General features: G+C 56.1%; 1 protein-coding gene across 1 annotated transcript; it reads right to left on the bottom strand.

Annotated features, from left to right (window-relative positions):
• Positions 1 to 23555: 23555 nt before the first annotated feature.
• On the bottom strand, positions 23556 to 57198 carry RUNX3 (RUNX family transcription factor 3). Its single transcript, XM_069035973.1, has 5 exons — positions 56938 to 57198; positions 55823 to 55979; positions 51273 to 51377; positions 35842 to 36006; positions 23556 to 24502 (listed from the first exon to the last, which is right to left on the bottom strand). Exons 1-5 carry the CDS (start codon positions 57196 to 57198, stop codon positions 23979 to 23981), a joined length of 1212 nt encoding a protein of 403 aa, XP_068892074.1. The 3' UTR covers positions 23556 to 23978.
• Positions 57199 to 66894: the final 9696 nt, after the last annotated feature.

Raw genomic sequence — 66894 nt, forward strand, 5'->3', positions numbered from 1 at the left:
CTCTCACATGTGCCTCCAGAAAAGTCCCAGCACTGCTGCACCTCCTGTCAGGAGGCTCCTGGGGTGAAGAGGGAGCTGAGGTCGCTGCCCTGGAGGCTGCTTGAGGACAAGGACATGTGCCCTGAGGAAATTGCCTTTTATTAGCAGTGCTGGTCACGGTGGCTCCAGTTTATCAGCTCCTCTGGCTGCTGGGAATGAGGTTCCATCAGGGCCACAGAGCTCAGCTCTGCTCTAGGGCTTGGAGCTGAGCTTTTCCATCCAGCCTGGGTGGGTTGATCTGGATCCGTGGGCTCCTGCTGGGGATGGGTTTGGAGCCTGTGCTGTTCTTTCTGTCACCCAGGGCACCTGGACAACTTCAGCTGCTGCTTGGCTGCCGGGTGCCATCACCTGTGGCACAGGAGCCACGATGACCTGTGCAAGGACAGAGGGTAGGAAAGTGCTGGGAGCTTTTACAGCTCCTGCTTTTGGGGCTTTGAGGTGTGGGCAGGCATGTGCTGCTTCAGCTACTTCTGAGTTTTAATTTCCTCAGGCAATAGCTCTTATAGGGACTGGGAGTTCCTGCTGTCTGTGTTTGGTTGTTTTTTAAGACAGTGGTTGGCTCTTCATCTTGCTGCACCCACTCACCCAGGAATCAGATCCACAACAGCACAGGAACGTTTACTGCAGGATCCATGCTTGGGCTTGGTGGGTTTGAAGTGTTCAGGGTGAGATTTCTTCATGGGCCTTTAATTTCCCAGCTTTTTGTGGCCTTGGAGCAAGAGTCAGCACCCAGGGAGGAGTGTGAAATAATGCTGCTCTGAGCTTTGGGTGAATTCTTCTCTGTGAGCTTCCTTGAGGAGGGAAATTTTGCACACTTGCAGGCAGCTCACAGGATTGAGATTGTCCCTGGGTCCCTCCAGGCACCAGAGTGTGACAGCCCCAGCTCAGGGAGTCTGAGATCCTTTTGTCCCAGTGGGCAGTGAAAGATGCACATGAGCAAAGCTTCTCACAGCGTGACTTGCCCGAGGGGGTCGTGCTCCAGAGGGATCAGTGTCCAAAACCCCTTCTCATGCTCCTTCTGGCCTTCCCCTCCAGCCCAGACTTCCCTTATGGGCAAAACTTGCTCATCTTTCCCATGAAGCCTCTGGGTTTGTAGGGGCTGCTGCCCTGGCTGAGCCAGTTGGCATTTCATTGTCTTTGGGGTGCAGGATTTGGGGCAGGCTGGGGTCAGGAGGAAGATTGGGGGTGATGAAAAACCTGCTGGGGGCTCCTGAGGGCAGCTCCTGCTCCAGAGCTGAGCTGCAGGTGCTTGACTCTGGCTCCAGATGGTTTTAAGCCTGTGCTTGCGGAGGGAGAGGCTGCTGGAAGTGCTGGATGGCTGGAAGAGAAGGATCCTGAGTATCCTAACGCGACTCGGTGTCTCGGGAGCCTTTGAAGTGTTCTCCTGCCATCCCTCCCGTAGCAGCACCTTTCATCCCTCGCCAGCACTTCCCCAGCTGGAGCCATGAAAGGGAAACTACAGAAGCCATAAATCCTGGCTGGTAACATCTCCACTGGGGAGATTTCACAACGAGCCCGAGCTGCCACAGAAGATAAGAGAAGGCCTTGAATCCCAGGCAAGTCGGGGCTGGTTCCCGGGAAGGGCTGAGCTCCACGGCGTCGTTGGGGGTCCCTCCGGCTTCCCTGGGCGCAGGAGCTGCCTCTGGGTGCCCTGGGGTGAGGCCCCCAGCGTGGGGCAGAGCTCCCCAGCCCTGACCCCGGGCCTGAGCTGTGTTTTGGGTGGAACAGCCCCTCTGCAGGGCTGTCCTGCCGTGGTTGCACTGCTCCCAAGGGTTGATCTCATCGTGCCCCTGTTTCAGCAGAACCCCACGAGGGGATCCAGCAGTCCTGATCCCCCAGGATCCCTGCTTTGGTCACCCTGTCTGGCTGGAACAGGGGATGAAAGGTGAGGGATCTTTGCATCTTCATGGTCAGAGAGCAGCCCGAAGGCTCCCGGCTTTATCAGGAGCGTTGGTCCAACAGAGGGGAAAACCAGCCTGAAGTGCCAGCCAGCAAATGGTAGCAATTCCTGGGAATGTTTCCTGGAGTGAGTGGGAGCGTTGTTAGTGGGCAAACTGGAATCAGTGCTGGACTCCTGCTTTTATTTACTGCCTCGCTGTGGTGCTGATCTGTGCCCAGCCCGGGGTGCGTTCCTGTTCTGCAGTAAACACTCGGCTCTGCACGATGTGCCTGCACATCAAACTCTGTGCCAAGGGCCTTCCCCAGCTTCCCGTGGGAGCCTTTTCCTTGTGCCCTCACAGCACCAGCCCAGCAAATCTCCTTGTAGGCTCAGGCCAGGAAGGATGGGTCAGTGGGGCAACAAGCCCAGTGACCCACACGAGAGGGCCGGTGGCACAACAGTCCCACAAGGTCTTGAGGCTCCGTGTCAGGGGCTCTGTTTTACCTTTGGCATTGCCTGTTCCCACAGCGGGAGAGGGAAACCCTGGCCCCCGGAATGCTGCAGTGCTGCGGATGCAGGGGAGGTGGTGGTTCCTGTGTTGGTGGGACAGCCTGGGCTGGGCAGCGCTGGGGGAACCCGGAGCTGTGTTCCCAGTGCTGGGACACCGGGGAGAGGGTGTGGGGTGAGGGACACGGAGCAGCTCCTGTCCCACCTGGCCACGTCCTCAAATACAAATCTCAGAGCCGCAAACCACTCTGGAGTCCTTGGCTTTGCTCTGCTCGCTCTCCCCCAGGCATTAAAACTGAAAATCCTTTGGATTCCCTTGCTCTGAAGCTCCCCCAGCAGCACCAGCTCCAGTTGCCCTTCCGTGGGGACCTTGCCAGGTTTCCCTTCGTGTCACACGCAGCTCTGGAATCTGGTGCTGACACCCAGACAAGCCCCAGGCTCTGAGGAGGCAGAGGCTGTGTCCAGGAACTCACAGCAGCAGCTGTTGGTGCAGAGCCCAGCCCGGCAGGAGCTGCCCTTGCCCTACAGGGATGACTTGGCTCTGTAAGGGCTGTGCTCGCTCAGACTTTCTTGGAAAAGGAGCCTGGGTACCAGCTCCACCGATGGGATCTTTCCCTCTTTTTGAGCTGAAAATACTCAAATTGCTGCCTTAGTGATTACTGGGATATAGGATAAGCCTCTCCACCTTGCCTGTCGTCACCTGTTGGAGCAGGTGTTACAGATTTGGGGGAATTGGGACTTCTGGATCTGCTCCTGGCCTGGGGGCTTCATCTTCTGTGTGCAAAGGGCTCCTTAGGGCTCTGGAGATCCCCGTTGGACCAACAGCTCCGTGCACTGCAAACCTTCCCTTCCTGCAGCATCCCTGTCTCTTACACCCTCCTAATTTCCAGACCCGTAGGAAACAGTGGGGGAGATTCCCAGGAAGAAGTCCGGGATATACCAGGAAGATGGAGAGCAGAAACAAGCCCAGGATCTCCTGTGTCCTGAGCTGGAAGCTTCCTACGGAGCCGCCCTTCCTGGGACACGAGGCAGGAATTCCCGGACCCCACAGGCGTCCCCAGCTTTGGAACGCTGGGACAGTTGGGCGGGGAAAGGCCCCGTTTCTGGCGGCAGGGTTTGGGAATGTTTTTTTTGGGCTGTGATGATCCCGGCAGCCTGTGGAGGTCAGCCTTGGCTCGGGGAATCTCCGGCGGCTCCGGGAGCAGCCGGGTCCCAACCTCTGAGGCTGCGCCTTCCGCCCAGCCGAGGTTTGCCGGCTCTCGCTGCCCTCCTGCAACATCCCGCGGCTTTGTCTGACTGACCCCGAGGGGAGAACACGGGGACATTGGGGCTTGCCTTGGAGAAATGCTTGTCCCCCCATCCCAGGGCTGCCACGTCTCCGATGTGCTGAGCTGTGCCTCACTCTGAGGGTGCAGAGGTGACCACAGATGGACCTTGGGACTCCTTTTGGTGCTTTTCTGTACTTCGGGGTGTTTTGGGGTTTTTTTGGGTTCCCTGGATCTGAGCCCTTTGGGTGTTACCAGAGCAATAATTCTTCCTCCCATTTCCCACCCGATCAAGCCAGGAGAGCTTTAACACCGTGGAGGCTTTGGTGGCTCAGCAGCTGCTCCCAGGCTCTGCTGCTCCCTGGAAACTGTCCCCACAGAGCTCCCTGTGCCCCATCACAGCCAGGAACACGTGGAGAAGGCGGATCCCTGGTTTAGACGAGCTCGTGTTCTTTGCCATTCCCAGGTTTCTCGGGATGCCACAGAGAGTGTTATTAAGCAGATGAAAGGCCAAGGAACGAGTTGGCTGTGCTTGTGCTTGCCCAGGGCTGAGCTTTCTGCCCCTCCCCAGGTTTTTAATGCATCCATCCTGCATCAAAGCCACTCCAAGGAGCTCCCAGAAGGACCTGTGATGGTGGTGATGGAGCAAAACCAGAGAGTTCTGCTGCCTGAATGGTGGCCAGGCTGAGCTGAGTGACAATTTAATCTTTTGCTTCCTGCAGCCTGTTCCACCCAAAAAAGGCGCAGCTCCCTCCTTCCAGAGCCTCCCCCACCTGCCCTGCTCTTTGCTGACTTGGGCATTCCTCCTTCCACATGTTCCAAAGACGAATGGCCCCAGCTGGAGCTCGGTGGGACTGGGCAGGGTGTGACATTCCTCTGCTGGCCAGAACGTGTGGGCAAACTCTTGGAGCTGGGCTGCTCCTTGTCAGGGCACAGAGGGAAAGGAGCCCCTGGCACGAGGGATTGCTCTGCCCAGGAGCCACAGCTGCCTCTTGCTGTTGCAGATCCTGAGGTTTTACTCTGGAGAACAGAGGGGCAGGGAAGTGCTGCTGTGCCGTGGGGATTTCAAGTGGCAGATGGATCAGTGTAGGGCTGGGGAGCCTTGGTGGGACCGTGGTCAGGGGCCTCTGGTCTCTGCTGTGCCCGTGGCTGGTTCTCCCTGCTGGTTTCCTTGGGCTCTGGAAGTGCTGGAGCAGCTCTGTCTCAGGGCACACCTGGAATCGCTGCCGGAGCTCCTGGGCTCCTCAGATCCTGGAGAGCTCTTGGCTCTGCGCCCTCTCTTCAGAGCCAACTCAATCTCAGAACCACCAGGGATCTTCCTTCAGCTCCATCCCTCAGGATGTCCAGCCCCAGAGACAGGAATTTGGCTCCTGCTCATGAGTAAGGACATCCTGAGCATGAGGAGAGGCTGGGCCAGAGCTGCTGGAGGCTTCCCCGAGGCTTTTCCTGCCCTGTGCTGTCCTGCCCTGAGCGAGGAAGTCGGGGCTGGAGGCTGCAAGGTCAAACCTGAGAGGTTAAAGTGGCTTTTCCTGGAATTGCATGGAAGAAAGGAGGGACTGGGAGCCTGGAGCGGGATAAATGAAGGGGAAGGGAGCATCATCTGGAGAAACAAGGACTGGGCAGAGGCACCAATCCCCACGGAGGGCACTGCTGTCCCAGGGAGAGGAAACCAAGGGTGCAGATTGAGGTTGGATGCTTGGAAAAACCTCCAGCTGCTGGGGCAGTGCCCCCGTTGGGGTGAAGGCCGTGCTGGAGCACCCAGACACGTCGGGCTGGGTAAACACCGGGTGCCTGGGGCCGGGGAACAGGTTTGGTGACTCCAGCCCTGCTTCTCTGGGGTTTGTGGGCTCATCCTGGCCTGGGCCTTCCCTGTCCCACCGTAAACACACGCGCTGGATCCGGGACAAGAGTTCACATCCATATTCCTTTGGTTGGCTTCTGTCATCTGCTGCTGGTCTTGTTGGGAGCTGCAGAACAGCCCCCGGCCCTGAGAGGGATTATACAAATGAGGCTGTCGTAGGGCTGGCATTTCAGAGATCTTTTTTTTCTTATTTTCTTTCTCCTTTACTAAAAAAACCTTCTGTGCACTTTGGAGCAAGCTTGTCATATTTCTTGGAGTCTCCAGTGACTCCTTCATCCTACAGACTTTCTGGAGTCCTCCTTGTTAGGCCGAGGACTGCATGATTCATTGTGTGCTGGAGATTTAATACTGCACGTAAAACAGGCCCAGTTCAAATTTGTTTTCTTTCTTTCCCCCTCCCCTCTGGATTTTTTTTTTCTTTCCCCTTTCTTGGCTTCTCACTTACAGCCTGGAATTTCTTTCTTTCTTTTTTTTTTTTTTTTTCCACGAGATATAAAATAAATATGTTCCCAAATATGTCCAGGAGGAAATGATCCTGTTGGATTTTTCAGCTGCTGTTTTAAGGCCTTTAAAAACAATTTGGAGCTGTTCAAGTTTCTCAAGGGCTGGCTCTGTGTTGGGAAGACCCTCTCCCATCACTCCTGGATCTCCACGAGCAGCTCAGCCTCTGATGCATCTGGAGATGTCTATACCCAACCAAAGGCTTTTGGGGCTGCTTTTCCAAGGGTGAGATGTAGATTTTTAATGCCAAAAGGGATTTTTTGGGTTCTTGTCCCATCCTGGGATCAGCAGGTGGTTCTCTGGGTCTGACGTGCTCCCAGCTGTGGCTGGGATTGGGATTTTCCCAGGACAAAGTCCTTTGAGGGGCAGTGAAATGGTGACCTGACCCTGGGAAGAACTAATTGAAGCCTTTAATTAGAGGCTGCCTGCAGTGAGGTGCCTCTGTCCTGCCTCAGCTCCTCTTCATCTGCATTTTCCAAATCCATGGTAATGAATTCTCGTCCCTCTTGGCCATAAGCTGGGAATCGATGTTTCAGAGGAGCCCAAGGCTGGGTTTCCTGGGGTTTGGTTCTGGTAATGAGCTCTTAGAGCAGCTCCTGACCTTTCCTGCAGCACTCCAGGAGCCTGATTTCCAAAAGGGCCTCGGCACTCCTGCAGCAGCAGGATCAGCCTGGGGCCCGTTCCCAGGATTCAGGATTCCTGCAGGAAGGTGGATGAGCTGCCTGAGCCCGCTGGGTGCTGACAATGCTCTGCTGTTTCCTGGGGGCACTTTGCCTCCCCTCTGCCCCCTTCCCAGGGGTGTGGAGCACAGCTGGACCTCGGGACGCCAATCCCACGCCTCTGCTCATTCCCATGGAATTCTGGGCCCAAGGCAGAGCTGCTCTCCCTGTGCCTCTAAGCAAGACCTTTGCAGCTCCTCAGCCTCAGAGGAGAGGTTTCTCCTCTCTGAAGGACTTTGGGCCGCCCTGGGAGCCTCAGCTCCTGGTCCCACACAAGGGCACTCAGGGAAGGGGGTCCTGCCCCCAGTGCCCTCCAAACCTGCGAAAAGTGGGGTAGGGAAGGTGGGAGTGGGGTCGTGCTTTATCCCAGCTCGTGCAGCAGCAGAACCCGCAGCTTCAGCTCCGTTTCTTCTCCCTCTGTGCAGGTTTCTTGGCCGAGGAAAAAGCGTTCCCAAGGCTGTGCCCACCCTTGGGACAGACAAGAGGTCCCAGCCCGCAGCGCTCCTTCCGCAGGTGCATCCAAAGCATCCCCGCCGGTGGCTCCGCGGCTGCCGCCGCCTCCTCCCAATCTGCAGCCATCGCGGCGGGGCCGCTGCGGCTCCGCGGCCCCGGGGCCGGCCCGGGCTGCCCCGCTCGCCGCTTTCCCTGCCCAGCCCCGAACCGCGGCGGGGCGGGCGCCGCTTCCATGTGGTTCCGCCACCGGGGGCTGCAGCTTCCCGGCCGGGGTGGGGCCGGAGCCGGGGGCTGGAATTGCTTCAGCCACCCGACTTTAATCCAGCTCTGAGGTGACTCAGTGCCCCCGGGGGCCCGAGTTAAGCTCGCTCTCTCCACACCATCCATTATCTGTATATTTACATACACGGGCAGTGGGGCTGCGGGAGCCGCGCAGGGCCCTGCCCTCCCCCGGCACCACGGGCAGCGAGATACCCCGAGATGGGGAGTTAAGCGAACCTGTTTTACCCAAAACCGGGCCCAGACAAGGAGCCCATCTGCGGTCGCTGGTGCAGCTCAGCCGCGGCTGAGGCAACTCCTCAAACCGCCGGGGTTCGCTCCTCAGAGGCGCTGCCCCTGCTCCTCCCACCCCAGGGTCACACCCTGCCCCTGATCCGGGGGCTGCCTCTGCCCCCTCCGTCTGCAGCCTCGGTGATGCTGCTCTGGGGGTCCAGCTGTCCCTGTCACCCTACGGTGTGTCCCCGTCACCCCACAGCTGATTTTCGTCTTATTTTTCCCATCTGCAGAGGGCGAACATTTGGGTTGGTGCGGCGGCCGTGTCCCCTGCAGAGCCACCGGTGCAGGTGCCCCTGGGGGCTGGAGATCCTGAGCACGGAGCAGAGAGGTCCCAAACCTCCCTGGCTTTAAGTCTGGGCTCCCTCTGTGCCTGCTGAGCACGCTTGGCTGCTGGCAGGGATGTAGCAACTCCCCAGCACACATGTTCGTGGTTTTGAGGGCTAAATTGGACCTTGAGAATTAGCAGCCTTGTAAGTCAATAACAACATGTCCTAATGAATGCAAGATGTCCCCAGGAAATGAAAGCTCCTCTGCTGGACTGGGATCCTGCGACTGGGGGAGAGGACCAGTAAACAAGCAGGAATTCTTCAGCTGGAGATGAGCAGGAGATACAAACTCGACATCTCGGCGTTGCAAACACACCCCAAATGTGGGTGGTGGTGGCGGGGGGAGCTCGAGCCATCAGCAGTTGTGAAACCTGGCCGTGTCTGACTTCTGAGTGTCCCCTGCGTCCCCCTGGGGCTGGGATCCGCTGGGATGTCCCTGCTGCCCCTCACCAGCACGAGTGGGGTGACTCCAACAGCCCCCTGACCCTCCAGAGCCTGGCCTCGGGGATCCCTGTCCCTGTGTCCACACTGGGCAGCCTGGATGTGGCTGAGCCACTGGGGAGAGCTGGGAGCAGCTGCAGAGAGGGTTGGGGTTGGGATTGGCTTTGCGGGTCTGGGTGTGCTGGGAAGAGGGGAGAGGGGCTGGATAACACAGGCTGTGATGTCCCCCGGGCTGCCCCGATGGCAAGAAGGGGTCATGGGTGAGCTGAGGGGGAGGTCTGGGGGTTATTCCTGTGCCACCTCCCCTGAGCAGTCCCACCCCTGGGGACACAAAGCTGCTGTCCCCTACAGCCTGGACACTCTCAGCCCCTTCCCGCCCTCAGTCCCAGTGCTGGTTTCACCATTTAACTGCTCCATGTGGAGAATTTCCCTCTCCTTGGGTCTGCAGCCTTGCTGCCCGGGCATCCCAAGCATCAGCCTTGCTCTGGATTTGGAGTTGGGATTTATCCTCCCGCTGCCTCGATCACAGTTTGATCATTCCCTGATTGCACATGACTGAGACATGGGGCTCTGCTGTGTCAGGAGTTCTGTCCATGGCTCTGGGCCTTGAGGCCTTTGCTGGACACCACCCTCTGACCCATCCCAAATGTGTCCCATGACGGCTCCTTGCAGTGATGGTCCTGGGCAGTGGTGCTGGGCAGGGGTGGCTCCTGGCCGGTGTCAGTTCATGGCAGCCCCAAAACCAGTTGGGAAGGGAAAAGTCCCAGTCCTGGGACACCTCTCGAGCAGCTGCACTGGTGTGTGGCACACCCTGGTGCTGACCAAGAGCAGCTGGTGCAGAGCAATCCCTGGTCTGGCTCATGGGGCATCACCAGTGGCATGTCCTCACAGGACAGGGGACTTTGTCCTCGCAGGACAGGAGAGCAAGTGGCATCATGGTTCCCTCTGGGAGATGGGACCTTGTGGGTCTTGTCCCTCAAACTAAACCCTTTTCCCAAACCTGCAGGAGCCCAACACCTGCGAGACCTCACCCAGCTCCACCAAACCTGGAAATGGGCTGAAATCGTCCCAGTGCTGATTCCCACCCAGGTGGACACGGGGGTGGACCCGGGAGCCCCAGGAGCTGGTGCTGGATCAGGATGTCCTCGGCGGGAGCAGGGAAGGGAGCTGGGAATGGCAGCGTTGCCCAATCCACGCGCATGGAAATGAAGTGCTTTGTGCGCAGAAAAAGCCCTCGTTCTGCAGAGGCGCTGGGTGTGTGCTCGTGTGGGAGTTCAGACTCTGCTGGAGCAACCTTGGATGCCTGGAAAAATCTCCTTTGTGCATTTAATTAGCGGTAAATGCCATTTGCATGCGAGATGCCTCTCGGTCTGAAGCTGCTCGTTGATCAGCAACTGCAGCCCGTTTGTATTGAGAGCTTTGTTTGTCTCAGACCGCAGCGGCTCTGCCGGAGCGGAGCTGAGCGCTTTGCACTTCAAAGCCGGGCAGGTACCGGGGGTGATTTCACAACTTCGGCCCGGCCTCCCCTCCCACCTTCCCGGCGAGCTGGGGACGCTGCAGCCGCTGGTGAGGGATCAGCGCCCTGCCCTGACAGGGTCCAGCCAAGGGAAACGGGGGCCCGGGGCTGCTCCCCGGCCGATGTGCTCAGCAGAGCTCCCCGAACACCCCGGGTTTGCTGTGGAACAGCGGCGCTGGGAGTGGGAAGGGGCTTCTCCAAGCGGGAAAAGTCCTGGTGGACCTTGGTGCGTGCAGGGGGATGCAGAGAGGATGGAAGGGAGGCTCCATGGCCGGGTGCAGGTGGGAAATGATGGCGTTGGGGTCAGCACATCCCTCCTGCCTTCCCGCTGGGCATCTCCTTGGCAGTGCCCGCTGTGCCACGTCCCCAGGCCAGGCTGTGACCCCACAGATGCTGCCCAGCCCGGGCAGCTGCCCAGACCTGTGTGTTTTTCCTGTGGTCACCGCAAACCCTTCCCAGAAACCAGCAGAGGGTGGGTTCGGGTTCAGGTTCCCTCTTTCCTGCTCTCTCCCCTGCAGTGCCTGTGCTACTGACCCGGGACACCTCCCCGGGCTGTGCTTTCCTCTCTTCCCGGCAAACCCCAGAGGGACTCGGGGACAGCCGGGTCCATCCCGGCCACTCTCACTCTCCCCATCCAGCACTGGGAGCTGGGACAGGTCCCGGGAGATGGGAATGGGCAGAGCAGGGCTGGTGCAGGGCAGGGTGTGAATCCCGGGGGTTCGGGCCCCAAAGGGAGCTGCTCCTGACCCCAGCTCCTGGTCCCGCTCCCAGCTCTTGGTGCTGCTTCCTGATGTGGCCAGAGGAGCCCTGCTGCTGCTGCTCCATCCCTTGGAGAAGTGAGGAGGGGGCTGATGGTGAGTGAAGGAGCTCCCCTCTGATGCCCAAATTTCCTCCCCCCGCTGCAAAGCCGGAGTTGGACTCAATTCTGCATTTCTCCCCTCTTTTAGAGAAAACAGGGGTTTGGGGAGGCTCCCAGAGTGGGGTGAGTGGATGAGGAATGTTGGGGACACCTGAGGCCGGTGGCTTCTGGGACAGCCGGGCCCTGGAGTGGCTCAGCCTCGACACAGGCCCTGGTGACCGTCCCTGCTCCCACTCACCATCCACACAGCCCGGGAGCACCGAGGGCAGCGTTTCACCCGGATCTGCTGAGACGGAGGGACATGAAAGCAGCGCCTGAGGTCATTGCCTCAGTCTGGGGCAGAGCTCGGAGCCTGCACCTTCCCCGTCCTCCCCCCAGCCCCGCACGGCCCAGCTGGGGCAGGTTTCTGTCTGCTCGCCCTCTCGCTGTGTCCTGTCCATCGCTCCGAACCCTCCCGGGCGCTTCCATCGGCCTCTGCCGGGAGCGGGGCCGGCGGCTCCGGCCCTGCCCGGCCCCGAGGGGCCGCCAGCCTGTCCCGGCCGGGGGAGGAGACAGCCCGAGCCTCAGCCGAGTCCTGTGATGATCTTTTGGCTTTTTCACCCACTCCAAATCCCCGTCACTTCAATTAAAGAGGTGCCCGAGGAGGCAGCCGAGGTCCCTTTGTTGAGCCGTGGAGGGACGGGGTTTTCTCTGTCCCCGCTGCTTCAGCGAGGCCCCAGCTGGCCCCAGAGAGGAAAAAATCCATCCCTGGTGTGAGAGGAGGATGGGGAACCTCCCCCGGGAGCCGCAATCCCTGTGGAGATGAGTAATTCCCTCCCTCCCCAGCTGTCCCGGGTCCCTGCAAGCTGGGAACGGGATTCTCTGCACGCTGGTGGCCCTGGAGCCATGGGGACCAGCAAAGCCACCGTGGCCCAGACAGGATCCCTGCTCCCGGCCCTGCATCCCTGCCAGCTGCACCCACGCTCCCCTGGGAGGTCTGGAGCTCCTGCTCCTCCTGGGAGGCTGTTGGGAGCTCATGACGCGTCTGTCCCTCAGCAGTGTCCCGGCTGACACACGTCCAGTGCTCCTGTCCCTGCGCTCCAGTGAGGCCAAGGCTGATATCTGGGATTGGAGGGAAGAAGAGGCCGGATCCAGCCCCTCCATGCCCGTGTGGATGTCTCCTTCCCGCTCAGCCCAGCCCCTCCATTTCTTACCAGCCGCTTTCTGGGCACCTCCAGCACCTTCCTGCGGTGGCAGCTGGCACGGACGGGATGGAATTTCCTTCTTTTGCTTGGTCCAGGCCCAAAAGGCCTGGCTGACATTTTTAATTTGTTATTTTTGTTTAATTATTACTTTATTTGCATTTATTTGGCTCTCCAGCCAAGCTGTGGCCAGCTGGGCTGCTGGCATTTGTAGGGAATTAAACTGGACTCGCTGTGCCTGGGTTTTCCTTGATGAACCCCGGTCAGTCCAGACCTCCCTGAGCCTCACCTGAGGCTTGGGGCTGTGGTTCCTCACACAAAAATTATCGTTATCACCCCGTTTTCTGTTTAAAAAACCCAGAATAAAAATCTCTTTGCAGCTATGAAACCTTGCAGGGCTTCTGCAACTGATGCCAGCCAGGGGCCATTCCATGGATATGGAAACCCTCTTGTCCTCAGGTTTTCTCCAGCACAGGCAGTGGGAAGCTGGGTTGGAGCCTGACTTCCAGCCCTTTCCTTTAGTCCCAGTTCCTGTTTTCTCTCTGAGCCCATCCCAAGCATCTCCCTCTGCTGCTGAGGAAGAGATTTGTTCCCCACCCGGGAATGTTGGTCCCTTCTGGAGCAGCCCTGAGCTCTTTCTGACTCAGGGGGTGAGGTAGGGGAGCAAAGAGTTAAATTTATTCCCTCCACCTGTATATTTTTCCCAAGCCTTCCGATAGCAATCGGGAATGCAGGAAATGCTGCGTCGAAGGGGTCTGAATTTGCCAAAACTGTGCCACGAGTCAAACTTATAAAGCAAAGTTTATTTGTGAGGTTACAGCAGGCTGAGGTATCTCCTGTGAAGGGCTGAGTTCTTTAAACCTATCCCAGGCTGGGTTTTTTTTTCCATCTCTGCCTTTTAAAGTGTCCAGGCCTGGGAAGAGGGAGAGGATTCATGGAGAGGGGCTTGGCTTTAATCTAATAAGGGTTTTTTTTCCCCTGTAGGCAAATGCTGGAGCTCTTCAAGGCACAGATCAGGCCTGGGCTGGGTTACAGAGGGGTCTTTGAGCGGGATAATTTCAGTTTGTTTGGAGCCTTGGGAGGGACCTGGGGGGGCTCAGCCATTGCCCAGGTGTGGCTGCCCAGCTCCAGAGGGGCTCAGCACCACCCGAATCTGTGGGATGCTCTGTGGGATGCTGGTTTGGGATGCTGTGCTGGGATGCTGTTTTGGGGTGCTCTGGTGGTCCATGGCCACACAAGGACCTTGGTTATTAACCCAGCCCAGCTCCGTGTGCTAATTAGCAATTAACAAAGATGCTCAAATCCATAAAGGCTCCGTGAGGGTGTTTTGTTCATAACTTCTCCACTCCAGTGGCAGCCGCTGTGCCCCTCGTGCCAGGGGAGCACATTAAAACTTCTTAATTAGATATTAAAAAATTAATGATATTTGTATTTCTTGTGGCAGGGGGGAGCCGGGTGCTGGGTTTGGCTTCTTGCTCGGGGCTCTGGGCATTCCCAGCTTGGAACCGGCCTCGTATCTGCTGCTGGTGCCTGCCCGGAGTGAGAGGGGAGCGTGTCCCGTCCTTATCCCGTCCTCATCCCGCCCTGGAGAGGCGGCAGCTCCTCCTGCCTACGTGAGCTCTGGCACACTCCCGCTCTCCTCAGCTCCCGGAGCTGGAGCAGGGAGCCGGGATGGGAGCTGGGATGGGCAGAGCCGCCACCCCCTGCCCTGGCAGCCCAGGAGCTCTGGAGGGGACAAGGAGAAGCCGCGACCCCGCGTTGTTCCCACCCTTGGATGGCCTGGGGAAGCGCAGCCCCATGGCCAGGCTCCCGTGGAACCACATCCCATGGAACCACATCCCAGCCCCCCAGACCGCTGCTGCTCGGACCCCAGCACCCGCAGGGACCCCGACTCGGGGAGCAGCTCCAAACCCAGCCCCAAACCCTCTTCCCAAGGCGCCGGGTCAGCACGGCACGGCGGGGACCGGGGTTTGGCACCTCGTGCTCGGCTCCCTCGGGTTTATTCAAATCCCTCTAATCGCAGGGGAGGAATCGGGGATACAGCCAGGCTGGGAGCGCTGCAGGTGCTCCCCGGGAGCGGGCAGCGGGGCCGGGCACCCGCGGTGGCACCGGGCCACCACAGCCTGGGTGGCCCTTTCTGGGGCGGCGATTAATGAGCGGTAATTGAGCTGAGCTGAGGCTGAGCTGCCACCTGGGGAGGGGCAGGGACAGCGATAGGGGCGAGCACGGCGTGTCTGGGTGCCCCGGGCACGGCTCAGCCGGCCCGACCGGTCCGACCAGCCCGGCACGGTGCCCAATTTCGGCACCAGCCGCCCAGGGCTGAGCTCGCACCTCCTCCTCCCCCCGCCGCGTGCCCAGAGCCCCACCGAGGTGCAGGAAAGGGGTTTGGCTTGGGGTTTCCTGCAGAAAAAAGCACAAAGCCACCCCAAAATGCCAGTTGGGGTGGGGTTTGTGTGAGGAGGGGAGCGCTGGCTTCTGCCGAGGTCTGGAGGGTGACACTGGTGGTGACTTGGACACAGCGGCAGAAAAAAGCTGGAATAAAGCTGCGTGCAGAGATCCCTGTGGATGGCTGGGCCCTGGGGACATTCCCTGGGGTGGGGGTGACCCCTGGCTCAGGAGGGGACACGGGGCTGTCCCAGCCCGGCACCGGAGCATGTGCAGCACCCTGGGGCTCCTCGGGCATCGCTGGCACCAGGTGAGGTTGGGGGTGATGGAAAGGGGCACCTCAGCTCTCTCCAGCCCTTTAAACCTCACCCTCAGCAATGCCAAGGCCAGGAACCTACTTTACACTCACTAAAAAAAATGGAATTAAGTTACATTAAAAGGCTGATCTCCTATAAAACGGGATTTAGAAAAGCCACCAGCTGGCGCACCCAGGAGCAGGGATGGAACAGGGCAATAAAATCATCTCTTTAGGCAATCTCCACAAAGCTGGAGATGATTTAGAGGGTTGGAAATGCCTCTCAGCTCCGTAGCTCAGAGAGGTACGTGGGTGCCTGCATGTGCTGAGTGACCCCGCTTCCTCTCCACGGAAAAAAAAAAAAAAAAAAAAATCTCCCTTGAAGAAAATTCCTGCAGCGTTTTCCACCCATTTCTTTTCCCCCCACATGGATTATCTCCTCTGGTTCCAAAGCCACAAGAAAATATCATCACATTTTTAAACCGAAACCTCAAGGTAAATAAAGGAAAGGGTTTGGATCTGCACCCAGCCCTTGCCACTTCTATCAGGGAGAAAAACTCCGGTGCAGTTCCCCGCCGATATAAGATAGAAAGGTGGAGAACATTTTTTAAATGTTCTGAAAACATTCCATCATCTATAGGAATCAAAGCCCCATTGAAAGCTACAGAACCCCTCACATTCGAGGGTTTTAATGAAAACCAAATTTTTTTTCAGGCCTTGTGTTTTTCTTTGCGAGGATTTCCAGGGGAATACAACTGGAGCAGGGGGCGGACGTGGGGAACTTGGCTGGAGTTTCTCCTGCCCCAATAGGGCTTTCACTGTGGGGCTTTTAAAAAATGGTTTAAAGATAATATGGCCTCGTATTTTTGGACTTGTCAAAGTGCTCTGGATCAGCACTGGGATATTTTCCACTGGAAAATAAATGATGGAGCAGGGGCAGGAGGGGAGTTGGGGGTCTTGGGCACTTGCCATGAGAGGAGGGCTCCCGAGGTCGGGCTGCCAGGCTGCGGGCAGGAAAGCAAAGACCAAATTCTGGGCTTAATCTTTAATGGTGTGGAGCTGGGCAAACCTCCTGCCTTCCGTGCCAGGGAAAAACATCCCCTGAGCTGCAAACTGCCCGGCCCCAGGAGCGGAAACCTCTGCCCACCCTCCTCGGAAAGCAGCAGGGGTTGTGTCCCCGTGAAAAAACTCGGCATAAAAACCCCCCAGTTGCTTTGGGTCAGCTGAAAGGCTGCTGGTAACAAACATCTCTTTGGTCTGGGTTTGTTTTTCCCATTCCTTTTAGTCTATCCCCACGTGGAAGTGTTGCTGTGATGAGGATGAGGAGACGAGGAGATGAGGATGAGGAGGATGCTGGTGATGAGGGGCTGGCGGAGCTCTCCACCAGCCCCATCCACAGCACGGACCTTCCCTCGGGTCTCTCCCTTAGCCACCAGAGCCCCAAACCCCCTGGAGTCACTCCGTGCCCGGAGGGGCCCCTGGTGGGGTTCAGGTGAAGTTCTGTTGCCTACCCAGGCGGGGACAGGGTGCTGGACCACACAGGTCCGAGGCAGCACAAGGGAGGGGTGCAGGGAGCCCCAAAAATGCCCAGTGACAGTCGGGGCAGCCTGGGGACCCCCAGGACTCGCAGGAACATTTAATCCCCTCGTTAACGTCCCCCATTAGAACAATTCATTCTTTCACTCCGGCTTAAACACCCAACTTTGCTTTACAGCTCATTTCATTTATGGCTGAGAAATGAAATTACTGTATCGATTTCATGGCAGACAGAGAAAAAAAACCTGGGTGTTCCCGGCCGTAATAAACCCACGGGCTGCAAAACAAACAGCAAAACCTGCCAAGGTGGGGTCTGGGCTGCAGCCACCCTGGGGACACGCCGGGAACAGCACCGGGAGCTGCACCGGGACCGGCACCTCCGGGACCGCCCTCCGGAGCCAAACCCAGCTCTGCTGTGGTTATTTTCCTGCCCGAATTAAAACCCTCGCTGTGTATGTTTGCAGGGACCCGGGGGCTTTGCAAATCGCTCGGATGGAAAGGAAATACTGCTCCTGGTAGCGCTGGTGTGAAATATCCCTCCTGGAGGGCCGCCAGAGCCCGGCCGGGGCTGGGGAAGGGGCTCCCGGCATCTCCGGAGGGGGATCACTGAATCTCCGTGCGGTGATGGAGACCCCGAGCTGATCCTTGGCCGCCCACCCCGTCGGCATCGCGGTGTGGGTGATCCCAGGGCCGGGATTTGGGTGATCCAGCCCCCAAAATATGCCTGGGGTTTCCTTGCCCTCCTGCTTTGCTGCACGGTGGTGCTTTGGGCAGGAGCTCAGGGCAGCACCCGCTGCTCCCAGCGCTCTCCTGATGCCCCGGTGCCATCCCAGGGGTGGTTTGGTTGCCCAACCAAGAGATCCGTGGCTTTTCCAGCCCCGCCGGGCTGAAGGTACACTGTGCTGCCTGCCAGGAGCCCAGGGAACATCACCAACAACCCCAGCAGCCGTGCGAGAGCCCTGCCTGACCCTCGGGGGCTGCAGCAGCGGGGAGGGACGCTCCCAACCCGCTCCCCAGGCGGATCCCGCCCCGCCAGCGCCCAGCATCCCGGGGGGAGCGGCGCATCCCGAGGGGACCCGCCGGCCGGGGGTGCCCGGGTGGGGCTGGCGGGAGGCGGAGGGAGCTGCGGGTGCTGCGGGTGCCTCCGGGAGGCTCCGGGAGCCGCCGGGCGCGCGTCCCCCGCCACACGGGCCTGCCCCGTCCCGCGTGAGCCCGGCCCACGCAGCAGGTGCCCGCCCGGGGCGCTCACCTGGGGGATGCTCCGGGACGGCCCCGCGCACTCACACACGGGGCGCGGCCCCGGCTCCCCTGCCCGCCCCTCCTGCCCTAATTAGAGCCCGCTATCGGCCCATCTAACGCAGTCCCAGGGTTAATGAGGCCTCGCTCTCCGTCGTGCCCTGCCCCGGCGCTTTGAAGTGGAGCTGCGCTCAGGGCCGGGTGTCTGACAGCGGCGGGATCCCGGCGCTGCGTCGCTTAACAGCGTTTTTAGCTTCTGTGGGCTAAGCCAAGAATAAAGACTCACATGAGCCTATTTTAATTTAAACTCTTCTGATCTCCCGGCCCAGCCCAGCCTCTGCAGAAGAAAACACCTTCGCTGCGTCCCAGGCTGCTGCTGGCAGGAATTAACAGTTACACGGGGGCCTTGCTTTGCATGGACTAAAAAAAATAAAATGTGCGATTAAGCCACAGAACAGCACACGAGGTGCTTGCTGAGGCTTTCAAGATGTGGTTTTTGGGGCTGCCAGCACCTGGATGCAGGTCTTGGTGCCATCAGGAGGTGACACGGTCCTGCTTGGTGGCATCTCTGATGTGGTTCAGGGCTGGAGGGGTGGTGTCAGGGCAGGCTGAAGCTGGGGAGAAAGAGCTCCTTGAAAAATGAAACCTCCTGAACAAAGCAGCCCCTATGACCTCGGAACAATGTTTTTATTGGGTTGGTTTTGTATTGCACCAAACTGGAGAAATTCTGAGTTATCAGGAATGAAGGACTGGGGGGTTTTTTAGGGTTTTATACTTTGGGCACTGGACCAGCCCTCCACCTGCTGCTCCTCTCCCAGCTCCCATCCTCCCCAAGGCAGCACTGAAGGAACAGTCAGCTGGGGATCCCAGCCAGCAAGTCCTGGCCTGGCCATGGATTTGCCCTTTATGGATCCTGTGTTAAGAGCTCCTGGCTTTTCCAAACAGGGGGAATGGCACTGGTTACCTCTCAGGGGTGGAAAGGGGGCAGAGCCCAGAGAGCCCAGGCCGAGGGGGCCAGCGAGTTTTGAAGAGAAGCAAAAAGTCTCATTTCTGTGCCTGTCTGGGAATTAAATGGAGGGGAAAAAACCCCAACCACTCCTCTATATAAAATACATGTATATAAATGTATATAAATATATCTCTCCCCCAAGGCGCGAGGTCCCGCTGAGTAAGTGGATGTGAATGACGTGTAACCCAACACTTGCCCAGACACCCTAATGAATTTTCCATGTTTTCCATCATTTAGCTTCTAAATAGGCAGCATTCACAAAAACACCCGGCCCAACCCCACAAACCTCCCATCCTTTCCAGCAGGAAGGCCCTGCAGCAGGATTAACCCCCCGTGGATGCCCACGGAGGCGATGCCAAAGTGGGAATCTCACTCTGCTCCAGCTGGGTGCCCACAGGTCCGGGGGGTCCCTGGTGGTGCTGGATGGGTGCTCTGCACCTCTCAGGGCCATCTGGTTCCATTTCAGAGGAACTGGATTTCATTCCTATTTCAGATGAACAGAAGTGGGCCTTAATGATGCTGATTGCACATTTGGGCACGGTTCATTAAGGGCTTGATGTGGGCAAGGCAAGAGACAGGATCCTTCCCCTACATCCTGTGTAGCCCCAGAATTTGTGCAAGTTAAAAGATTATTTACCAAGGCAATCTGGACACAACAGAGTCGTTGAAACAGAGGCTGGGCTTTAGAGTTCGGGCTGGAATGGGAATATAACAAGTTTTTTGCTGAGACTTTTGTTAGCTCTGATCTCAAAAAGTCTTCATTTTCCCTAGGAGATTTTTTAGTCCAAACTCCACACAATTTAATATCTGAATGCTCAAAAAATAGCTTTCCAAGCTCCAGCTATTTTTTTTTCCCCCTTCAGTTTTCTGTTGCAAAAGAAAACCCAAACATTCCTGCTCTGACTGCCCCACTCCTTTGCTTCCAGCCCTGTTTTTCAGCGTGCCCCTGGAACAGTGGGAGTCCTCAGAGCCTTTGGGAGAGGCTGATGCACCCCACAGCCCCACACTGCTGTGCTGAGGTCCAGCTTTCCCATTTAAATTCAACAAACTGGGGCAAAACCTGTGTGTAAGCACAATGCAGCAGCAGCACGTTGGATGCTGAGCGTGGTAGGTGGCCCGGGTAAAAATATCTCCCATATAAAAACATCAGCCTTATGAAAGTATCACCCATATAATCATACCAATAACAATAATGCCGATATAAAAATAATGCCCATATAAAAATCACACCCCTCTGGCCCTCAGGTGCTGGGCACATTTAGCACCATCAGCTCCCTTGGCCTCCCATCAGGATTTTAGGTGCTGTTGTTCCCCTGGCACTGGTTTGGTCCAGATCATCCTCATCCCCTCCATGGGCACCAGCACCAAAACCACTTGGCACAGCGCTTGGACCCCATGGATCTCATGGATGATCCACTGCATGTCAGGACAATAAATTCCTTTTTATTTATCCTCTTTTTTCCTCCCTTTCCTTCTCCTCTCTTCCCACGGCAGCCCTAACCGAGGCTGCGAGAAAAGCACGGATCCGTTTGGAACAGAAAGTTCCTGTAAATAACAGCTACACCTCAGGGTGTTTCCTCTCCCGGTAGCTGTGAAGAAAAGGCAGCTATGTCTCGGGTTTTCCTTGGAACACATTCCCGCTGACCAGGGCTGAGGAGCCGGGTACAAGCATTTATTGTGGTTTGGTTTGGGCTTTTCCTAATTTTTTTTCTTTTTCTTTTTTTAAATTTTTTTTTTCCACGCAAACGCCGCTGTGGGCTATGCTCACGGAGATGCTGCAGAGGGGAGACAGAGCTTTGGGAATGGCTCATGAATAATTGTGGCGCTGAGTGCCCCGGCTCCTCGGGAGCCCCGGCCCGCAGAGCCTTGGCATCGGATCCTATTGTGGGCTGGGATCTCTTTCGTTTTGCCTTTCAGCTGTCATTTGGGCTCTGGAGGCGAGCGCTGAGTGCGGAGGGGTCTGGGCTCGCTCCGCCCGGGAGTTTGGGTCCTACTGGATTTGTGTGGAGCTTTTGCGGCTCGGGACGGCGCTTACATGCGGAGGGCAGGGAGGGGATGCAGGGATCACCCCGCCAGGGCTGCGCCCGGGCACGGGGAGTGCTCCAGACCCCTCTGGAGAGGTTTAAATGGGTTTTCAAGGAGCTCAGGTCATCCCATCCCATCCCATCCCATCCCATCCCATCCCATCCCATCCCATCCCATCCCATCCCATCCCATCCCTGCCTGCCCTCCCCCTGGACACCCTTGGGGTGCCAAACTGTGGCCAAGAGCGGCTCCCAGACACCGGATCTGGCACCGGGGTGCTATGAATGAGCGGAAAATCAGAGCCTGGAGAAAGAGCAGCGCGAGGAACTTTTCTCTGCACCGGGGCAGAGAAAGAGCACCGTGAGGAGCCTCCCCCTGCCCCGGGCACGGCCCCCGGCGAGAAGTGACAGGCGGGAGGCAGCGCGGCCACTTGTAACCATTGTTTTATTGTTCCACATGGCATTGACAGGATTACACGGCGGCCCGAGGCCAAGGCCACGGCCATCGGAGCAGAAATGACCCCATACCAGAAAAGCAGAACTGTCCCCCGAGCCGGGCTCTGTCCCCCGAGCCGGGCTCTGTCCCCATGCCATCCCCGCGGAGCCCGGCCGTTCTCGGGGAAGCCAGAGCAGGGAGACTCCTCCAGCCACAGCTTTCCCTAGGACTTCTCCAGGAGCAGCCCCTCCTCTTCCTCGCCCCCTCCCCACCTCCCCCCTCCCCAGTGACAAGTGCTACAGGTTAAAAATTGGGCTACATATTAAATATAGGGCATTACCTTCAAGTAGGGCTGGGGTATTACACAAATAACCACATTTTTTGGTATCACTAGCATTTTTTTTTTTTTTAATGTCCATCGTGAGACACCATTAAAAAACCCAATAACTTTAGCCTTCTTTATCTACAAAGATCTCTGATCTCATCTCCTTAGTCTGGTGTTATTTTACCCTGCACATACAAGTATTAGAAGCATTATTAAGAATCGTATCCTTCAACACATTTAAGAATTATATTATTATAACAAGTAAGATCAAAAATTAGATTTTATAGTTAAATATTCTGTGAGCCAGACAAAGGGGCTTTACTGTACAAGCGATTGTGCATTTAAAAAAAAAAAAAAAGCAAATTATAGTGCAAAGCAAAAAACATTGGCCTGTCTCGTGACCATTTGCATACAACAGAGGTGCATCTATTTACACCTTCACATGACAATATGTCATAAAAACAACATCGTTGCCATTCTTTTTATTATTTTCTCTTTTAAAACTCACTACAAACAGTCTTAAATTAACCTACAGCTACGAATGCCTTGTTTCCTTTGTGCTTTCAACCAGTGGGATGGGATGACAAATGTAAAAAGGCATCAAAACACAGGCTGCCCTGTGCAGCTCCAGAGCCAGTGAGTGCTGGCGCTAAGGCAAGTGGAGGTTGCAGTTTTGCTGGGGTAAGGCTTTTTAAAAAAATTATTATTATCATTATTATTATTATTATTATTATTATTGAAAAGAGTTGTTCTTTGTTGCTTATGGAACTCTGAGTGGTCATGGCAGCTCTCCAGGGCAGCCAGGACGTGCTGCTCCAGCCTCGCCGTGGTAGTGCAATTACAGCGCTCGGTGCTGAGGGTGACCGGCTGCCAGCTGGGAGCTGGGGACAGGTGACAAGGCTGGGACGGTGTGACTGAGGCACAGGGGCTGGGAGGGCAGCTCTGGGGGTTCTATTTCCTTAGATTTATGGGAAATTTTTTTAAAAAGGCGTGCTTACTGGTGGCACTGGGACTGTCCTCTTGCTGCGGGAAGGGTTCTGCAGGGCAGTGGGTACTGCAGTTATGGATCCCCAAGAACCTGTCTGTGCACCCTCAGCCCTGCCAGCACAAGGAATCCTGAATCCAGCCCCAATTTCCATGCCAGCAGAAGGCACAGCTGGCCTGCTGGAGGTGACAAACCCTGTGTTGTGCATCAGAGCCAAGCCCCTGACCCAGCCTTGGAGAAGCCCACACCACCCCTCCAGCTGCCTCCCATCATGGCCTTGTTTGGTTGCAATCTCTTTGGTATCAGCTGTGAGGGTGGGTGGTGCTTAGCAGACCTGGTTCCTGCAAATGCCACCTGATGCCACCACCACCAAAGGCACCTTGAGTGCCTCCTCTTCAGCTTATTCCTCTACAGCAAGATCCCCACGCTCGGGGTCACCTGGGGGGAGGGACAGGAGGGACAGGAAGGTGAGGGGATGGAAAAGGCTGCACAGCGTCAATTCACAACATTCCCACCACCAGGAGTAGAAGTTGCTCCTTTCTCCAGATCTCAGGGCTTTCAGGATGAACTGACATGGGCGAGTCAAAATAAGAAGTTGTGTTAATCCTCTGTGGGTGAACATGGGAAAGGACCGTAACAGAATTGTGATGCTTTGCCACTAGCTGCGAGTATTTCCACTCAGAGGGCATGAAAGGAACACCTGGAGAACGGTGGCAAGGCCATGCCAAAGGCTCCTGAGCCCCTTGGAAGTGCATCTCAAACATCTTGGATTGTCCTGAAAGCCACCTTCACTTCAGCCACCATCACTGAGGTTTGCTAAGGGGAGCAAAGAGCTGAATGGTGAGGTCAGGACAAGAGAGCAAACAAACAAAACAAAACATCTCCGTAAAAAGTACATCTCATGTGTAAACATAGAGGGGAGGGGTCGGCCAGGCCCGGGGTCAGCCACGTTACTGATTGACAAACGACGACAATGACACTAAAATGAACAATACAACCTCTGTCGTCAACAAATAATAACAATAATCACATCACAGCTCCTGTTCACGTGGCTGACTGAGCCCCAGTGCCCCTGGCTGTGCTGCAAACCCCACTGCTCTTTGGTGCTCAGGGACCCTTCACCAGCGGGGAGGGAAGGACAGGAGACAACGGGGTTTTTTTCTATTTTTTCTCCTTTTTTTTTCAGTTCGGTCCTCCTGCACTAGCAGAGAGATGGCTGGGACGACTCCCTGGTGTTTTCTCTTCTCTGAACCACTTTGCAGAGGAAGGGTGAGCTTCTTCTCACTTTTGAATGCTTTATGTGGGGAAGAGGTGTGAGTGAGATGAACGAGAAGTGTTCTGCAAGTACCGAACATCTGATTCCACCTGTCCTTGGGGTTTTTTTCCCTATGTACAGTCCACATACCTAAAACATACGGAAGGAACCACATCAAGCGACACATTCAAGCCTCGTGGGTGTTCACCTTGAAATGTAACGAAGGTCTTGGTCCATCTTCGCTTGATGTTTGCATGCAGAGGATCCTGGTTTGCTTTGGGTTTGGGAGACTTTGGTTTACCTTTTCCCTCGGCATCGCTTTGGTCGCTCCCAAAAGGAGCCACGATGGCTGATTAAGTTAAAGACATCGGTGCCCCGCTGAGTTCCTCCTTAGTAGGGTCTCCAGACGGACTCATCCATCCTCCCCGTGGTGCTCATGGTGGTGGGGGAGTTGCTGTGGCTGCCGTCCGCGTCCACGCCGTCGTTCTGCGCGCCCAGGCTGGGGTTCATCAGGTTGTTCCCTGCCGAGGCGCTTGTGCAGGACGAGAGCATGCGGGTGGGCGAGCGCTCGCCTCCCGCCACCATGGAGAACTGGTAGGAGCCCGAGGACGTCCCGTAGTACAAGTGGTAGGGAGAGGGGTTGGCCTGGAAGGGCCCGCTCTGGTTCTGCGTGGAGCCGGGGTACGGGGGCGGCAGGTAGGTGTGGTGGAAGCGGGTGGTGGTGGGCATGCTGGTCATGCTGATGCCCCCGATGCCCGTGGCAGAGGGCGTGGCCGTGTAGGGGAAGGCGGCGGACATGGCGCCGGGGTAATGCATCCGCGGGTCGGAGAAGCGCGTCTCCGTCAGCGCCGGCAGCGTCGGGAAGGAGCGCTCGAACTGCCGTGGGTCCGAGAAGGGGCTCAGCTCCGACGTGCCTGGCGGGGTGCAGGAGGAGAAGGGGTGGTTAGATCATTCCCAAGGAATTAGAAGGAAAAGCACCTCTTGGATCTGCCAGGGAAGAGAGCTGGGGGGACTTAAATAAAAAACCCTAAGCCCATTTGTTTAAGTTGCTCCCATTTCCTGTCCTAAAATTTGTTGTTTCCTATCCAAGAAGGGACACGGCTAAGCTGACTTCTCTTAGGGGTCTATTCATCTCCGGCAGATTAAAGCAGCACACCCCATAAACACAGAAAAAAGATGTTTAGCCATGACATCAGCTGTGTAGTAAATAAACGGAGGCAGGCCCCAGACGGCCGGGCCCTGGGATCATCCATCCCTGCTGTATACACACACACACACACACGGAGACAGGCAGGAAAAGCTGGAGCCCAGACCAGCCTGCTAAGCCTTCTTGTGGGTGGCCTGTTCGTGCTGATACCATCAGGGGATGGAGCTGATAAACACACAGCTGAAAACTCCCAAGCCAGGAGCCACAATATCCCTCTGCTCGAGTTCTCTGTGTATTTTTCTCCTTCCAAGAGGATAAAGAGAGTGAGAAATTCAGGCTCTCTGCTGGGGGAAGGGAGACTCGGGGCAGCGTGGTGAGGATGTTCCCCAGCTCTGTTGGATAATGGAGCCCCTCATGCCTTTTCCTGGAGGGTCTAACCCCAAAGGGGGTCACAGCCGGCTTGGAACTGGAGAGGAACCTTGGCTTTGGATCCCATCCTCCTGCGGGAAGCCTAGGTTAGAGGTGGGAATCCACAGCAGAAGCTCCTCTGAGGAGCTGGAGGCATTCCTGTGGCTCTCTCCGCTGTCCCAAGGCTGGTGCCATTCCCAACAGAGCCCAGGAACCTCTGGCCTCGGTGAATCAAGGCAGGGAGAAATGAGTTCTGTGCTCCAAGCAGAGAAGCGAAACCTCTGTCCTTGAGACCTCCTTTATTTTCCTCTTGTTAAAGGCAGGGCTTTTCTCCTTTGCTAGTGGGATGCCATCCAGCCTCAAAAGTGACTTTTTTTGGTCACATCAGCTGGATTTTGTATCCCTCAGAGCAGGAGAATGCGAGGTGAGTATGCTAAACACGCTCGTTGGTTTTGGAGATGCGTATCCATACAAACACACACACACAGGATTGTGTGGCTGCTCTGCATGCACAGGGACGTGTGTTTTAGATTTTTTTATTACAATGAAGCATTTTTAACTTCTCAGGGCTGGCGTTCCAGGCCCCGAAGCATTTCCCCAGGAGAAAACACTTGATTTAATCCCTTCCAGCTACCCAGTGACACGGGCACGCTCTGGAGGAGCAGGTATGGAGGGGATTTGATGTGAACCTCCCTTCTGATCCCAGGTGAGTCCTTCAGCCGTGGAAGGAGAAGGGGAGGCGAGCATCCTCCCTCCCCTGCAGCCCTTTTGCGGGCACCCAGCAGCGCCTGCCTTCCCACGCAGGCTCCACAGAGGGGAAAGGCGGGGGAGCACCTGGTTTGTGAACGTGGCTGTGGCTTTGGGGCGAGATAAGAGAGGAGCAGCTCAAAGCTGTCCCGAACCGCACTGCTCTGCACACACCCGGCGCTGGAAAGCGCCCGTGGAAGCGGCTGCCCGGCCACAGGGCCACCCCTGCTCCGTGCTGGGTTGGATGGAAAAGCACAGCGCTGGGAAAAGTGCTCCCAACCTGATTTCACAGCCCAGCAGGACGCTGGGACCCATCCCAGAGCCGCGCTACAGCCACAGCTGCTGCCAGGCACTGGGAGCTGAGGTTTGGAGACCAGCTCTGCAAGAAAGAAGCAGCCTGACCACAGCCCCGTGGCTTTAGCAATCCAGCAGCATCACAGCTTGAGATAGGAGCATGGCACAGAAACCCTGCCTGCACCTGGGCTGGAAAGAAAAAGTGCTATTTTCTGAATGCCTCCCCTAAAACTCAGCAGCCCTACACTGAGAAAAAGCAGCCTCCAAATCCCCCTCAGCCCCCAAAACAGCCAGATTGGTGCTCGCTGCCTTCCCAGATGAAAATCTCCAGTGCTCAGACCATGCTCCTTCATTACTTTTCACAGCTCCATAAATAATATTCCATAAAATGCAAATCGAAATCAAACCTGAGCGCTCAGGGCACATTTCCCTTTTCCTCTACAACGCACTCAAAGAGGGTTTTTTTAGAGGCTACATTTTATTGGCCTGAACTTGCACTGTTTGGCAGTGGGTCCCTGCTACTAATTTAGACAGGAGTGTGTAAGAGTGTTAATTACGGGCTCTGTGTGTGCGACGGGCAAGGCACAGCGAGGCCGTGGGGTCTGGAGACACTCAGGTACTGCCTGCCAAACACGGGTGGGCAGAGAGGGAGCTCTGCCAGGCTCTGAACCCCTGGAGAGAGCACTCTGCAGAGCTGGGATCTGCGAACTTGGATCCCTCAAAAAGCGAATCCCTCCGTGCGAACCCCTCAAAGGGAACCCACACCCAGCAGAGCCATGAGGTGTCCGAGTGGCCGTGACCAGCTCGCTTTCATCCCTGCCAGCCTTGGGCTCTAAGTCTGACCCAGAATAAAGCTCCCTGACCAGTATGAAGTTAAAAATAAACCCCCAAACCACCCCAAAAACAAAACCCCGGTGCCCCGGCCCGCGCTGGGACCGCCTGAGGCGGCCGCGGCCCCGCCGCCAGCAGGGGGCGCCCGCCGGGCCCCGGTGAGGCGGGAGGGAGGCGGGAGGGAGGCGGCCGCCAGAGGGGGCCGGGGCCTCGCCTTCGCCTCAGGTCCGGCACCTCGGGGCTGCCCTGTGTCCTGTGTCCTTCCCCTCGGGGCTGCCCCTCCATCCTGTGTCCTTCCCCTCGGGGCTGCCCTGTGTCCTGTGTCCTTCACCTCAGGGCTGCCCCTCCGTCCTGTGTCCTTCACCTCGGGGCTGCCCTCTGTCCTGTGTCCTTCACCTCGGGGCTGCCCCTCCATCCTGTGTCCTTCACCTCAGGGCTGCCCTGTGTCCTGTGTCCTTCACCTCGGGGCTGCCCTTCTGTCCAGTGTCCTTCACCTCGGGGCTGCCCTCTGTCCTGTGTCCTTCCCCTCGGGGCTGCCCTGTGTCCTGTGTCCTTCACCTCAGGGCTGCCCTCTGTCCTGTGTCCTTCACCTCAGGGCTGCCCTTCTGTCCAGTGTCCTTCACCTCGGGGCTGCCCTCTGTCCAGTGTCCTTCACCTCGGGGCTGCCCTCTGTCCTGTGTCCTTCACCTCGGGGCTGCCCTGTGTCCTGTGTCCTTCACCTCAGGGCTGCCCTCTGTCCAGTGTCCTTCACCTCGGGGCTGCCCCTCCGTCCTGTGTCCTTCACCTCCAGGCTGCCCCTCCACCCTGTGTCCTTCATCTCACGACTGTCTCTCCAGCTCAGCACCCTCACCTCAGCACCCCCTCCATCCTGGCTCTGTCACCTCAGGGTTTTCCCTCCATCCCATCTTCTTCACCTCAGGGTTTCCCCTCCATCTTGGTCCTTGCCTCAGGGCTGCCCCTCCATTCCATCTCCTTCACCTCATGACTGTCCCTCCATTCCATCTCCTTCACCTCATGACTGTCCCTCCACGTCAACACTGTCACCTCACAACTGGCCCTTCCGTCTTTGTCCTCGCCTCAAGGTTTCCTCTCCATTCCATCTCCTTCACTCCAGGGCTGCCCCTCCATCCTGGCTGCCTCAGATCAGACCCACACAGCCCCAGCCCCTGCCCTGCATCGGAGGAAATCTCCATTGAAAAAACCCCAGCGAGATCCAAATAAAACATGGCCATTAATGCCCTCCATAACCACCTAACTCAGCAGCAAGAACCCTTTGTCACAGCCAGGATCAAACAGCAACCTGGAGCAAGCAGCTGCTGAGAAAAGCCAGGGAAAAAGGAGTGGGTGAAGCTGCACCCTCAGACCCCATGTTCCCTTTGGAATCACTTTTTGGAATGGGCTTTAAAAACCCCATCTCGCTGTCCCCTTCCCCAGCACATCTCACACACATCTGCTCCGTAGTGCTGCCTCTGAGAATTTACTACGGTTTTCCCTCACTTACTCGTTGTCCAGCCCCCATTTGCTTTTTTGGACCCTGGCAATACGAGCTTGAGTATTTCAGTTGTCCAGTTGCCAATCAAAATATTTGAAGGAAATGTTTATTTTCTTCTCGAAATCACACCAGCTGCTGCACTAACTGAATAAGCCCATTTAGCTGTAAGAATTTAACCATTGTAAGAGTGAATTGAGTCCCCCAACTACTCCAAAATCTGACCCAATCTATCAGCGGAAATGTCAATGTTTTGGATGGGAGTTTGGGGAAGTGTGGAATGTGTATTAAATAAAAGCCATGTAAAGGTCAAAGCCCTGATTAGTAATGCCACTGTCTCCTCCTTAGGGCTGAGCTGCCCCAGGGACCGCGGAGGCCGGGACACACCCCGTGATTTAATTGTGCAGCTGCAATTTGCACCTTTTGAGGACCCCCAAGTCCCCCTGCACGTGGGGCCGGATAGAACAGGCTTTGAAAGCTGCTCAGGCCCTTTCCAGCAGCTCTCTCTCCGCCTCGGAGAGAATACAGGTCTTTCCTTGGGTGGGTGGTGAGGAGATAAACGCAAAGAGATGCCCTGATGGGAACCAAACCTCAGCTGGGTCATGGTGGCAAGGGCTGGCCATGAGGTGTGAAGGGCTGGTTCGTGAGGCTGCTAACCACAGAGGTTTCTCTGGGTGTGTTCAGCCGTCTCCCTTAAGACCATGCTGGGTTTGGGAGCTGCCTTGGATGGAGTGGAACTGGTCCCTGCACCCTGGCTGGGTCAGGGCTAGTGGATGTGCTCTGAGGTCCCTGGAAGCCTCGAGGAGATGAGGCAATGGACCCTGAAGATGGTTTTAGGGATCAATGAGCATCCATCCCAGAGGAGCAGTGGGTGCTTCCACTGGAACACGTCTGCTCTGCCTGGAGGGAGGAAAGGGCAGCAAAAGCAATGTCAGGACATCTTCAGGGCTGCAGGGACACCTAAACAAGCAGCTCACCCCAGGCACGTGGCAGAGCACAGCACCGGGGCCTGATGTACAGCAGGATCATCATTATCAGATCGTCTGGCTGGGGCCAGGCAGCGAGGGACGTGTGGAACCTGAGCAGCTCCTCAGCACCGCAGATGCCACCCTCTGGTCCCCACCTTAGAGATGTGGAGAGCACACAGCGGCTGATGAACGCAGTCAGCAATAAACCTGAGCTTGGGTGGGTGTTACACAACAAATACTCCCAGTGTGTGAGACACACAGAGGATAAAGGGAATTTAAAGGGAACTTGATAATGTGGCACTCTCCAAGTGTGTAGAATATAAAATATCTTCAGTCTGGCCATATATCACTGTTCTAATTCTATGCATATGTGTGCCTTGCAAAATTGTCATGAAAAATCTACCCCGGGGGAAAAAGCCCTCCTTTCCTGTCTTACTCCACAATGATTGACGACAATGTAAACACTAATGATACTTTATGCTTCTGTATATAACACACCAGCATGTGTGTGACGAGTGGGGACAGACATTCCTGCTCTGGATATACGTTTGGCTGGTTTTTCTCTACTCCTGTCATGTTGGACATCCAAAACCATCTTTGAGCATTTTTCTGACCTTTGTCCCTCTCCGCTTCCTTCCCCTGATCACAGCAACTCCATGTGAGAGCATGGAGAGGCAGGTGGCCAGAGAGGGAGAGAATCTCCATGGGAAGGTGCACGAGATGCATCTGATCTGTGAAGCCCCAGCTCATCTCTAGAGAAGGCGCCGCTCTCCTCCCCACCCACGCATGCAGGCACGCTCTCACGCCTCTGTCACGTATGTTAACAAGTTCATTTGTTTCCAAGTCAGAGCCAACTAAAAAAGAAAACGGCCCCTTCCTCCCAGCCCACGTAAAATAGAGCAAAATATATTTTGGGGGAGGAGGGGAGGTGTTGAAAAAAAAAAGGAGGGTGTGAACAGCATCCGTTGTTACACGCCCATGGAGCACTGCTCTGTATCTGATAGAACCAGCTCACTAACTGGGTGCATGGACTTCCTCTGCAGAGTCTGAAAAAAACCCAAACCCCAAACCAAAACACAACAACACACAGGTCCTTATCACAGCATCGCCAGGCACCACCTCAACACTGCCAAGCACGTTTGCTGCTCAGTTTTGTGATTCTCCCCGAACACCATGTGCTGTCGTGCACACACACACACGGCCCCAAACCCACCCCGCTGAACAGCACAAACCCAGCTCCTGGGTCCCAGCACTTTCAATCCCACCCCAAATATGCTGGGCAGCAGCAGAGCAGGGAAATTCCCAGGTGTTCCCAGCTCAGTGAATCATGCACTGCATCTCAGCCTCCTTTGCCAGCCCTTCCAGGTCCATTGGGATGCTCCAATTCACAGGACCCATTCTTCTGGGGAGGACCCTGTTCCTAATTCCAGTGTGGATTTATCCAGAACCATTTCAGCCCCATGTCCTGTGCCTGCAGTGTCCTCCAGAGCTTACATTAGCTCCTCTGCCTCGCCGCGTTCACCCCCTCGACGTATTTACACAGAACAATCAGCTCCGCTCCCCGCCTGCCCTTTGCTAGACTAAACAAGCCCAGCTCTCCCCGCTTCCTCTCCCGGCACAGCCTCGCTCATCCCAGAGCTCTCTGCCCGCATCCCCCTGCCTGGCACATCCCGCAATCCCTGCTGCTGCATCCCGCCGAGCTAATGAATAACGGTGCTAATTGGAGCGGGTGGGTGGGCTGAGCAGGGATTGCAGGCACTCCCCTCCGCCCTGCCTGCGCTTTGCTCTTTACCTGTATTCAAAGGGTATTAAAACAAATTAACAAGTCCTGACTACATAAAAGGAAGCTGCTGGATTTACAACCCAGCCTGCAGCTAGACCACCTTGCCTGCCGAGCAGGTTTGGGCCAGGCCACGTCTGCCATGGGAATCCCACTGCGGAGGGGTGATGGCACGGGGGGCTGCAGCGGCCAAGAGCCCGGCAAGGCAGCGGCACCCCGGGCTGGGGGCTCCCCACCCAGCTCTGAGTCTGGCACTGCGGATCCCAGCACACCGGAAAATCCCATGTTAAAGGCAGGATGGCATCCCTGAGGCAAATTCCGAGGGACTCCTTGCTGTTCGGTAGGGATGCAGCACCCTGAGCTGTGGCTGGGGGACGGCCACATGGCCACGGCACAAAGGCAGCGGTCATGGGTGCCTGGACTCTGTCCTGGGGGAAGCTCCCATCCAGCACTGCTCTGTGGTTCATCTGTGACAGTTCCATGCCAAATTCACTGAAGGGACATCACGAATGTAAAGGAGAGGAGCAGAAAAGCAGTTTAAAGATAGACACAGAAGCCTGAAAGCAGGCAGGAAACCCATCTCGAGCGTGTTCCTTCCTTTGAGGCTGAAGCTGAATCCCACAATATGTTTTCTTCCCACTAATGCTTGCCTAGCTTCCTTTGGAAACAATTTAGTCTCTGCCCGTGGTAGAATGTTTTTATCCATTAAGAAACGGATATTTTAAAGAAACCATAAGTCAATCTGGACAGGGATTAGGAAGCAGCAATTCAGTGTATTTGCTTGGGCCCATAATTCAGGACTTAACCTCAGAGCAGCCACGTTGCATTTCGGAAACAATAGGGGCACTTGCTGCCTATGCCAAAAGGCTTCTTAAAAGTAATGTAATACTTTAAAAATGTATATTTAAAAAGAAAAAGAGAGAGAAAGACTTTACTTTAAATGGTGAAGCATTCTGCTGATGATAAAAATGTTGCGCTGGCCTGAAGTACTGGATTGGGAATGAAGCTGGTTAAAGCTGAGCAGTTTCCAGATCAGGAGATCTGAAGCTCCTCACCAGTGAACACAGAGTCTCCCAAAAACCATTCAGCAGGCACTGGGACTAGGAGAGGCTTGCAAAAGGGTCCAGTATTTACTGTCCTCCCTGTGAAACCAAGGGAGTTTGGCCTCTCTGGAGCAAAAAGAAGAGTGTGCCAGGGGGATGTGAAGCGCATCAATCAAAACAGCTCGCTCTGGCACCGAGGAGATCCAATCTAAAATCCCTTTGCGATTGTCCTGGTGAGCGCAAGGCCCCTCCATGCTGCTGGACAATGCACATAATTGCTTTTGAGTGGTTGAAGATGTTTCCACCACAGAACTCGAGCGTGGGCGGTCCTGCTCTGCTGCACTGGGAACAAAATGGTTCAGCCTGAGCCACTGCCGAAATGTGGGCAAGGGAGGACACGAAGAATTGGGGGCTGCTCCTGGGGAGGACGTGTGTCTGTCACCAGCCCACCTCCCCTGAGCCAGGGGGCCCTGAGCCCCAGCTGAAGGCAGACAGAAGAAGTCCCTTTAACATCTTGCTTCACTTCTGAGAGCTACTTGATTTTTTTAAGCTAAAAGGCAAAACTCGACTGAAGCAGGCACGCAAGGCTCTGGCTTCGCATGCCCCGTAATAAGGAACCATTTCAAGCCATCCTAATGACAGCTTGGTGTCTCGCTGCGGGGATGGCAGAGCTGGGATTGCAAAAGCTCAGATTTTCCAGACCTCTCTGGAGAAGCATTGGGCCAAATCCTGAACAGACCCTCTGCTCAGTTGAAGCCAGGGAAGCAGAGCTGGATGAGGATGGGGGTCTGCCTGTCTAACCTGCCCAGCCACCGGGCCAGATTCTCATCACAGCTACAGGGGATGAACCCAGGGTTACCCTATTTACCCCCTAAAGCAGTGCAAGTGGGAATGAAATGGTGCGTGCAGGCTTGCCGGTGTCCATCCCATTTGGGGGCAGGCATGGGAAGGGATCAGGTCTCTGGCCATCTGAGTGGGGCAAGGCAGGGCCAGAGCCACTGAAATACCCTGACAGTGGAGAGAGCAGGATCCGACCCGCTCGGCCTCGGAGCCGCGCTCTCTCCTCCCATATTTCCTGGCATGCCCTTCAGGAACCATCGGCTTTCTCTTGCCGGGAGGGTTTTGGTTTGAGACCATTTAACCTCAGGATGATCGTTTTACATGGGGGCTATTTATAACCTCCAGGGGCTGCTTTACTGAAAGCCTCTGCGAGTGGCTGAGGGCCAGACCCTTCTCCCACTCACAGCGGCGTCCTTGCCATGATCTCCACCGCGGCCACGGCTTTCGCTCCCAAGGAGGAGAGATTGGACTGGGCCAGAGCAAACACATCTCCCAAGAACCCCAGTTCTCCCAAATTAAAACACTGTCTCCTGCCTGCCTAAAAACCCAAACTCCACGGGCTGTGTTCAGGGATTTGGGGTGTCGGGATCCTGCCAAGGCTGTTTCTGAGCATCCCAGCTCCCAGCCTGGTTTTGCCAGGAGCGGATTAGGCAGTTTGTACAAACTGCTTGGTCAGCAGAACAGGGAGGCCGAGCATCCCCAGCACACGAGTGGAGGGAGCCGGGCACTGGTGGAGAGAAAACCTCCCTGGCCTCCTTTTAATCCCTGCACAGGGATGCTAAAAACATTAACCTTGGGAAGCACCCCCATCAAAGATAGCGGGGGCCGGATGAACCCCAGCCTGGCCCATCACCCCTCCCAGCTGGTATCTCGTTCTGCTTTCCACTAATCGGCCTCTCCTGTGTGTTACCCAAGAACGTGCCAAGTCGTGAGAATTACAGGCCTGTTAACTCCCCTGTTATTCTTGGCACGGGCCGGGCTCCACTTGCTCGGGTAAAAATTATGATCTTTGTGAATAAGCTGTGTGTGTGCGAGAGAAAGAGGGGTTTTAAAAATTATGATTATGATTGGTCATAGCCAGAGCTGTGTCAAAAGGACAGGGCTGAGATGAAAATTACTGAGCTGGTCCTGCTCTGAGTTACGCTGGTAGGAACCCACAGTCATTTTAAGATGGTTCCTCCAACTTGGGAACAAGGGAGCCAAGAGCAGAGCGTGCACAAACCGCCTTTTGCAGCATTCCTGGGACTTCGGATTCACTCCGCAGGAATGATTTCAGAGGCTAATTTTGTGTGTCTCCACTCCTGCTGTCACTTGACATTTGGGAATTTGGCAGGGGCGGTAGCTTGTGGCCAACTTCATTTTTTTTCTCGTTGAATTTGTGTCATCACCTGATTCTTTGCTCCAAACGACGCTCTTCGGGTTTCTGGCACTGCAGGGGGCTGTGCTAATTTAAAATACAAATCTATTTTTCTTCCCCCAAGAATCTCTTTCTTTATGATGTAGCCAATGGGACCAGCCTAGAAAACCCTTTCTCTCTCTCTCGCTTTTGTAAAAAAGCTCAAATGATAATCCTACACAAAATGCCCGTGTTCTTCTCGTAGACCGTGCTAATATCAATGAAAATTCCAAGCATGGAGATTTGCATTTCAATGAGAAATAAATTAAATTTTCACTGTAATTTTGGGTTGGGAGGAGCAGCGCAGCTTTTACAGTTCGGGTAACATTTTCAAACATGTTTTTACACCCAAACCCCCTCTTTGCCAATGACACTGAGCCTTTCAAACAAACACATCCCTTCTGAAAATGCAGCACGAAGGCTTTGGGAGCTTTTTCTATGAAACCTTCCCAGAAGGGCCACTTCTCACCAAAATTCCAAATACAGACAGCTTAAATGCTATTCCTTGAAGACCTGTTAGTATCTCTGCTGATTTCTGATGGAAAAGAACCAGTGAGACTAAAAGTGCATGGAAAAGGAGCACGGGAAAGGACAGGAGAAGAGTCTCTTAATTCATCCTGGTGGCATCTGCCTGTGCAGAGAGACGGGAGCAGCACAGCAGCTCGACATTTCCAAATGCCTTGCTTAGTTTGGGACTGAAATTCCACGATTAGCAGCCTGATCTCTCTCAGGTAACTGCAGCGGCAATTCCTCCCCCTGTCCTGGCAGCAAGCTGCAGATTCCTGGGGAACGCCCAGGGACTCGGGCGCTCGTTGCCGCTGGCAGATCTGGGCAGAGCAAAGGCTCTGTGTGTGTGTGTGTGTGTGTGTGTGCCTGTGCAGGTGTGCATCCGTGTGGGGAATTATGCTGGAGCTGGGCGAGGGATCACCACACTTGGCACCCACACAATGATAAGAAACCGTTGGGATTAGCATGTAAAGCACAGAACAGCCTCTCTGGCTGATGCATAACCATAGCGCGGCTGCCTTCATGTCAGAGGAGCTGCCGGGTTCAAAGTGTGCTGCTCTCATCTCCCTCGCACTCCTGCTGCTCAGTTGTTCCTCAAAACCCAGATCTAATGGTGCTGAGAGTGATTTAATGGGTGCAAAAAGGCTTCCAAGGTCAAGAAATCCACACAACCCCCTCTGTAGCGCCTTAACCAGGGGAGAGCCGGACTCCAGCTCTAAAATACCATCCACAGGGTTGTTCCCACTCAGCCATGTCAGGAACACGAGGGTTTGGGGGTGACACTGGGACACCCAGGCAGTTACCTTGGATTGGAGTTTGAGCCTGGGAGCCGAAGTGGCTCGGGGTGCTGAGGGATCCGCGGGGGTTGGGTGTTGTCGGGGTGACTCTCATGGACTGGCGCAGCCGTTCCAGCTCTCCGTAGCGGTCGGTGAAGGGTTTGGCTTGGTCTTCCAGCTTTTGTCTGTGCCCTGGAACATGATAAAAGAGTCTGGTATCTGATCAGCTCCCCTTTGGCTGCAGCACCCTGGTTACACAGGGAGCCAGCAGAGCCTCTGTCTCTGTGGTTTGCTGCTATTCAGTGGGTGGCAGCCCCGGCAGAGAGCAGCTCTCAGGGGAGATGGACACAGAGTGACCCCCGGGGGAGGCCCCAGATCATCCAGGAAATCTCTGGTCAAGGAGCTGGATCAGCCCAAGTGACCAGCCTCCACCAGCCCTCACTGACCATGAACATGGAGGGGAGACGTGTAAGGCAGGAGAAACCATGTCCTGGCAAAGTGGGGACTGGGGAACCAGCAAACATTGAATTTTAAGTATTTTCTACAGCGTTTGCTCATTGCTTAAAGAACAAACTCTCGTTTTACTCCAGTCCCCTCCCAGCTCTGCCCACCCAGCGGGGTCAGAGCCAAGTGGGGCTGGAGGAGGCACGGGAGGGATGGCATCAGCCCTCGCTGGTACCACACCTTGGCCACCTCACTTTGCTTCTCTCTGTTCCTCTTTCCTAGCCTTAAAACGGGCAGACTAATCACCCACCTCCCCCAGGCAGGGCAGCAGCTAATGAGCGTTCCTAAAGCACTCCCAGCTCCTTAGGTAGCAGCTGCTGGCACAGGGCAATAATTATTAAATTTATGCTAATTGTCCCGAGGCGAGAGGCGCATGAAATGCACTTGATACATAACTTTCACATTTTACTGTATTAATCATCGCCAAACGGCTTCGCTCTCTCTGGGCCGGATTCCAGTCTCAGTTACACCCGCACAAAGCTGGAGGGGCTCCAGAGGAGCCTCAGCTTTACATCAGTGCGGGGTTCAGACCTTGGTTTCTCCTTGTGCCTTCCCTGCCGCAGCCAGGCTGCCCCGCAACACCCCCAGCCCTGCAGCTGCTGCGAAGGGACCTTCCCAAGGTGGCACCGCCTCATCCCGGCACAACCCCAGCGCTCAGGGGCACCGGAGATGTGCAGGCACGCCGGGAGATAGGCTGGGAAGAAACCCTTCTGCAGCACTTCAGAGAGCTGGGCCTTATCAGATCCTGCAGCCCGACATTCACCAAGCCAAGCTCAGTTCTTGGTGGCTTTTAAAGAAGAAAAGCAAAGCAAAGCAGCGCGTTTAAAAGGCGATAAACTCAGGCACCTCTCGCTCGCACCCCCCCTGCCCTTCCCCCTCACATCTGCACAGCTCTGTGAGCCCGGTGTCAGTTTATAGCAAAGTCACAGAAAGTCCCCACACTTCCCCCTCTTTAAATCCAGCATCTGATGTTTCCTGATCTCCCATTTGCTCAGCTCAGGCTGCACTTGCCAGGCTGTCTGCGAAGACGCCGCGTGGCTGGGATGGGAGGGAAGAGCATCAGCTCCAGAGGGGAACTCACATGCCCAGCTGGGCTCCCACCAGCAAACCCCTCCCAGCCACAGTTTCTGAGGGGCTTTGACCCTCCTCTGCCATCTCCACACCCAGGTGAGCCCCACCAGCCCCTCCAAGCTCTATAATCCCTTCCAGGGGTGTGAGAATCCAAACTGGATGGAAAACGTGCTGGCACCAGAGAGGAAAACTTGGTGAGGACGAGCCCGGCAGAAAGCAAAAACCCAGAAGTATTTTGAAAATGTATTTTCCCTGCTGTGTGAAGTAAACCAAGGAAACCTCAAAGCAACACCATAAATGATCTCTTCTCATCTCTGTGTGTCCCCAGACCTCAGGTACCTCTGCATTATCCAGGGCCTTTGGAGTCAGGAACAGCATCGGTCACATGTTGCTTTCCCCAGGGGAAAAGTATGTGCACTGAGGTGTCTTGTTTTTGCCCACATTTTATTATTTCACTATACAGTTAAGCACAGAAGAAGAAAAATGGGGTTATATTTCACCTTTAACCAGTTTTTTTTTTTGGGGCAGAGCTTCACAGGAAAGCCAAAAGGACTTCAAAGACCCAGAAATCAAATGGAAATTAAATTCCCTTCCTCTATCTCAGCACAAACTCCATCCTGTGGTGGTATCTGGCATGTGACGGGGAAAATCCTGAAAAAATATATCAAGTGATCTCTATGCTGATAATGTTTCTAGAGATTATTCAGCCGTGCAACCTGACCAAGGACTTCATGTGGCTGTGTCATGCTGCACTGTGGTTGCTCCAGTCCCCGCACTGTCTGAACATGGGCACAGCCCCGTGGGCTTTGTCAGCCTCGAGCAAACACCCTCTAGAAGGGGCTGGTTTGTGGGGAAACCCACCAATTACTATCAAAAGCCCCACACCCCTGAAACTATCCTGCTGAAAAGAAAGTGGAAAACTTGATGCAAATGTAAGTCAAGGCGAACACGGGGGTGGTGGGATCAGGGCTCTTCCCAGCTCTCCTAGACCCTTTCCAATCTGTGTCCCCACGTGTGGGATCTGGCAGCCCCAAACCCTGTGAAACAAGGCAGAGAATGAGTTAAAAACCACCAACTTGGCCTGCCAGCCCTCTTTAGCTCAGGCTGTCTCCCCAGGACTTCCTGCCGCTTGTCACTTAGGGCTGGGGACGTCAGACTTTGTCACGCAAGAGAGAATCGCTGTTAATGGGTTTCTTTCATCAGAACAACCTGAGCTTTTTAATTTCTGCAGCGGTTGGCTTCATTAAAAGCCCTTCCCCATCTGCCCACAGCTGTCATGGAGAGGAAACCAGTGAACAATAGCTCATACCTTAGAGAACAGGAAGGTGGTTTCTACCTTCACCCAAGCACTGACTCAAAGCCTCCCGAAGCCAGTGGGCGGATTTTCACTCAACTTCAAACAGCCCCAGCCCTCATCCCAAGAAATCTGTCTGAGAAGCCTTAATCACCTCAGCCTGTGAATTTTGGGGCACAAAAGCTGCTGCTGGGGTTGGAGATTCTGCACTGCATTTCCAGCTGGGCCAGCGCTGGCTTGCAGGTCAATATTTATGGAAACAGCAGAGCTCAGTACGATCAAATGGTGGCAGCTCCTGACCTTGGGCACTCCTTGTCAGCAGCACCAGGGTTTTAACGCTGGATCGGGTTTCAGAATCGGTTAACTCCAGTATTGAACATGACATGATGTAAACATTGACAGATCACCTACGATCCTGATGTAATAACAAGATCTGTATCAGCATATCAAACAAACGATCCCATTGAACACTTCCCAGCTGGAAGAGCCGACGTGAATTTGACACTTTAGGCCAGTAATAAGAAGCATACTGGAAGTTTTGGGTGTTTCCTTGGAATGCAGACAGCGAAGCAGTGTGTGCCACACGAGCTCAAGCCCTCAGAGCTATGATTTAGAGACATGCTTTCTGCATTAAAATATTTCAAAGACCAAACAGAGCCTGCTCTTCCTTCTAGGAGTGTGCAACCTGATGTGGCTTCCCAAGCTGGGACTGGGATGGGGTTTCCAGGCTGTGGAGGGGGAGTTCCAAAAAGCAGCTGATTTTCCCCAGATCACTGAGATGCAGAATATAAAGTTGATCAAAGGTAGAAAGGAGCTCCAGGAACTTCATGGCTCGAGTGACACCAAAATCCCACAGCTGAGAGATTTGCTTCAAAAAACCCCTTCCTGGGGTGAGTGGGAGCCCCAGCCCCCTGATTTCTCTGTAGATGAAGTCAGATGAGAGCCGAGGAGCTGCACAGTCTCCTCCCACCCCTGCTGGGCTCAGAGCTGGGTGTCACGTTCATCCCCAGCCCCTGGCTCAGCCCCGTGCTGCCGGGGGCCGGGAGAGCAGATGTTGGGAAGTGGCTTGGCCCTCCCCGGGAGCCTGGCTGCGGAATGCTGGCGGCAAGCTGGAGCGGAGGAAACGCCGAGGGACGTTCATGAACACACACACACACACTGCAGATCGGTGCCTCAGCCCCACACAGGAGGAGACGAGAGCCAGGAGAGGGCATGGGCTGGCACAGCAGCTTGAGCCACACTCAGCCACCTTCAAAGCATCCAAGCATCCCCCTGGCATTCCACCATCCTCCCACCAAAGCTCCCACCAAGGCTCTGCCCAAACATTCCCAGCCTGAGTCCAGGGCTGAGCCAAGCTCACCAGGAGCAGTCCCTGCACACAAAGCCATGGCTTCGTCTCTACACGTCCGTGAGAAGGGACCACAAGAAAGCAATCAGCAGTGGCTAAAACTCCATCTCAATGTGCAAAACACCTTTCAAATCCCTGCCGTAGCCCTGGAAATAGGTACTTCAGAGAGACACGCCAGTCCTCTGCAGAGGCTGGAATTTTTCCCCAGTCTGAGTCTCGGCTAGACTATCAAGTCCCAGCATGTGCTCCAGAAAGAAGCCACATGTGAAACTCCTGTGTTATGGGAACAGCAGGCCTGTCCCTTGCAGCAGATGCTGGGCTGGTTTCATCTTTGCACACCTCTAACACAGGGCGAGAACATGGCTCAGGTCCTCCCTGGAATCCCACCTCCAGCTCGAGACCCGCCAGGGGAAATCCCAGCCAAGAAGACTTCGGTGGAGCCCCACTGCCAGGGAAGGAGGGAAGAGAGGACAGTGCAGAGCAGGGAGCTGGAAGGGACTCAAAGATGACGCAGGATGACGGAGGTGCCCTCTGAGCCCCGGTGAGCGCCAACCCCACTGCTAAAATCAGGGCTCAGGAGTTCACAGAAGGGAGCAGGAGGGAAATGTTGGGAGGCACCGTCCCTTGTGCTGCTGAACAAAGTCAGGCACAGATAACTCATTATTCACATGTTTGAAGTTGGCCTGCTTACGCCATTTGGAAGGAGAATCAGTCACGGCCGGGCTTTGCTTTGGTTTCCTCTGGCTTTCGTGAGACACTGCTGCTACTGTGTTTCTGCAGCTCGGGGAGAAAGGGGAGTGTGGCGCAATGCACCCCGGCTCGCATGTCCTGGCACAGCGTTCACACCAACAACCAAAGGAAAATAATATTTAAAGGGGTGGGGGAGAGAATTAGGAGGGGGGAAAAAAAGGAAAAAGAAAAAAAGGCTGCTAATTTATAAAGCTTTTTTAGCTGGTGGTGGTCTGAGATGAATTGGCTGCCTCTAAAAGGATGAAAATAAATATCCCTCTTTTTGAAGGAAATAGGCTGGCTCCGGGCCAGCTGGCAGGAAGCACAGAGATATGTTGCATTTACAGTAGGTTTTTTAGTGTCTGAAGCTCCAGCAGCGGGAGAGATGTTCGTTCTGGGCAGGCTGGTATTGATTAGGAGGCTTTGGGAGCCCCTGATCTCCTCTCACTCCTGGCTTAGTGCTGAGACTTTGCCTCTGCCTCTCTCCTTGCCCACCCTGTGCCCACCCTGGTGAGTCTCTGATAAACCCTGTCGGGGCCTTTGATTGCGCTGGGAGACCCCAAAACGGAGCCCTCTGGAAGCAAAACAAAGCAGGGCATTAATTTAAACAGAAATCCAGAGTAGTGCTTCCAAAAGCTCTGGGGACGGGAGAGCTGTGGCCCGTTCCCAAATCAAAGGGAACATCATGCCCAAATTTCCACGCAACTGCTGCCCAAATGCCTGAAGGACTCGGGCTCTCCATTCCCAGGGTTTCAAGAGTCTTTCTGGATTTGCAAAAAAGCCCTTTGGAACACAGGGAAAGCTGGGAGCATTCTCAGCAGTGGGTAAAATTCAGCAGGTTTAAGCATTCAGCCCACTTGTGCCTGGCTGAGAACCCCCACCAGTGCTTTCCTGCCTTTTTTGATCCTTAAGAACTCTGAAAATCTGCCCCGAGACTGCGGAGCGAACAGGGTGGGGGTTAAAAGTTGTGATTTACAGATGTGAAAGCTGCAGCCCGGGTGTCACAGAGCAGCAGGTGGGTGCACATCTGCGGGAAATTGGGCAGCTTTCAGAACAGGGTGCAAAAACCACCAGCCCTGACGGCCTCTCTGCAGTCACTCCCCGTTCCAGGAAGGCAAAATTCACTTACGGGCTGTGACCTGGTTCTCATGGAATCAGGCAAACTCCCTGATTCCAAGATTCCCGAGCCGGGTGCTGGGGAGGAAGCAGACAGACCTCAAGGACATCCAGCTGGTATTGCCTCAGCCCCGGCTGAGATCAGATTTTCAGATTCCATAGATCCATGGAGAGATGCCAGTCCCAGTGAGTTCCTGCTGCTATCTAACAACCTGGACTGGGACCTACCAGTAGAGCTGGTTTCTCCCAGTTCGCAACCTGTTCCATTAGGGCAAGCACATCACATTCCTTGGGGTGACACTGGTTAAGGACACTCTGCCTGGGATGGGGAGGACCAGCTGCTGGGTTCAGCCCTGTGCAAGGAATGTGCCGTGGTTCAGCTGATGGAGCTGAGATGTCCCTGGCGCTGTGGGGAGGGAGCAGCACTTTGCCAGCCCAGCCTGTCCCGCTGGGAACAGACCTGAACTTTCTCAAGGTTTGAGGATGCTGAGTGCTGCTTTTCCCCTTTGCCCCAGGACAGAGCTGGAGCTGAGCCCTGGCATTTGAATACTGATACCCTTGATCCCAGGACTGAGCTCCAAGCTCCATCTCCAGAGCCTGGCTGGAATTATCCTGCTGGATAATTACAGCTCCTGCCGAGCTTTGCACTGGAAGGAGGAGCCCCAGAGGGATGGCACCTGCACAGCACCCTCACCTTCCCTGCATCCTTCCTAAAGCCAGGGGAGCAGAGCTAAGCACGGGAAAAGGGGCTGCCTGCTCCCACACCTGATTTGGGGATGGGGAACCTCCCAGCACAGAGGTTCCCATCCCGCTGCCACCATCCCCAGAGGCTGGGAAGGGCACCAGGGACACTCCCTGCTCACTGTGCTCCTCTTCTTCGCCCCCTCTCTGCCCCCTCCCACCACGGCACGTAGAGACACTGGAAAGAGTAAGAGAAAATAATGCAAACTCATGTCTGAGCCCCTTCCGCTGCAGGAGGTGATTGATCTGGGGCTGACTGCAGGACAGGTGACTCCAGCAGCGGAAGAGAAGGGTCTTAGGAACTAAATTTCATCTCACTCTGAGTCAAATCCTCTTCCTCCCTCCGCCACATCATTAAAGTGATTGGTTGCACTGATAAGCCCTTTTGGGAGGGAGAAACAAGATGTGTCCTGCCTGACATCTGATGTGATCTTGCGGTTTTGTTTGATAGTTCTGGTCCTTTAGCTGTTGTCTTCCCTGAAACGAAACTCGCCTTTTAGCACTGGCTGTGTTTTTCCCCTCTCTCTCCTTTCCAATCTGTGACCCTTCACCCTGTCCTCCCGAGCTCCCCAATCCTCCCTGAATGAGCTGGGGCCACGCTGCATTAACAACCCTGCAAATCCTCCCTGGCAGCCTCCTCCACATCCCCTGCTGTCCACCAGGAGTTACAGACAGGTAAACTGAGGCACGGGGCAAAATGCTGCTCCTTTGGGAAAGAGCAAAGCTCAGCAATGGCCTTGCTGTGATGCTCACAAATATTCCTTTTTGCTGCCACCTGCCTCCCATCCCAGCCCACTCATCCTCCTGCACAGCTCCCTTTGGATCATGCCACTGGACCCAGCAGGAATTTCTTTTGCTGTGTATTTGAACAGCCCCCGGCACAACCTGACACAGAGCACCACCAACATCCTGGAAAAAACCTTCAATGTAATTAATCCCCCAAACATCCCTAGACGACCCCCAGATCCCACCAGAAAACCCTTTTGCTCAGTTTAATCTCTCCCAATTACTTTATCAATGCCCATTTCTCTGAATCTGAGTTATTTCCAAAGCCACCCCAGGGCCAGGTTTGCCTCTTCTACCCCAGCCCAGAACTGTGCCCTGGGGTTTTCCCAAAGCTTTCAAAAGCAGGACGTGTTGCAACCAATTCCAACAAAGATTCCTTTGTAGGACGCAAGCAAAAATAATTTCCCTGCTCTGACTCCCAATATTGCTGCACTTAGAAAATATTGGCCGTTTTCAAGCAAAATGATTTTGAAGTTATTACGCAGCAGGCGATTGGAAAAGAGAGGTGGAATTTACTGCGTGTGGCAAATAAAATAATGAGAGGAGTGGATTTACTGGAGCCCAGATAATTTCAGCTGCTCTATTATTCCTTTTGAGGCTGGATTACAGCCTCCAGCTGCAGCACCAAAGGCCCTGGTGATGCAAACCCAGCGCTTGGAGCACTGTCAGGCAACTTTCATTCCTGCTCTGCTCTCCCCAGGGAATTCTCCACACCCTGGTGTCCCCTGGCACATCCCCGTGTCCCACTGAGGGGCCGCAGGTCCCCCCTGGGGCTGGGGGTTTTGTTCCTGAGGGGTTTTTATCTACCCCCAGGAGCTGAGCTCGATTCCCCCCGGCAGGATTGGCCCCGGCAGGGTTAACTGGGATAGGAATGGGAGGAGGAGGTTTCACGTAATTGCCTTCCCTGCGTGTATGGACAGCAGCCCCACTGCCCCAGCAGGAGCACAGGGCCCTGGACGGCCCCGGCGCATCCCAAAGGGGGCGAATTTCCCTGCTGGGATCAAAACACGTTAGAGATGGGAATACAGAGAGAGAAACCTCCTGGGCAGCAAGTGCCGACCTGCAGAGGCTCCTGCAGGAATTGAGGAGCCCCAGGGCTCCCCCAAAGGCTCCTGAATGAACCGAAGCCCTTCCACTCCTGCAGGCAGGGCTGGATCAGCACAGGGAGAAGCAGACACCCACGAGCTGCACGGGCTCCATCCCACAAAACCAGAGGCTGGAGCACAGCTGGGATTAGCCTGATGTGTCCGAGCACCATCCCAAGAACATCCACGGGATATCCAAGGATACCCCAAGGGAAGCAGCACGGCAGGTCCCTCAGCAGCAGGAGCGATGCCAAAGCTCCGGGATGGGTGCACAGAGTTCCCTTAACCACCCTCCTCCAACGGCCTCGGCAGTGCCAGGACTCAGGCAATGGGGAAGCCATAAAGGGCCACTCAGGATTTCCTCCTCTTCCTCCCCAGGGAAGGGGACAGCGCTCCAGAAGTGGGAAAGCAGCTTGTTTTAAGTACTGAGTATTAAATTAGATTACAGCAATTTTACATGGACAAATCACTGTCCAGGAAGTGCTGAGGTCATTTATTTGTTGAAATTATCTCGGATTGATTTTGCTGCATCTTTTTTTCCTTTTATTTTTTCCTTCTTTTTGCCATTTCCCCCCCTTTTTTTTTTTTTCTTCCTTCCTTATTCCCAGGCAATCTGGGAACTGTCTGTGTCTTTATTTCTAGGTAAGGACAAGCAGGGGAATAAAACAAAAGACCTCAATAATACCCAAAACTATCACCCCACAGGAGCAATTCAGCACCGAGTCTGTTTTTAATTACAGAAAACATCTCCAGCTCAAGTTTTACACAGCTCCACGAGGGAGCCTTTTGGCCAAGATAAAGATCTGGAATTGGACAATACTGGCACAACCCACTCCTGTCCTGGGTCTCCACTTGAGCTTCTGAGAGGCACAAGACCCTTCAATAATTTATTCTCCAAGCACTTCCCAAAACTCCGAGGACAAAAGGTGCAGAAAGCACAGGATCTCTGCCTCGAGGTCCGAAAACTGCCTGTAGGAATATGGGAACAGGGGATCATCTTGCCCCTGCTCCTCTTTGGCTCCCATCCTACAACCCCACTCCCTCCTCCTCACCCTCAGCTGTTTCAGGCTGTCCCCACTGACACTCGTCTGCCACTCAGTAAATCCCAATTTCCCTGTGTCCCAGGAATGGGACAATACAGGTTTTATTTCACCCTCTCCAGACTCGCAGAGCTGCCGTCCCAGAGAGCATCATCCCAACCTTCCCACTGCACTCCCAAACCCTGCAGAGCTCTCCCAGCTCCCCATCTCCTCTCAAAGTTACTTCAAATCATAACAAGACCTTATTTATCCCCTTTGAGGAGCAAACACAGCACGGATTGACACGAATCCCCTCGGAGCACAGGTCCAGGCCACACAGCACCCCAAGGCAGGCCTAAAGCCCCCCCAGGCTGAGAAGCTGCTTTGCTGGGGGGTTCCCAGCCCTGCACAGATAATCCACTTTTCTCAAAGGTAACAGGAAGGTTTCTGGTTCATATTTTCCTCTTTTTTTCCACCAAAACAAACAGGGAAGCCCTAAGAGATGCTCTTTGTTACAAGCAACGACCAGGAGTCAGAAATCTCACCAGAAACCATCCCTGCTTTGAAAGAATCCAAAATTTAGCACAGCAATAACCAACTCTGTGATACATTAAAGAGCATTTTGTACTTTTGGTGGCATTGAAGCCATGAAGGCATGAAAATAGGAAGCTGCTAACCAGATACAATACTGCATCTCTCTTCCCCTCCCTGAGTCAAACAGGGTTTCAGTTTTGCTGTTTCTGGGAATAAATCTCAGCCACGAGGGATGGGGAAGGCAGACTCGTTTTTCTAGCACAGCCCTGTGCTTCTTTTTTTCTCTCTAGCTTCCAACTGGAGCTTCTACTAGGAATAAAAGGGGGAAAAAATCCCTTCTAGTGGCAGGTGTGGGTTGGAACAAGATGGTTTTTAGGGTCCTTCCCAACCCTGTGATTCTGTGAAAAGCCTCGTGGCACAGACTCCTCTGAACCTGAGAAACGGATTCAGATGCACCCTCAGTCAATAAATAAAGAGGTGAGAGAGGCTTTTGCAGGCTGGTTTGCAGCCACTCTGCGGTTCAGGGAGCCGGGGCCGGGCCGGGTGTGGGATGGAGGTGCCATCCCAGGGGTGAGATCGGGCTGTGGGCAGCGGGGCTGAGGTGCGGCCGGGGCAGGTCAGGACTCTGCTTTTATCCCTTCAAGGTGGAGAGAGGAGTCCCAGCGAGCTGTGTGTCATCCCAGGGAGTGCTGAGAGAACCCTTCCTCTTCCCAGGTTCCCAACTGGGCAGCATAAACTGGGAAGAGATGTCCCAGCAGCCGGGCTGGGGCACCCAGGGCCACGGGCACCCTCCTCCCACAGCCACTCCAGTACTGCTGTTAACAGAGCCCAGCCCAGGCTGGATTTACAGACAAGGTTTCCCCTTTCCGCTCCATCTTTCTCCCAGTTTTTTGCTTTTTAACCTCATATTCAAGCCAAGAGCTCACAAAGCATGAGGTGAGGGCAACCAGCACCCACCAACCGCCGGCCCCGCGGGGACAGCGATGCCACAAACACCTCCACAGGCAGGGACAGGGGGGTCCCACCCTCTGCTCATCCCAAACTCCTCATTTCTGCTCATCCCAAACTCCTCATTTCCCAGCTCAGAGCGCAGGGCCGGGCTGTGAGCCCTCGTGGGAGGGAAACCCTCGCTCAGCTGAGGCTCTCAGAAGTCTGAAAGCCAAAGAGCAGCAGCGGTTCCTGGAAACGCCTCGGCACCGGGGGAGGTGAGAAGCCTCCCACCCGCTGGCTACGTGACGGGACAGCGGCTGCCTGGGGGCAGCCAGAGCCTTGTGGGGGCAAGGAGCCTTTTTTGGGGAGGAAAAAGCAACCACTGAGGGAATTTGGGGCTGTGCAGGATGGGCCCAGCCAGAAAAACCCTGCAGGGACAACGAGGTGGGAGAGGGGATGTGAAATGCTCCGGCCGCAAGCCCCCTCCTCCCGATCCAAGCCACACTGGGGACACATTTCTGTCACTCACTGCGGTCACATCAAGCAGGGACATGACTGAAAGCACGGAATCTCTGATGCACACCCCAAAAATGAACAGGGCAGGAGGCCCCAACAGCCAGCACATCCACAGTGCTGCCAGGGCCGAGCAGGCAACAAGGGGGGACACAGGGATCCTGTGGGGGCAAATCTTCTTGGTCTCCCTCCTCAACAAGGACAGCAGGGATGGGGTGGGAGTCAGAAAGAAGGGATTAAATCCAGAAGGGATTTAGAAAGTGGGGAGAGAGGTTAAAGACTGAATGGTGGCAAAAAAAGAGTCAAAGAGGGGAGGAAAGGAATTCAAAAGGGGGAAAAAAGACTTTGCACAAAAGTTCTGGGCAGAAAGGGGCTGGAGCTGAGAGAAGGAGCTGGGAGGGAGAAGGGAAAAGTGAGAGCAGAGAAGGTGAGAGCCTTGAGAAGGAAAGGAAGGGGAAGGGAAGGCAGCCAGCAGCGGGCTGTGAGGGGGAGGCCTGGGGATGCTCCCATTTCCCCAGGAACGGACTGAACATCCCTGTACAGCTCCCAGCCGTTCATTTCTCCCCGTTCTGCCTGCTGGGGGTGATTTTGCAGCAGCTGTGGATGTGAGAGGGTTTTGCAGCAGGGCTCCTGCTGAACACGGGGCTGCAGAAAGGGGGGGAAAGAAGGAAATTCCACAGGAAGTTCAAATATTTTATTACTTCCTGTTTGTACAAAGTATGTCAACACTTGGCACCCGCTGTGCTATTTGTTTAGAGCTAAGGTGCCAACTTGACAGAATGTCCTTTTTTCCCCTCCAGATCTAACCCAGAAAGAGCTGGAGCACAAGGAAAAGGAGCTCAGAGCGAGCGGGGCACTGGGAGGAGCCTGGGGAACGGCTTGGAGGAGATGCTCAAGGAAAGCCAGCGCTGGTGTCACCCCTGGTGCTGCTCCTGGAGGTTCCCAAGGGAGCCTCCTCCTGCTCCAGCTCTCCTGCTCCCTCTTTCCCTGGCAGGGCTCTGCCTGTCACCCGCTTCCCTGGGATTTCCCACCCACCCCTGCTCGGCCTCAGACTCCTCAGAAGTTTTTTCTGGGCACGGCCTGAGTTAAAAGCCTCGCTCAAGGGCTGAGATAAAGCGATGGGCCAGGGCAGAAGATGAATGGGATGCTCAGAGGTGGAGCCCAGCCACAGTTCTGGCCCCTGGAGCCCACAAGGACGTTTGCTGGAGGGATTCTGCTGCAGCTGAGAAGATGCTGCCCAGGGCTTTCCCAGGACACCAAGACAAATGGCCAATTCTTTCCACGTTAAGGATGGGTTTTGTCCTCTCCACCAGCCCCACATCAGCCTCCAGCCCTGCCCAGTGCTGATCCTCACAAGAGGAGCCAACACACACCGTGGCCCATCTTTTGAAGCCAAGAAGGGGAAAAAATTCCATGTATTTTTGTGCCCACATCCACACACACATTAACATATGTGTTAAAAAGTGTATATAATATATATAAATATAAAAATTGCAGTTCCTACTGGCAGCTCTCACCCCCCACAGCCAAACAAGGCAGAGCAGCACCAGCCACGGTGTTTGGCCCAAGGTGGGGATCACCAGGGCCGTGCCAGCCCCAAATGCCACCCCGGGTGCCAATGCTGGCACTGCCAGGGTGCTGTGCCCGGGAGCCACCCAGTGGCAGGTGAACCAGGAAAACCTCGGCTTTCCAGGATCATTTTACTGCTGCCGTTTCCTCACCCAGGGCTTCTGCAGAGCGGGAAGGGGGGAAAGGCATTATTTGATTTTTTTTTTTCTTTTGAAATTTTCATCTTCATTCGAAAGTGTGGCAAAAAAGAGATTTTTTAAAAAATGTTTTTCTTCCACTGGAACTTCATCAACCATGAGTTCAAGCCCCAGGGTCAAAGTGGGAGCCAAAACATGACCCTTGCTGCCAACAAATCTATGATTGCCTGAAAAAAAATCCCAAAACAGACACAAATTGGGTCTAAACCTTTTTTTATCAGCAATTTATGGGCTGGGGGGTGCAGGGATGGGGGGAAATCAACCTTTGGGGGCCACACAAGGCAAGGGCACAAGCAGCAAATAAACACCACGCAGATCTCCTCAAGGAGCCGACACTTCCAGCACATTTTGAGGTGCAGAAATCATCACCAAAAAAAAGAAAAGCCCCAAAAACTGCTGCCCTTGCACCTGGGCTGTGTCCCAGGGAGGGCATCCCTCGGGCACCCCACACCAGAGCCAGGACAAGCTGCTCCATCCTCGGCTGTGGCCGAATTGCCACGGCCTCCGTATCAGAAAATTGAAATGAAGGATGGGGAGCTCTGGGGTGAAATGCTGAAATTCAGGAGGAACGGGTGTGATTCACTGGGGTTTGGCTGTCGGGGAGGCCAAACCAAGCTCCGAGAGTAGCAACTATCTCACCTTGTATTATTATTTATGTATTCCTGATGATGATGATGATTATTATTATTAGAAAGGCGATCTGATGCAGCTGATAAGGGGCTGAGCCAGCAGTCAGGAGGGCTGATTTCTATTCCTGACACTCCTGGCAGAGTTGTGAAATTCCCTGCCCAGCCCCAGCACCCACCACGACCCACAGGTGCTCCACACCACCGACCTGCCTGGTATTTCTGGCTTAAAAAAATCTCCCCACAACAGCAGCGTTGGATTTCCTGCATTCCAACTTCCAAATCCATCCTCGACAGGCTCCAAAATGAAATCGAGGGGGAAGAAAATCCACCAAAGCTCGATGCAAATGAAACCCCCTGGCCGAGGTAGCAGCCTCCACCTGGCCTGACATCAAGGGGCACCGATGGCCCGGCGACAGCATCAACAGAAAATGTTTTCTGAGGCGTTTTTCGAAGGATCAAACCGCTTCCCCTCAATGTGGGCACTGACAGCCTCACACGCAAAGGGAACAAACTCGGCTTTATAGTCCCGGGCTGGTGCTGAGCGAGCAGGAAGGTGAAGCCGGAGCGAAAAGCCGGAGATGGAGGCCCCGGGGACAAGGTCCCACCGACCAGGGGCGTCCCACAGGGCAAATAATCCTCGTGGCGAGAGGAAACTCCCGCGGGCGACAGCTCCAGAGCGTTTCCCTGGATGGCTGGGAGCGCCGGGGGGAGCTCCGAGCAGCCCGACGCCGAAACCCAACCCAGCCAGGGCAGCTCCCGGAGCCTCCCTCAACCACGAGGCACCATCCTGCCCCCGGGAGAGCCTCCCCGATCACAACAGAGACGGTTCTGCGGTCGCAGAGTCTCTTTGGTTTCTCCAGGCACAGCCCCCGGCCGCGGGCGCTGCCAGCCCCAGCCTTTGACAGCCCGAAAGCGAAACCACCGCGAAGCCGAGGGGAAGGAGCTGTGCCAGAGCAGACACCGGCTCAGCACCGCGGGAACCTGCACCATTTTTAGTTTAATCACCAGCAATCAGCCCCAAAGCCGAGCACAGACCCGATTCCACAACCCCCCGAACCCCCTGTGCAGCGCCAGGTTGGGTCCTTTGTCCTTTCGCCATTGAAGACCAAAGAGTTTTCCCAACATCCCAACCCGGAGCTATAAAATTGTCCCTCCAAGATGGGTCAGGGAACAGGGCAAGGAGCTAGAAACCATCCCTCCGTGGTGGGATACGGAGCAAGAGGCAGGGAGGGAGGGACACACGGGGAAACCCGAGCAGCAAACGGTGCCTCCCCAACCCCATCCCTCAGCTCCGAGCGCCGGCTCCGCATCCTGCACCCCTCAGCCAGGGAGAGCTCGGGCCCTGCACCCCCTCCCCGCAATTATCAGCTGCCACATCCAACCCTTCACTTACTCCGGGGCTCCCGGGGTCCGTCCACGGTCACTTTGATGGCTCGGTGGTAGGTGGCCACTTGCGTGGGGTTGGTGAACACGGTGATGGTCAGGGTGAAGCTTTTCCCTAAGGACGGTGGGGAGGGAGGGAGGGAAAAAAAACACAACATGAGTGAGGATCCTCCCCATGGGTTCAGCTCCTGTGGGAGAGAGAGAGGCTCCTGCCCGAGCGGGCTCGGACACAAATCCCCGCACACATCACTGCGTTTAACGAGCCCTGATTGCCGGGACACAAAGCCCGGCGGCTCCCGCTGGGGCTCCGCTGGCTGCGGCAGACACAGCCCTGGAGCCGCCTCAGGGCAGGAGCCGGCACCTTCCCGCATGGAAAAGTCACTCGTCTCCCCTCCCCTGCCCTGTGCCCGTACCGACCCCTCCACCCAGAGCAGCTTCCTGGGGTTTTCCCGCTCGGAAGCTTCTCCTTCTCCCGTGGTAACCCAGACCTGAAACAGCGCTGGATGCGGGATCGCCTCCGTGGGGGGATTTGGGGCCTGGTGCCCATGGGATGCTCCCTTGGGAAGGAGCTGGGGAGGTGGGATCAGCCGGCAGGAGATGGGGGATCCATGGCCTGGTCCCTGTGGATGCTCCCACTTGGAGGGAGCTGTGCTCGGCCTCAGCACCCACGGGAGGGCAAAAAACTGGGAACTGCAAAATGAGAACTGATTCCGGCCAGCTTTGGCCACCAGAAGTGGTCACCAGACAGGCAGCTCTGCAGGGACTGTCCCCTCTCCCAGCCCTGCCCAGAGAGCAGGAATCTGCTGCTGGGAAGGGCTTTGGATACCCTCAGGGGGGTTTCAGAGATGCTTTTGAAGCACCGAGCTTGTCACCTTTTAAAAAAAAAACCCAAGGAATAAAGCAGTGAAAAGCTTTTGGGATCCAAATTTTGCAAGAAGAGCCCCCCTTGCCCCAGCAGAAGTTTCCATCTGCAGCCTGAAAATGCCTTTATCATCACAGAGGGTGTTACCACCCCGACCCCAAACCCTTCACCTCCTGCAGCCTGGGCATCCTCATGCCAGCCCATCCGCCCTGTCCCTGCCTGGCTGTGGCTGAGACCCGATATCCAGCCGAGGGGAGGCTGTGGGAGAACAGAAATCCCCGCAGGAAGGGCCTCAGCTCTCCCTCAGGCTCCCCAAATTCAGGAAACCCTCGGGTAAAGGAAGGAGGCTGCACAAACTACTTCTGACCAAGCCCCCAGCAGCAATCCCTGCGGGATTTCAAAGGTCTCAGGTACTCCAGAGGGCTGAACCCCAGCAGGATATGAGGTATAAACCTCTGTGTGATGGATTTCTGCTCCTCCAGCCTTTATTCCTCGAATAAAAGCAGTAAGAAACCACCTCCTTTCCCTTTTCTCCTAAAGCAATCAGGGGTTTTCAGATCCCGACCATCACCTCTCCACAGGGTCGGACCTGAGAATATCCACAGCAAAACAAAACAGGATTTATCCAGCTAGGAGGAAAAAAAGGAATAAACTGAAAAAATGAAATTATCTCCCGCGGAGAACATCCTGGAATTATCCTAGGTGGGAGAATTCCTCCACGGAGCACGGAAAGGGGGGAATGCTGGCTCTAAAACCGACAGCAAGCACCAATCCCCGCCTCACCTCGGCTTTCCAGCCGGGACTGAACAACGCACAAACCTTCGGCTGATTTTCTGCACAGAAAGGAAGGCAAAAGAAATGTAATGCTGTCAGTGTGAATCGCCAAGGATACAGCCCCCGCTGCCAACCTGCAGGGACGGGACGGGACGGGACGAGCCCGCGGAGCCCGGAGGCTCCCGGCGCCGCCACGGCCGCGGAAAAAACAGCCAGCAGCGAGGGTTTGCTGGTAAAACCTCTGCAGAGCCAGAGCGCGGGATGAGGAGGATGAGGAGCGATTTATTTAGGGAATTCTGCAGGAGGAGAGGGAAGGGTTCGCGGGCAGCGTGCGGGAAAACCCGGCTGTGAGGCACAGAACCCCAGAGCTGAGCCCGGCACCTCCCTGGGCCCGTTTATACTGCAGTAAAAGGGATTTATTTTATTTATTATTATCATTATTATTATCATCTTTAATTTTGTATTCTCCACGGGAAACAACCTCCCTGCCCCGCAGTCCCTCGCTGCAGACACAAACGCAGCCCGGGCCGCTTCTGCCTCTCTCAAACCCTGAACCGAAAATGATGATTCTGCCCCAGCATCATTTTTACTCATTTCCCGCCTTCTCAGGAAGCCGGGCTGGGGTTTCTCACCCCCACCGTGCCCCGGGGCTCCGCTCCACAGGGCTGGATCCCGGCTCCCGGGCGGGTTTGGGAGCACCGCCGGCTCCAGGGGATGCTCCGGGGGTATATTCCAGCTGCGAGAGCAGGCGGGGGGTGCAACAGGGATTACTTTCATTTTATACAGATCAATCTGAGCAAAAAAGTCTGATTTTTTTTCCCCCTCTTTGTCTTGCACATGGAGATGGGAATTTATTTTTAGGGGGGAGTTAGGAGCGGCTCTTCCCAGCTCACAGCGCCAAGGAATAATCCCTTACACCTTATTACTAAAAATACCCAAATCTGGCCGGTTTCGAGTCGCGTTTTCCCAAGGAGAGCCTGGCTGCCGGGGGTTTTCCAGGCTTCTGCAGCTCGGGCACACGGCAGGGCTGCAGCAGGATCCGTGTTTACGGATCCACACGTCCTCACTTCGGATTTACACAAACATTTGTACACACACAGGGAAATATTCCACAGCGACTCCAAATTTCTGCCAGAAGAAATGAAAGCAGCACCGGGCTGTCAGGGATAGAGCCAAACAAGGCAGAGCGAGTGTGACACCCGGGATAAAAATTCAGTAGGAGCGATTTTTCACAGTAAATTGCTCTGGAAGAGCCCCGTGCCGGGAAAGCAGCGCCAGACACGGGGAGTGAAATCCACCCTTCACACGGGGAGAAAACCCCACTGAGCCGGCCCCAGGGAGCCCCGGTGGGGCTGTTTCTCTCTGAATATGACAAAGCCTCATACCACAAGAATATGTTAAAAAAAAAAATTAAAATAATTAGCGCCTGAGCTCCGCCCGTTAGAGGCAGCGGAGCTGCTGCCACTGCTGTAATGAGCGTTGGGAGGACTCTGCCCGAGGAAGGAGTTTATTCACCGAGAGCTTTATGAGACCAAACCCCTACTAATTCCGAGCCTGAGAGTGCAGAGGAAGCAAGTTAATAATGAATTCAAGAGTCACGCTGAGATTGGGTTGCGTTCAGTTTGGAAATTTGTGCGAGGATGAAGAAAAAATATTTAAAAGCCCAACCAGAAAGAAAAGAGCCTAAGAGAATAATTGATTACAGAAATGAAAGCTTAATTCATAAAAGAAAAACATTTTCCATCCATCAACCTGCAACCAGTTAAGTGGGGAGTTTTAAAGAAACTGCAACATGGAGAAGGAGCCAACAGGAAAAAGGAAATGTATGAAAGAATGTAAACTATTCAAGTTTCATAAAGAGGAACAAGTAAACAGTTATTACATGCAAATAATTCCTAACATCACTGCTTTTAATTAATGCAGAGAAGTCAAAATATATCTGACACTGTGTGTATACATTTGAAGCCTTTGAGAAAATGCTGCCATATGGCCATTAAAACACAGAGTTCTTATTCGGGTTCAAATGCAGAATTAAGTGCTTCGATCTGCAGCGTTTGTTGGTGATGAAATGCCGAAATTCTATTTATACCCTCGGAAACTCAGGTAGGGCGAGGGCGCGCTCGCTTAACATTTCCAGGGGGGTTATTTCCCCCTGCTCGGATGGCACGGACGGATTTGTTTGGGAAAACCTGGGAAGCCAAATTGCCGTCCTGCTTTCCCCTGCCACAAGCGTGTGGAAAAGGAGCAGAATCCCCCCCGAGCACCCGCCGCTCCCCGTGGAGCAGCGCCCGCTGCCTCCGTGCCCGTGCCAGGCCGAGCTCTGCGTTATTATTTCACTTTAAACTCTTGATTTTCGCTATTTAAAGTCGAGCTGCCAGGTGGGGTTTGCCCACCGAGCACCCCCCGCTGCCTCCTGCGTGATGGGAGAAACTGGGGAGAATTCGGGCCAGGGCTGCTTTATTTGTATTTAGATAGATTTATAAATATTTAGATATATTTAAGTCTGTATTTTAATTTTTTTTTTCCTTTGCACCTCCCATTCCCGACACCTCGGCAGAGAAGAAGCCCTGGGAGGAACGAGGCAGAGCTGCCGGCAGGGCCGGGGCTGCTCCCGCATCCCTCCCGCATCCTTCCTGCATCCCTCTCACCCCTCGGGAACCGCTCTGGGGCTGGGGGGCTTCTCCCGGCAACAAAACCACGGTTGAAATAAAATGTAACATAAAATAAATTGGGGGGGAAAAAAAATAACAACCAAACAAACCGACCAATAAATTTTAAAATAAAATTTAAAAGTAAAATAAAAATTATAAAAGAAAATATTTTTTTAAAAAAAGAGAAACTTTTTTTTTCCTTTTTCTTTTCTTTTTTTTCCCCCCTCTAAAAACCCGAATAAAAAGGCCAACCATTTCCTGGCCGGTACCTACCCCTGCCGCTTCTCCCAACAAATCTGAGGTCGTTAAATCTCGCTACTTGGTTTTTCATCACGGCAGAGGCGTTGCGCAGCTCCGCCGAGTAATTCTCGTCGTTCCCCGCCATCACCGTGACCACGGTCCCATCGGGGACATCTCCGAGGGCAACGACCTAGGCAGGGCCAGAGCATTTTAGGCTAAAATTAACCTTCACCGAAGCCAACCTGCCCTACGCTTCCCCCTCCAAACCCGCACAAAAAACCCCAAAGCAAAACCAAAAGCAACCCCAGCCGCGGAGGAAGGCTGAGAAAATCGGAGGGGGAAGAGGAAAATGGGCTCAAAAAGGGTTAAAAGCAGACAGGGTGTCCGCGGGGAGGGGGTAAAGGGGGCGTCAGGCCACCCTCGGCCCCATCGGAGGAGCTGGTGCGTTTATTTTGATGGATTCGGGATAAAAATAAAGCGCTGCCGAGCGCGGGGCGGCCGCGAGCGAGGCCCCGGAGCCCCGCGCCCGGCCCGGGAAAGCGCCGGGACCGGCCCGGCCGGCGGGGAAGGGCCCTCACCCCTCCCGGGGAGCAGCGCCCGGAGCTCCCGGGGCCGGGGGAACCCGCTTTAGAGCCCCCCTCGCCCCGCCGGGCTCCCCGGGACTCCGCTGCCGCCCTGCCCGGCTCCCCTCGCCTCTCCCCGGACGGGTTTTGGCTTCCCCCGGCCGGCGCCGTCCCCCGCGGGGGTAGCGGGGATGCCCGGCCCGGGGGTGCCCCAGCGGGAGCCGCGGGGAGCCCGGGAAGCGCAGCCCGGCACCGGGGCTTCAGCTCTTCGCTCGACTTTTTTGCAGATTAGATCTCCCTTCCCTGCCTCGCTCTCCCTCTCCCAGGAAGGTAATTAACCTCCATCTCATTAAACTTCAAAGTTGCCTGAGCGCTCCTAACTGTACGGAATATCTAAGATGCCGTGACCGCGGGGCAATGCGGAGACTTGATTAAAAATAATAAACTGGGCTATTTGATTAAAAATAATAACCCCGGCTCCCTCGGCGGTGATGTCAGGAGCGATTTAAAGCGAAAGGAGCGGCGGGGAAAGGGCGAGCGGGTCGCGAGCTCGGTCCCCGCGAGCCGTCGGGGCTCGGGACTTACCTTGAAGGCGACGGGCAGCGTCTTGTTGCACCTCCAGTGGGACGGCAGCACCGAGCACAAGAAGTTGGGGCTGTCGGTGCGCACCAGCTCGCCGGCGTGGTCGGCCAGGACATCCACGACGGAGCGCACCTCGGGCCGAGCGCGGGCGCCCGGCGCGGAGGCCCCCAGCGCCCCGCTGTTCTCGCCCATCTTACCGCAGGGGAAGGCCGTGGACGGGGGAGTGAAGCGCCTGCTGGTGCTCGGGTCTACGGGAATACGCATCACAACGGCGGGCGTCAGGGAGCCGGGCGGGACGGGCGGGCACCCGGCGGGGCTCGGCGGCGGGCGGCGGCGGCGGCCGAGCCCCGCGCTGCCTCGCTCCGTGCCGGCGGAGCGCCGTCCTCGGCGGGGCGGCGCGGGAACGGCGGCGCGGGGGGTCGGGTCCCGCGGGCCTCCGGGGCTCGCCGCCGGTGGGTGAGCTGCGCTCCGTGCCGAGTGGCCGTGCCGAGCCCGAGCCCCGCTGCCGGCTCCCCGTGCCGAGCCCGAGCCCCGCTGCCGGCTCCCCGTGCGAGCCCCGCTGCCGGCCCCGCCGCGCCGCCCGGTACCGTATTTACTGCCGGCCCCGGGGGGGCGGGGCCGCCGTGACGGACGGGCCGCTCCGCCAATGGGAGTCCCCGGGGGGCTCTGGCCCCGCCCACCGGCGCGCTCCCGCGGGGCTCGGGGGGTGGTCCCGCGGGGAGGGGGCGCGGTTAATGCCGGCGTGGGCGGGGCTCCGCGGGAAGGGGCGCGGTCTCGCGGGACGCGCCCCCCCCGGGCGCCCGTCGGGGCTCCTGCGGTGGTTTCTGGCCGCCGCCGGGGAGGTTTTGGGGTGCGGTGGGGCCGGTTTGGGGCCGGAGCCGCGGCCGTCCGGAGCGGCCGAAGGATACAGCGCGTCCCCCGCCGCCGAGCGCTCCCGCAGGCTCCGCGGCCCGCGCCTTCCCCGCGGCGGCGCGACTGTGGCGGGAGCGGCGGCCGCGGGGACCACCGGCATTCGCGTCCCCAACGGGACGATTCGCCGCACGGTCTGCGGCTCCCAAACCTCCGCCTTCTGCCCTCCCCAAAATTGCGAGCCATGGCATCCCCAGCGGTCTCGGGGCGCCCGCAGCCCCCGGCAGGTCTCCCGGGGCTGCGGCTGCGGGCAGGGCCGGAGGCTCCGGCCGGAATCGTTGGCGAGAAAATTCGTGGCGAAGCCACCGGTTCTGCGGGAACAAACACAACGGAGGCGGCGGCTCCCTGCGCTCCGCGGGTGCCCCGAACCGCGGGGCGGGCGGGGGCAGAACCGGCAGAGAACCGGAGGGGGAACCGGGGGAGAGGAGGAGGTTGCTGTGCCCGCGCTGCTCCCCGGCTGTTTCCCGGCGCTCGACTCGGTCCCACCGTGTTTTTGCAGACCGGCACGGTCCGTCCGAGAGTTTCCTTAAAACAAACCAAACTAAAGCCCAACACCAAAAATTTCCTTTTTCCTGGCCTCTCTTCACTCAGTAATGAACGATTTTCCTCCGCCAGCCGCGGTGCCTCGAACGGCGAGCCCGGGCCGGGCTCCGCCAGGCCCAGAAACCCCCGGTGTTTCTCCAGAAGAAAAAAACCACCACCAACAACAACAATAAATACACATTTTTTTAAACGACGAGCGGCGGCTCCTGCTCCGCAGCTCCCGTTACACCCCGGTCACACCGGGATCCGCGCCGGGCCCGCCGGGGCCGTCGAGCCGCCGCCGGGAGCAGCCCCGAGCCCCGCCGGGCCCGCGGGTCGGGCCGGCCCCCGCCGCTACCGGCGCTCAGATTCTGCCCTTTTTAGGTGAAAGCTTCTACTTTTCGCCCCCCGTTCGCCAGCGGGGGGAACCCGCAGAAACCCCGGGGCGGGGGCAGAGCTGCGGACGGGGCCGGGGTTTGCCGGGGGTCGGGCACGGCCCGTCCCGGTGGCCCCGGTACCCCCGGCGGGGGCACGGAGCGGTGAACGGGGGGCACTCGGCACATGCGGGGCGAGGCTGCAGTTCCGCGGTGCGGCCGCTGGTTGGCACCGGGGCTCCGCCGGGGCGGGACGGGACGGACGGGATGGGATGGGATGGGATGGGATGGGATGGGATGGGATGGGATGGGATGGGATGGGATGGGATGTTGACACCCCCCGGGCTGCTGACACCCCCGCACCGTCCCGCGATACCGACACCTCCCGCCCCGCCCGCCCCGATGCTTCTCTTGCCCCTGCCCGCTGCTGAGCTGACCCCCGGGGCTACCCCGCCTCTGTCCCCGCCCCGCCCTGTGCCTGCCTGGCGGTGTCGCCTGTCACCCCCCGGGGCCGCGGAGGGCAGGGGTCCCCGCACGGGCAGGGGGAGCCCCGCTGGGGCCGCTCGCCCCGTCCTGCAAGGGCCGTGGGGTGATTTGGGGCTGGGTCCCTGCAGGACCGCGGTGCCGCCCTGCAGCAGGACGGGTCGTTCCCTGCCTTCACTGATCTATCACAGCCCCGCCACCCACAAATTCCCCTAATCCCTTTTTATATTGGGAGCCACCGGTGGGAATGGGCGCTGAAGGCATCACCTGGATTCCCCAAAGCACTATCCCAGTGCCTCCCCGAGTCACCCACAGCTGCATTCCCAGGTGTGCTGGGTACCACCTCCTGCTCCCTTCCCCAAATCCTCTCTCTCACCGCTCCCTGCCCTCCCAGCCTGCCCTGTTCTCCCCTCAGGGTGGCGGGGTGCAGGCTCACCCCACACCCCACAGCAGGGCCCTGCACGTAGGTGCTGACTCGCAGCAGTAGGCGATGAGACCCAAGCCACAGAGCTGTGACAAACCAGGCTCCCCACAACCTCAAAACTGTCTGAGACGCAGAAGCAACCCCGTGGCTGCTTCTGCAAGAGATGTCCACCCAAGAAAAGCCACCCCAGGGCTCCGGGGACCCACGGAACTGCGCCCAAGGAGGAACGAGCTTCCGTCTGAATTCTGCTTTTCCAACACAGCAGGATCCAGAGCTTCAAACAGGCGGCGGAGCTCCCGCTGCTCTGGTCCTCCGCAAACCAGGAGATGTCGACACGTGGGGATTATCCCTCCACCGCCCTCCCCGCACTCCCGAGGAGGTTAATAGAGTATCAGACCCAGGATTTGCATGGGCCTCTTTACAAACACTCAAAAGCTACTGTTCGCATCGCGGGGAGGTCAGCAGCTCTTTAAATCATTCCTCACTGGGATTACTTCCCTTGCAGGCTCCTCTGTAGTTTTTAATTCATTTGAGCTGCTCTTTTAGCAGCAGAGCCTCTCGTTTCGACAGCAGAGCGGCGAGAGCAGAGGCTCATAGGAAGCTTTCTATTAAAAATTCATCGCAAACTCTCAGGAGCTCGGCACTCAGTAGGGCCAGGCGGGTGTCTGGATCTATTTTGCAGCTCAGGGAAGGGGATCTGAGAGCAGCACGCAGGGAGGGAGCGTGCAATTCATTCATAAATCAAACAGCAGATGCCGAGGCCAATGGGGTGCACGGCGGTGACAATTTTTAACCCCTGAGTGTCACTACTCGAACGGGCTCCCACGGGGCAGGTCCGGGCGCTGGGGGCAGAGGCTCCTGCGGGAGGAAGCTGCGGGGCTCAGGGGGAGGAATGAGGGGAAACTGGGGGAGGAAAAGGCAGCGGCTGCCCCAGACATAAATCAGGGAAACCTCGTCTTGGGCAGCGAGCAGCTGCCAGAGCGGCCCCAGGGTGGCTGCAGCGGGGCTGCCCCGGGCTCTGCTGTGCCCCGGGGTCGGGGGATCCCGCAGTGGGGGCCCTGCCCAGCCCCAATCCCAAGGCTGCAGTTTGAGGGCGGATCCTGAGCCAGGACATCCAGTAACCCCCCGGGAGCCGCAGCTGCCCGGTCCCACCTCGCTGGGCGTGCACAGCCCTGGCGCCCGAGGTCCTCGCTTGGGGCAGCGGGAGGAGGAGGAGCAGGAGGGAGGCTTTAGCCAGAGTTTCAGATCCTGGCATGGAATGCTGTCAGCAGGGAAATCACTTTGAGATTCCCACCTGGCTGCCGGGGCCCGGGTTTCATTCAGCAGCGTTTGGAGGACTGCAAAGCGCTGCGCTGGAGAAATCGCCGTCAGTGACACTCCTGACGGCTTTGGGGCTTCCCAGCTGCCCCCATTCGATATCTGCAGGTTTTGGTACCAGCCCTCATCTCCATCAGCATCCCCAGGGGACGCCCCGGTGCGGGCACAGCCACAGCTGCCCCCTCCGCCGCTCGGGACGGCAGCGGGGTGGGAGCCACACGCGCCCAGCGGGATACAGGAGCAATCCCGCTGTCCTTGGGGGATTTGTCACCTCCCAAGGGGATCCGGGACCCTCTGTCCCGCTGCACCGGGCGCGCTGTGCCGCCGCGGGTGTGGCACAAACGGCCCGGGCGTGTGCAAAGCCGGGGGATGAGACGAGGTTTTCAAAAGCTGCGAAGTGACTCGGGAGCACGAGTGCGATTGACGTGAATGCTGCGGTTGTGAAGTCACGAAAGTGCCATTCTTCATTGTTCGGGGCCGCGATTCTCCTCTCCCCACAACAGCCCCGCGATGAGGAGCGCGCTCGGGGCTCACATCCTCTGTGCTATTGATAGCACGGCCGCGCTTTTTGGAGCGTGGGTCCCATCTGCCACTTCCACTCCTTTTTAAAAGATCCTAATGACTGTCAGATCCTCTTAGTTCTTAATTAATTTCAGAGTTGGACTGCAAATAGGAAACAAGGCAGCTTTTGCCCTTACGCATATGAATATTACTGTTCCATTTAATGTGGTTATGGGTGGAATGCTGTTATTCATTCCTGCCTGCAATAAAAGCCACATGTTTTTAAAACTTTGCACTTGAAAAAACTTTTAGGAAAGGGATCAAGTATGCTTTGTATGCATGGCATGAGATAAAAACTGGTCATAAATATTCAAAGAACAGTTAGAGCTTTATGCTTGATTTAAACAAGTGAACAGAGGAGTCCGTCGGCTGGGGCGAGAGCAGAATGAAAGCCCAACACTCCTTCAAGAATGTGCTTATGCACAGAAAAGGAACCATTCATGCAAAGGTTATGGAGCACCTAAGGACACCCATCTCTCCTCCAAAAATGCCCAAAGGTGCGGAGCACAACTGGAAACGCTGAGCTTTGTTCAGAGCTGCTCGAGTTCATGGGAGTTCCTCTCTCTGAGGGGGTTTCGGAGGAGTTTTAGGGAGGCGTGACGCCGCCTCTGCCAGATCCTGCAGGGAATGAGGGCTCTCCTTGCTGGAGACACTTCCAGCGTGTTGATTCCCCGTGGAAGGCTCCTGAAACCCCTGAAGAGACCTTCCCTGGAGCCCAGCACAGCCAAACCCACCCGGGAAAGGACGGAGCGTCGGGCTCCTGTCCCACGGCGGTGCCACCGGAGCCCGGGGTGCTGCCAGACCCTCCAAAACCCAAAACGCGACAGGGGGAGAAATTAAAAAAAATTCCAAAGGAAAGAAAAAGGGGAAACGTCTGGATGGTGAAAAGAGGAACCGAAAGGCACATGACGGCGAGAAAAGCACGACGGGCGCAGAAAAACGGGGTTTGAGATCTGACTGCAGGGAGAGGCGCTCGGAGCAGCTCTGTCACGGAAAGGCTCCTGGGCAGAGCTCCAAGGCGCAGGGAAATCCTCCTGCACGTGCTGAGCAAAGCGCTGCTGCAACAGGGAAATGCTGCAGAGCGACGTTTCTTGCCTTGGAAAACCGCGGTGCTTTGGTAAAGCTGGACCCAGCGCTCGCTGCTGTCCTGGGGGGATGAAACCACCCCCTGTCCCCGTGCATTGGCTGGAGGGGCAGGGCTGCTGCCCAAGGAGCATTTCTCAGTGCTGTCCCCGACAGCCTGGCCCAAAATGTTGGGACGATTCCGGGTATGAAGCAGGTGGCAGCGCTCTGGTGTGTGGGGATCCTGAGGGATCCTTGGGAAGGGTCAGCATCCACACACCAAGCAGCGGCCAGGGATGTGCCTGAGCCCCGCTGGGGTGAGGGAGCTGTGCCGGGCTCTGCTGTGGAAAGTTCCCTTTGGGGAAGTCGAATGTGAGGAGAGAAAGTGACCCCTGGGGAACACAATCCCACAGGCTCAGCCCCATCCCTGCCAAGGGCAAACCTCGGCCCGAGGCCTCCCTGCGGGCTCTGTCCCTCTCTGTCCCTCTCTGTGAGGACAGGAGGGGGTGCTGACCCCCCCAGCAGGGTCTGGCAGCTGCCTGAGACGCTGCTGGTGTCAGACAGGGAACTCCAGTTTCCCTTTTGGCTCGGGTCTCAAAGAGGTCACGTCTCAGCAGAAGCAGCTTCACAGCCAGGGGCAAACACTGACCAGTTCTGCTGAACTGCTCTGTGGGACACCAGAACCTCCAGAGGAACCCAGGCTGCTCACCCTGAGGGCAACCCCTGGTCCCAGAGACCCCCCAGCTGTGCAGGGCCCCTGTGCACCATCGTCACCGTGCTCTGAGGGGATAACAGGGCTGTGCTGTCCCACCCTGACCGACCACAGGGCAGTGGAGAAACCTCTGGGCTCAGCTTCCAAAGCCCTTCCTGAAATATCCTCTGGCTGCAGGTGGAGAGGTTCCCCCTCTCCCAAAGCTCAGCCTTTGCCTGGCACACCATTTTTGCCAAGTTCATCTGCTTTTTGCCATTATTCACCACTTTCACTCCAAGAATAACCCCGGGGTGTGATTTCTGCTCTGACTGGGAGGGCTCTGGGCTGTGCTGCCTTTGCTCCTTCCTCAGATTGGTTTTTCCTCTACAAACATTTTCTTTCACACCTATCCTTCCATAAAGGCTGTCATGGATGTGACTTTGCCCAACATGGCCCATCAATGAGCCTGGAGGTTGCAGAGCAGCTCCAAAAAACCCCCTGAGAGGGCTCAGTCTGCGAATCCACCCGACATTTACACATCCCCTGAGGCCCAGACAAATCCCCAATTTGGGGGAATTAGTCACAGGCTGAAAACGAGGCAGGAGGTGCTTTTCTGCGTTCTGGCTATGAACTGAGACAACTCCAGCTCGCTGTTATTTAGGGCTGCTGTTAAGTCACTGTTTGCTCCTCGTCCATCCCCGGCAGCTCGGGAAGGAAACTCATCCCCAGCGAGCCCAGCTCATTCATCAGCGTGAGCTCATCGGGGCTTTAGCAGAAGTTTCTTATAAAAGTTCCTACGCAAGCAGGAGGTGCCTGGCTCAGCTGCCTGCCACCACGGGAGGCTCCTCACCCAGCCCAGACACGGCCTGGGAAGTCACAGAGGCTCTGGAGCAGTTTGGGGCTGGGGATGAGAAATGGAGAACTTGCCCAGACAGAACGGGAGCAGCTCTGGGTCTCACGCGGGCAGAGAGGGGATCTGGGCTGGGAAACACAAATTCAGCACGTCCTGAGGGCTGGGCCACCCTGCACCTGCCCAGCCCGGCAAAACTGGGGGGGTTGGGAAGTGGGGTTGTGGTTTTCCCCCAAGCTGGCTCTGGAGAAGGCCTTGGCAGGGCAGGGGAGACCACGGAATCCTGGACTGGTTTGGGTCGGAGTGACCTTAAACCTATCTCATTCCACCCCCTGCCACGGGCAGGGACGCCTTCCGCTATCCCAGGCCGCTCCAAGCCTGGTCCAGCCTGGCCCTGGACACTGCCAGGAGGTTGTTCCACCTGCTCTGGGTGGGAGTGGGGCTGTCAGAACCCCACAGGAACAGGGCCAAGACACTGTGGGTGTCCCCTCGCCTCCCCCGAGGACTCAGAGCTGGGGCTGCCTGGGAGGGGCCTGCCTGGGAGCTGCCTGGCATTTTTTCCAAATTTTATGGGAAAAAACCTGGAAGGCTCCCTCATTTTCCAAACGGACCCAGGGCCAATAAAAAGAGCTGTTTAATTACAGGGCTCAGGGTAATTGGGCACAAAAGCGCCCCGTGAAACACGGTGTGGCAAAAGGGAGCTGCAGAGCCAGGGCTGGCTTTGGAGCAGCACATCTGATTTAACCTTCGGGTTCCCTGGCTGGAACTTTCCCTGCCCTAATGAGGGAGAACAGCACAGCCTCTCCCAAATCCCCCTAAGGAGTTTATTCCTGACTCCGAGTCACTGAAATCGCCGTGCTCTGCCCCTAAATCATCTCCAGTTTAAGGGGAAGCAGCACAGCCCCTGCCTGGCATTTAATCCCTGCCAGGCTGTGAACAAACAGCTTCCCTGGCTTTTCCATGGATCCAGAGCCCCAATCCCAGCTCCAGCATCCTCTCGCACCACCCCGGCCGAGCGTCGCATGCAGGGAGCAACATTCCCCTCAACATTTCCTAAGCGATACAAAGAGGAAGGGACGCAGGGAATATTTCGGTGTTCGGGATCGAGCGGAGCTTCCTCCGCGGCTTCTTTGGCTTCTCCCCGGGAGAGAACCCGAGCTCCAGCTGGGATATTCCTGCGGCAGCCGCGGGAGGCGTGTGCTGCTCGGGAATGGGGCTGCTCCCGGGAATCACCCCCGTGCTGGCTCCGGGGATCACGGCGCGGCCGCTCCAGCCGCTGCCGGAGCTTTTCCTGCGGGAAAACTCCCTCCAGCGCCCGGACAGACGCACGGATGGAGCCGGCGGCTCCATGCCGGGATGCTGCACCCGGAGCCGCGCAGGGAACCTCCCGCAAAGCCCTGAGCGAGGTTCACTGACTAATTAATTATCTTTAAATGAGCAGCTCAGCCCGGGCCGTGATCGGGGTGTTTGTCGCAGCAGCTGTCCGTCTGTCTGTCCCCGCGCCGGGCTGAGCCCTGCCCGCGACCCAGGAGGAGCCAGGGCAGGCTCCGGGCCGGGGCTGTGCCGCTCGCACCGTTCCTGCCGTGCTGTTTGGGGTTTTTTAGGAGTTCTTTGAACAAAAACCACGCAGGCGCTAAAATCCCATTCCGGCGTAGCCGCCATAAACACGCACCGGGGGCAAGAGCGGCCCCGGAGCCCTAAATCCCAACATCAGCGGGAGAAAAGAGCCTTGGAAGGTGTCTCCTCCTGGCTGGGGCACGAATCCCTCGTGGGATGAGAATCCCTCACGGGATGCTCCTTGCTGGGATGAAGATGGGACCCTCCAGGGGGGCAGGAGGTCCCTTCCAGCATCACGGGGATCCCTGAACCTCCCCAGGCGCAAACACAAACCCTGGAGCCTCAAATACAAACCCGGCAGCCTCTTCTCCCTCCATCCAGGATTCAGCGATCCCAGTCTTTATGGGACTCTCCTGCACGACACAGTTTGCTGAATAAAAGCCCAATTTCCAGCGTCTCCCTTCCCAACGGAGGCCTTTTATTTAATTATTATATATCTCTCCCTTCTCCTCCTATGTGGGTTGTTTTTATATTTTATTTTACAATAGCCCGGGTAATACATTCCTCATGTTCCAAAGGCTCTCGCTGCTTCCAGTGGCAATGGAAAATCCTTGTTTCTGGTTTATTTCCCACCCCCCCCCTCCTTTTTTTTTTTTTCCTTTTCTTTTCCTTTTGATATGTGGAAAATACCCCCGGATCACAGACGTGTGGGGCTGTTCCACAGTCTTAAAAATAATAATAATAAGAAGAATAAGAATAGTAAGAAATACTAAATGGAAGCGTTTTTTAGAGCTGAGGAAGAGGGGACACGGCCATGGCTGGGGACGAACAGCCCCTGTGCCGAGGCCTCCCCGCGCCCGGAGCTGCCGGGGATGCAGAACTGACTCACGGATGTGACATTTGTGGTTTGGTGACTGAGGCCCAGCTCCTGCCCTGCCCCGGCGCCTCCGGAGCTCCCAGGGGAGCAGGAGCAGCCCTGGGCACGAGCCATGGGGTGCTGGGGTGGAGCAGGGAAAAGCACAAGAGCTGGCCTCCAAAAGCAAGGTTGATGTCCCCGAAATAGGGTTTATGTCCCCGAAATAGGATTTATATCCCCAAAATAGGATTTATATCCTAGAAATAGGATTTATATCCCTAAAATCGCTGACTGGAGGCAAATTCATTTCTGTCTCTGCCCAATATTTTACTTGGATGCGAGTCCAATCTGTGC

This window comes from Aphelocoma coerulescens, chromosome 23 (assembly GCF_041296385.1).
Source record: "Aphelocoma coerulescens isolate FSJ_1873_10779 chromosome 23, UR_Acoe_1.0, whole genome shotgun sequence".
In the NCBI taxonomy this organism is placed as follows: Eukaryota; Metazoa; Chordata; class Aves; order Passeriformes; family Corvidae; genus Aphelocoma; species Aphelocoma coerulescens.

Coding starts and splice junctions, on each gene's coding strand:
- RUNX3 (XM_069035973.1), bottom strand. CDS start 57,198: ATGCGTATTCCCGTAGACCCGAGCACCAGCAGGCGCTTCACTCCCCCG. Junction 51,378..55,822: donor TGTTGGGAGAAGCGGCAGGG/GTAGGTACCGGC, acceptor CACCGTCCTTAG/GGAAAAGCTTCACCCTGACC. Junction 36,007..51,272: donor CGGACCCCGGGAGCCCCGGA/GTAAGTGAAGGG, acceptor ATCATGTTCCAG/GGCACAGACAAAAGCTGGAA.